Below are 72,089 nucleotides of genomic sequence, written 5' to 3' on the forward strand. Positions count from 1 at the left end.
AAGAGAGAAATGATGGAAGAGAGAATCTCTGCATGGAGGATACAAAAGAGGAAATTGACTCATCAGTCAAAGAAAACACTAAAGCCAAAAAAGTCCTAAGACAAAACGTTAAGGAAATTTGGGACACCATGAAAAGGTCAAACCTAAGAAAAATAGGGGTAGAAGAAGAAAAAGAATACAAACTCAAAGGTACAGAAAATATATTCAACAAAATCATAGAACAAAATTTTCCCATCTTAAAAAAGGAAATACCTATGAAGATACAAGAAGCTTATAGAATACCAAAGAGACTACACCCCCCAAAAAGTCCTTTTGCCACATAATAATTAAACCACTAAACATACAGAATAAAGAAAGAATATTAAGAGCAGCAAAGGAAAAAAGGCCAAGTGACTTATAAAGGCAGACTCATCATAATAACACCTGACTTTTAAACAGAGACTCTGAAAGCCAGAAGGACCTAGACAAACATAATACAGACACTAAGAGACTACGGATGCCAGCACAGACTACTATACCCAACAAAACTTTCAATCACCATACACAGAGTGAACAAGACATTCCAAGAAAAAAAAAAAAAAACAGATTTAAACAATTCCTGTCCACAAATCCAGCCCTACCGTAGGCACTAGAAGGAAATCTCTAACCTAAGAAAGTTAGATGCACCCTTGAAAACACAGGCAATAGATAACTCCACAGCAGCAAATTCCAAAGAAAGGAAATACACACACACTATCACCAAAAGGTAACAGGAATTAACAATCACTGGTCATTAATATCCCTTAATGTCAATGGACTCAATTTGCCTATAAAAAGACACAGGCTAACAGAAAGTACATGAAAATAGTATCCATCCAATGCTGTATACAAGAAACATACCTCAACTTCAAAGATAGACACTACCTTAGAGTAAAAGCCTGGAAAAAAGACTTTGCAATCAAATAGGTTTAAGAAGAAAGCTGATGTAGCTATCTTAATATCTAACAAAATAGACTTCAAACTAAAATCAACCAAAATAGATCAGGAAGGGCATTACATATTTATCACAGGAAAAATCCACCAAGATAAAGTCTCAATTCTGAACGTTTATGCCCCTAGTACAAGGGCACTCAAATTTGTAAAAGAAACATTACTAAAGCTTAAAGCGCACAGCAAACCCCACACTAGTAGTGGGAGAAAACTTCAACACACCCCTCTCACCAATGGACAGATCTGCCAGATAGAAACTTAACAGAGGAAATAAGAGACCGAACAGATGTTATGACTCAAATGAACTTACTAGATATATACAGAACATGCTATCCTAACACAAAAGAATATAAATTCTTCTCAGCACCCCATGGAACCTGCTCTAAAATCAACCACATACTCTGTCACAAAGCAAAGCTCAACAGATACAAAAAAATGGAATAACCTCCTGTATTTTATCGGACCACCATGGCTTAAAGTTGGATTTCAACAACAAAAATTACAGAAAGCCTACAATCTCTTGAAAACTGAATAATGCCCAACTGAATCACCAATGGGTCAAGGAAGAAATAAAAGACTTCCTAGAATACAATGAAAATGAATGTACAACATACCCAAACTTGTGGGACACTATGAAATCAGTGCTAAGAGGAAAACTCATAGCACTAAATGTCCACATAAAGAAGTTGGAGAAATCTCACACTAGCGACTTAACAACACATCTGAAAGCTATAGAACAAACAGAGGCAAACTCACCCAAGAGGAATAGATGCCAAGAAATAATCAAATTGAGGGCTGAAATCAATAAAATAGAAACAAAGAAAACAATACAAAGTATCAGTGAAACAAAGAGTTGATTCTTTGAGAAAATCAACATGATAGACAAGCCCTTATCCAAACTAACCAAAAGACAGAGAGGAGCATCCAAATTCACAAAATCAGAAACGACAAGGGAGACATAAAAAAGACAATGATGAAATGCAGAAAATCATCAAGTCATACTTCAAAAAACCTGTACTCCACAAAATTGGAAAATCTAAAAGAAATGGACAATTTTCTGGATAAGTACCACATAGCAAAATTAAATCAAAAGAAACAATTTAAATAGACCTATATAACCTAAGCAAATAGAAATAGTCATTAATAGTCTCCCAACAATAAAAGCTCAGGTCCTAATAGTTTCAGTGCAGAATTCTACCAGATTTTCAAAGAAAAGCTAATACCAATCCTCTTCAAATTGTTCCACACAACAGAAACAGAAGGAACATTACCAAACTCTTTTTATGAGGCAACAGTTACCCTGATAATCAAACCACACAAAGATGCAACAAAGAAAGAGAATTACAAACCAATCTCCTTCAGGAACATTGATACAAAAATACTCAATAAAATACTAACAAAGAAAATCCAAGAATACATCAAAAAAATTATCCACTATGACCAAGTAGGCTTCATCCCAGAGATGCAAGGATGGTTCAACATATGAAAATCTGTCAATGTAATACACCCTATAAACAAATTGAAAGGAAAAAAATGATCATCTCGTTGATGCTGAAAAAACCTTTGACAAAATCCAACTTGATAAAGGTCCTAGAAAGATCAGGAATACAAGGAACAGACCTAAACATAATTAAGGCAATTTACAGCAAGCTGACAGCCAACATCAAATTAAAGGAGAGAAACTCAATGCAATTCATAGAGCATATTACTTATTCATGTATAGGTACTCATTCACATCTGGGCTTCAGTTCTATTAATGAAGAATATATAACTTGAATAATAGCATATCTCTGTGCTCTAGAATCATACTAAAACAAGAATTTCAACAAATTTTTCCTCCATACGTATGTACAGCAATTCTCTTCTTTAACATCCATATGTATTGTCATTATCCTGGTATAAGATAATAAGGCACATAAACGAGGAATATATCACTATATCAGATAAATCCAGTTTTATTTTTAGAATATACATCAAAAATAAATTCACAATAAAATAAAAATTCTTCTCAAAGTGAGTAATATAATATTTTACTAAATCTTCATAGCAAAGACCCCACAAGAAGAAATGGAATGAAGACATTAAGCCAATCAAACTTTAAAAATCTTAATTTTGTACAAATTCTACATACCCAAAGAATATACATCTTATTCTTTTAACCACTTTCATCACAAGCATGGGTTGAAAAAGCTACTCTTTATTCTAAGAAAGAAACAAGTATATCCATTTCTTAAATATGTTTAAAATAAATCAGTGGCAAAGAAGATAATTACCTTTGCCTTCTTGGAAGTGATAATTGAGAGAGGATAAATTGATGAGAGGGAGTAAACATGATAATTTATGCTATAGGATACTACAGATGAGTTTGAAATGAACTGAATATCATTTACTTGGGATAGCCTCCTTAAGAGACATAATCTAAACTATTTCTCTTTCTCTTATCCTTTTATGGGCCTTTCTTGAATGGATTAGTTCAAAAGTATTAATAATATTGGCTCAATGCTCCACGATCAGTGTTCAGCACAAGAATAAATTAGGAAGAGGGTTGAGAGTAATACACAAAGCTATTGGGTTCTCAACATCTTGTTCTCTAAGAAAAGTCAAAGCTCCTTAAAGAAATGGCTGGTCCAGGTGAAGGTAGAGAAGATGGAAAATAAACCTAACTCTACTGCACAAGAAAGTGAATAAGTGGTCAAAGAATAATGAAATCCATGAAAGAGGAAAAAAAGCAAGTGAAAGTGATTCTCATTGGCCAAGTAGTGTGCAGTTCAGGCATAAAAGCAAATGTGGACCATATGATGATATAAATAGCTGCATAAAATAGGAAACCATAAATCATTACAGGCAAATAAACTGATAAGTTGAAATATTGATGAAGGTTGGGCATTTAACCATCTCCCAAATAGTATTTAATTTTTTAAAATGAAGATAAAGTTTCCAGTGCAGAAGGCTGCCAGACAGCAACTTTAGTTATCAACATTGTTATCAGCAGGGAGACAAAACACAGTTGTGTCTACATAACAATCCAGGGAGAGTCACATCACTACTGTAAGATTATTGCCATGAACTCTAAACCATAATTTAATCACAAATAAACATCAAGCATTCTAAAGGATGAATGGCATAAAATCTACAGAGGTGTCAACTTCCTGACAGTAAAAATGAGAAATTGAGACACACATACACACACACACACACACACACACACACACACACACACACACACACACACTGAAAACACATGACCTAAAACCGGACATTTTGCTGCCAAGTTCATTATTTGAATTATGAGAAAAATAATATGTAATACTGATGTCAATTTTGATTATTTTATTGTGGCTATGTAGGAGAATATCTTATGGAAAGCAAACAAAAAACAACTATAAATTGTTTTGCACCCTTTCCACTGAACTGCAATCCAGTTCAGTGGAAAGGGTGCCTGCTCAGCCTGAAGGAAGTCCTGGGTTAGATCCTAGAATTGCATAAATTAGGCTTAAAGGAACAGAGCTCTAATTCTAGCAGTGAGAAAGCAGAGGGCCAAGGACTGAAAGTTCAACCATTCTCTTTTACGTGGTGAGTTTAAGGCCACCCTGCTCAAAAGGAAACCCTGTTAAACATTTCAACATATTAGGAGACCATGTTGCAAAATGTCAACACCTGAATCCAGGGAAAATATGTTCTGTTTTCTCTATACTTGACATTGTCTATTTCTGTAGCGAGCTTTTTGTCAGACTGTCTTTGGTTTGCCAGCCCCCAAATACAGACACAGAGACTCCTTATTAATTTTGAAAGCTTGGTCATTAGCTTAGGCTTCTCCCACTAGCTCTTATAACTTAAATTAACTTGTTTTTATTAATCTACGTTCTGTCACGTGGCTCTGTTACCTCTACTCCATACTGTATGTTCAGCCTCTTCAGTGTCTCCCTGGCATCCCCCTGGTTTAATCCTCGCACTTAAATTCCTCCTCCTCTTTCTCTCTCTCCCCAGAAATCTGACCTATCCTCTCCTGCCTAGCTTATTGGTCATTCAACTCTTTATTAAACCAATCAGAAGGCATGACTTAGCAAAGACACATCTTCACAGTGAACAAAAAGATTATCCCACAACATATTTCTTACATATCTTTTCCATATATAGAAGAAATTTCAAATAATTGAAGGAATATAAAGTCAGTTATGAATATGAAAATTTTTAAAGGGAAATTATTCAAAGATACTATAAATAGAATGATTTAATAGCTTTGCCATTAACTATCTAGCCACCTCTGTAATGCTTTTTTCATATGTATTTTACCTTCATACTCTTTAAATATCTCTCCAATTTTATGTAATATTGAATGGGAGTATGCAGTGATAAATTAAGCTTTCTCATAACATAATCTTTTAAAAATTACTTTGGAAAACTGCCTTGTACTTTGAAAAGTTATTATGGATAATACTCATTCATTACAGACCTTTTCTGATATTTTAAGGCTACAGCAAATTTTCTCTTGGAGGTAAATTTCCAGCTTCCTGCTACAAATCAATGCTGGTATGTTCAGAAGTTTAAAAAAAAACAAAATTCATCCAGTATTGTGCATACATAGAACAATTTAAATGAATTCTGGATAGCCATTATTTTGTGCTAGTCTACAGATTGTCCAATCAAATTACTTTTTCATTGCATTAACTTACTAAAAGATACACATGAGAATTCTCACCAGTAATCATTTATCATCATACTAATAAAGACTACTGATAGCAAACTTGCATTCCATTTTATTCAAATCTACCACATCTCACTAAGACAATATTATCAGGCATGCTAAGATACAACCTAACATATTAAACGATATTAATCACCTAAATCCTCACATAAACCTTATATTTTTATAGTCCTACTCACTATTTGTGAAGTAAAATAGATTTACAAATGCTATTTAGTGTTACGTCCAACAGAATAAAAGTGTGATGTGTTTTTTACCTTTTGATTATACTTCTATGATAACATCTTCATAGGAGGTTCGTGGGTGTTCAGATGAAATCATCACACTTTGGTAATTTCATCCATCTGAGGATGGGATGAATTCCTGAGAGATCAGCCTCTTCCTGTGCACTTTCTGGCATCGTCCCCTTCACTGCCAACGTGTACCTAGTTTCAGGAGCTAAAGGACATATTAACATTAGAATGAATTATGAGATTGTACCCTTGAACTCCAGGGACAAGTACAACGGCATGATCACAGACAATGGTACACCTTGAAGCCACTACTGCATTCGGGTGGCTAGTAATAAAATCAGTGAATCTGTCAATTGCATAAATATCCTATCAATCCCAAATTAAATGCACCCTACTCACCTTCCCCTTGGCCTGATTCCACAAATCTAGCAACCATTCTAGCAGGACTTGAAAATGAGCATTACATTGTTGCAAGTGAAATGTTTAAAGAAATGTCTTTAACAACCTCATAAATCTGTAAGTCAAACAGCAGTTAATCATTAAGAGTCCTAGATAGAGTAAGATGAAGAGAGGGCAGTGTGTAGGAAGTAATGGAGAGATTATGATAAAGATTTATGTAATGAAAGGAGATAAGCATTAATAAAACAACAGAGATACTGTTCTTGAGATGTTAGTTCCAGAAATAAATCCTTTTCCAACCACTCTTTGATAAAGATATTACAAGTAAGGTGGAGAGTATTAGGAAAGGGGGATAAACTACTAAAACCTTAGAAAATATGAAATTTTCACTTTATACAAAAATCTCTAAGGATAAAAAAAAAAATAGGAAAATACGTCCAGTGAATAAAAGCACTTGGCTCCAAGCCTGACAAACTGAATTCAATCCCTCGGTCCCCTATGGGTGACGGGAGTGTTGACTCCAGCAAGTTGTCCTCTGACCTCCATAAAAATCCACACACATGTAAACACACACACATACACACACAGCATGTGCACACTAAATAAATTTACTTTTCGCATGTTGTTTCTTCTTTTCTATTTATTTTTGTATTCATTTTTCTCTCGTGTATTAAATATTGACCACAGTTTCTCCTCCCTCCTCTCCTCCCAGTCCCTCCCCACCACCTCCCCTTTCCCACAGTTCCACTCCTCTGTTTCCCTTCACAAAAGAGCAGACCTTCCAGGGATATCAAGCAAGCATGTCATAACAAGTTAGAATAAGACTAGGCACAAACGCCCTCAAATGAAGGCTGAACAAGGCAACCCAATAGGAGGAAAGGGGTCCTGAAAACAGGCAAAAGAGCCAGAGACAGCCCCTGCTCCCACTGTTAGGAGTTCCACAAGAGCACCAAGATACATAAGCATAACATATGTGCAGAGGACCTACGTCAGCCCCATACAGGCTCCCTGATTGTCGCTTCAGTCCCTATGAACCCCTATGGGCCCTGCTTAGTTGATTCTGTGGGCTGTGTTCTCCTGTTGTTCTTGACAGCTCTAGCTCCTACAATTCTTCCACTCACCTCGAGTGGGATTCCATGAGTTCCCTCTAATGTTTAGCTGTGGGTCTCTACATCTGTGCCTATCAGTTGCTGGATGAAGCTTCTCTGATGACAATTATGTGAAGCTGCAGTCTACAATTTTAGCAGAATATCATTGGGAATCATTTCATTGACTTTTCTCTAGCTCTGTTTGGTTCTATCCTAGGTATCTGGGCCATCCAGCTTCTAGTTCCTGGCCCTTCAACCATTGTCTGCCTTGAGCTCCCTCCCAATGATGTGGGTCTCCAGTTGGACCACTGGTTGGCCACTCCCACAAGTTGGTGCCACCTTTACCTAACCCAACACATCTGGAAGGCAGGAGAAATTGTAGGTCAAAGGCTTTGTGACTGGGTTGGTGCCCCAGGTCCTCCTCTAGAAGCCTTGCCTGGTTACAGAAGATGGTCAGTTCAGGTTCCATATCCTCCATTACTAGGAGTCTTCCCTAGGGTCACCATTATGTATTCCTGAGAATTTCCATGACATTAAGTTTCTAGCTGTTCTCAGAGATGCCCCCAATTCCAGTTGTCTCTGAAGTTGTGTGGGGATGGGAACAGGAGGGATCAGGTCAGAGACAAGGATGGAGGGAAAGAATAATTTAACTTTTTAAGAAGAAAACAAGAATAAGGACAATTATGTGACTTTTTCAGGGAGATATGAACAAACACATGTTCACTGCAGATAGGACAATGATGACAGACCAAAGGAAGAATTATACCCAAGTCTAATTTGGTGAACCAATGAGTTCACTAGGATTATTTATAGAATCATGTTGGTGAGAGGCTGCTTACAGGCCATGAGGAGTGATTCAAAAGCAATGGCACCACTGAACTGCCTACCCCAGAACAGGGAGTGATTCACCAAAGTTGCATTCCTACAGCTTTTCTCTATAGCAATGCTTTCAAAGCTTGTATCATCTTGAGGTGAGACATTATGAATCCTGAAGTGTTTGCATTCACAAAAACCTTCTAGCTTCCTGTGCTTCCTGGGTCTTATGAACTCCCCTTTCTTTCTTGAAGGAAATATTTCCACTCAAAGGAAATAGAGACAAAACAAGATCTATTGAAATCATGTCAGAGAAAGAGTCACAATATAAAAAATTATCACAGAGAGTAGCAGAGAAAGAATTTATAATTTATTTTTTACCCATGAGATCAGAATGAAAAATTTAAATCAGTGTTGGAAAACTATCAATTTATTTTAAAATGACTCATGCCTCAGATAAAATTACCCCTTGACTACAAGATGCTTTTGATATGTGAATGTCAACATAATGCACATCAGGAAGTTGGGGAAGAAAATTATCATCTCAACAAGTGTTAAAAAATTATTTTAAAAATGCCTACTCATGATTAATATAGTCTTTTGAAACTAGGAAATACAGAATTGACTCATGCTAAGTCTTGAATTAATGAATAAAACACGTAAAAGAAAGTTTTTAATAGCATTGCGTTCAAATCAGGAACAGGGCTGACATCACTACTATCTATTCTGCATTGTCAGGTCAGTAGACTCATTAAAAGAAGAATATTTGAGATAACAAGAAATCAGGAAAGACATAACCAAATCACCGCTAAATTAGTATGCTTAAAAAATAATGAGAAATAATAAGAATTGAACAATGCTGGTGGATAGAAGTTCAATTTATAAATTTCAACCACAAAGGAACAAATGTTAGCAAAGATACCATATAAAGAAAAAATTAAAATAGCATAAAATATAGGAAACACTGAATAAACAGAATTGAAATATAAATGAAAATTTACTTAGAAAAACAAAATGTGTAGGTAGGAAAATAGACAATCTCATGATTAGTGGCCTCAGTTTTGAAAAAGCAGAGAAAAAAACAACAATGTGTATTTTCCTTAAGGCATCTACACATTTGCAGGATATTAATGTGTGGTATTATCCCTTACTCATGGAAAAGGTCATGGCCAACATCCAATAATGAAAGAAAACTTAGCAAGAAGTCATAACAGATTTATTTTCTCAAAGTTTTCCACGGCACAGGAATCTTGGGGGAGTGAAGTCACAAAGATTCAGGGGAAAATGTTGATTTTAATCATTTGCTTCAATGAAGAGTCACATAGAAATGTGACTGGGAACAATGTGGTTTTCCTAACTACAGGGAGACAAAGGAGAGACAGAGACAGAGAAACAAAAGGACAAGAGAGACAAAGACAGAGAGAGACAGAGAGATATGGGGGCAATCACCCAAGGCCTGGTTGTTTGATTTTTGGCCTGTGTAAGCTTTCCTTTCTTCTAGGTATAAGGCATGACCCCTTTTATACAGAGGTAAACAAAGGGTTCATGATATGCCATTAGACAAGATAGGACAGGGAATTCCATCGCGCAAAATCTTACACAAAAACTCAGCAGGGTGTGAGGGATCAGGCCACATTTCTTAGCCTTATGATTGGCTTTGGAGGTGAAGCTTTAGTTGCTATAGCCTGCCTGTGAGAAGTAGCACTCAGTCTTTATGGTCAGCCTTGAGGAGGACAGAGAAACACAAAAGAGTGGGAATGAAGATGGACAGAAGGAAACTTTGATTTTGAGAGTCTTCAAATCAATGTACTCAGCATACCAAAGGGTAATATATTGGATTTTCAGGTTGAGACACCACATGTTCCATGCCATTCTGATTACCTACAAACACATTTTAAAATGTATGTTGGAGTTGGAAAGCAGACAGTGGCTACTTTTCCCTATGAAGGGGATTTGGTTTCCAACCTCCACATGATGGCTCACAGCCATCTGAAACTTTATTTCCTGGGGATCCAATGCCCTCTTTTGATGTCCATGGGCATCAGGTATTCATATAGTACACATACACATGTGTAGAGGAAAAATATACATAAAACATACAAAACTTTCAATATTTATGTGAGCAATTTATCATTTTAAATCAATGAAGTTTTCTGAGGTTTAATTTAAACTTGCAATAATGATTAATATTGCAAACGTACAGAAGTTGTTTTGTAGATGTTGGGACTGAGTTCTACAATGTTCAGTTCATTGGAACTGAGTTCTACAAATCTACATTTTGATTGGTAGTGGTTGTCTGTAATGGTCTCCTTCTGTTGCAAAGAAAAGTTGATGAGAAGTGAAGACTACACTTATTTGTGGGTATAAGGACAAATATTATAATGTAGCTAGAAACTCTGGTGCTTTAGTAAATGGTGGTTATAGAATCTCCTCTAATAATCATTATTTCACTATCCCTCAGTAGTTGGCTAAGTTCCAAGTACCAGTCATGGTATCCCTCTTGTTTAATGGGTCTTAATTTTAATTAGACTAGAGAGTTGTTGGATACCACCAAGTTGTGCATGCCACTACTGCGCCCTTCTTGTGTCATGGTGGTCATTGTTGTGTTCCGTAGGCAACATAGTTTATAGAACTGTTGATTGACTCCCTCCTTTGGAATCCTGCATGGTGCCTTCTGGTACCATGAGAGCTAGTCCAAAGGGAGGATGTTTTTAAGTCAGCTCCAGCTCCAGGGTCTCTGGGCCCCACATCTGAAGTGCCATGTCTTCTGCTATAGAGATTCACCAACTCCCACACCTAAAGCACAAAGAGCATTGGGGAAGAGGGGCCAGAAAGGTTGTAAGAGCCAGAGGACCAAGGAGTTTTTGTGAGACTATGTCTCCAAGTAATGTCAGAAGCTACAATCACCAAGGCTACTTACATGACTGTCGAAGCATGAGCTGAACAAGGACAACATGTATAGACATACCAAAGGGAATACAGGAAAGACCACAAGGGTTTGGCACTACACAAATAACTATAGGCAACGAAAGGATGCTCAGAGTGGAAGATATCATCTTTGATTATCCAGTACTAAATTATTTCATTTCATCTCTGAAAAGATGAGTACAAATAACATTATACAGACTGAGGTTATATTTAGAAATATATATATATATAAACAAATATGTAACAACAATTCATGAAAAAAACAGGCCATGGATTTGAAAGAGAACAAAAGAGGTCTATGAGAGGGTTTGGAGGGAGAAAAGATAAGAGGGAAATGGTTTAAGTATAATTATAACCTTAAAAATAAAAGAAATAATTTTTCAAACACAATTGCAAAAGTAGTATGGGGATTAACTAGGAGATCAATGTGACAGAATACTGTGGATGTTTTCCTTTTAAGATTTATTTGTTTATTTTTATTTTATGTTTGTGGGTGTTTTGCCTGCATGTATGCATCTGTATCACTTTCATATCTGGTGTCTGGAGGCTAGAAGAGGGCATTGGATCCTTTGAAAATGGAGTTACAGACAATTCTGAGCTACCATATGGATGCTGGGTATCAAATTCTGGTCATCAATAAGAGATGTCTGCAGAGTAGACTCTTCAAAACAATCATACTCGAAAGGAAATAATTTATGCAGAGATAGTATTACTGATTACAATAAATTATTTAATAAATGGTACTGCTACAAATATAGAGTAGAAAAAAATCTAGCCACACATTATGTACAAAACTCAATTATATACAAAATAAACCTTTACAAAGTAAGAATTCAAAAACCTTCAAGAAAATATGTCTATGACATTGTGGCATGAATAGGATTTTAAATAACTCTCCATAAGCAAAAATTATGAAGAAAATTATCTACAGTTTTGTTTATAGTTAAAAAGAAATTTGTTGCAGTAAATCAAAAGGCCACCTAAAATATTAAATTACAATCTAGAGGCCAAAATGATTTTATTCAATAGTGAAGTAGATACAAATATGGAATCCACTTAGTCAAAACAGGTTAAACGATGCATAGAAAAATTCTAAGAGGGATTTTGAGAAAAAACAATAAATGCTGAGAAGATGCTCAACCATCCTCGGTCATCAGGATACAAATGAGGACAACATAATTTTATCTCATTTTTTAATTTTTTAGGCAATATGGCAGGATAGGGACACTCTTGCACTGCCACACAGAATAACTGGAAAGAATAATAAATAGATACTGTTTTGAGGTGAATGACACTAGAACCCTGTGTGGGTGTGATGGAAGCCTAGGACAGTAAGATGGAGTGTGAAAGGGGGTGATGAAGTAATGGCAAATGACTACCTCGGTTCCCTAGAGTGGCAGTCTTTCTTGGTCTGATCTCTGAAAATGCGAACACATGCTGGGGGATGTCTTTCTGTGTGCTGTGGATATATGTTGTTCCCACTGGTTAATAAATAAGCTGCTTTGGCCTATGGCAAGGCAGCTTAGAGGCAGGTAGGAAATCCGAGGAGAGAGACAGGAAAGAGAAAGGAGAAGTCTGGGGAGACACCAGCCTGCTGCCCAAGGAACAACATGCCAACAGACTGGTAAAGCCATGGAACACGTGGCAAAACACAGATTAAGTAGAAATGGGTTAATTTAATATATAAGAGCTAGCTAGCAAGAGGCCTGTCATAGGCCATACAGTTAGTACATAATATTAAACCTCTGGGTGATTATTTTACAGGACCATGGGGCTGGGCGGGATCAGAGAAACCTTCTGGATACAAATACACCTGGTGATAAAAGATTCACGTGTCTTATAGGCTCTATGTTTAGTTAGAGGTGCTACCCTAAGTCCACATCATAGTTTTGAAAAAAAAAAAAAAAGGAATATTCATTGCATCCCTCCCCACCAGCTAAGTCTAGTGAAAGAGGATGTATCAGAGGCAGAGCCAAGCTGCTGTGCCAAAGTTAGCCCCAGCTGCCCCAGTGGGCCTGAGCCATAAAGTCTACATTTCATAACTCCATCACCTCCCTTGCCACTGCCAGCACACTCACGTCCCATGCCTCCTCTCAGCCAAACAAGTGGAGGTGTGCCACATTTGTGAGGCCACCACTCCCATTGCTGGAATGCCCACACTTGGGAACCAATCCAAGGCTTTATATATCACATTTTCCAGGATGACCAGAGTAGCCCCAAACCCATTACTCCTCAAGAGAGAGGAATATCTGACCCTGCTTCCACATACTCTGTTGCCAAATATTTAAAAAATAATGCCAAAATGCTATTTCAAGTACAGCTATATAGCGTTTTAAACATTTTACAACATGAAGTGCTGATGAATACATAAAAGAATTCATACAGCAGGTGACATTACTCTATATATTAGTCACCTTCAGATACCATGACAAAATACTTCAAAATGTTTTGACAACTGTCATTTAGTTCTCTAATTTGTTTCTGGAGGACAAAAAAGTCCAAGATGAAGTTGCCAGCTACTTTGGTTCCCAGGAAAAGGTTCCTTCCTGGCCCACCTTGTCACTGCATCCTGACATGGGACAGAAAGAGAATTCTGGAGTCTCTTCTTCTCTTATGAGGCCACTGAACTTATCATGAGGTCCAAGATATGAACCAGGAGAGGGGACTAAATTCAGTCCAATGACTGAAATGTGTGTGTGAGTGTGAGTGTGTGTGTGTGTGTGTGTGTGTGTGTGTGGCCAATTTGGTAGCATATTAACAATATCTAGTAAAGCTAATAAAACACATCTATCAACCTTGCACTTTAATCACAGAAAAAAGATTTAAATATATGCACAAGGAACCAAAACATTACCTTAAATAATGAAAAATAGGACAAACAACTTAAATCTAACAGTGAAAAGGAAGCCTAGTGTGTTTCATAGTTCTAATCTTTTATCAATCGTATCCATTTCTGAATAGGTACAACACTAACTCAAACCTATTCAGTTTCTTTCCCATCTTATTAGACTGTTTGTTCAATGTGGTATGTAACACAGCAGAATAATCTTTTGTTTTTGTTGAAGTTCTTAACTGCTACAAAACCTTTACTCAAGTGTAATAGTCAGAGATGATAGAGGACACCAAGAAAATTACACTTTCTAAATCAACAGGTTTAATACACATCTACTCATATACAACAGGGTTAATACATATAGAACTCACAGAGACTGAAGTAGCACACAGGGCCTGCACAGGTCGGAACCAGATACAATCCTAGAGTTGAAACAAGTGCATGTACATATGTCCCATCCCTAACACAGAAACAATCTCCAACTGATAACCACATACAAATGAAAATTTACTTTTATCCAGGAGTGTCTCACTGGGGAAACAAGCCACTCTTGAGGATAGACTGCCTTACCAGCAGTAGACAGCCTACAGAAAATAAACTCGAACGTATCTTTGGAGGTTCCTTGTCTCATACAAAATGTCATGTCAGGGCTTTCATATATATATACACACATATATACATATATATATAATATTCTTTCTTTTTTACTCTACAGGTTCTTTGTTTACACAGTATGACTTCCTGTTCAGTATTTTTATAGGACTCCTGAGTATGCAAACAAGTAGGGCTCTGCATCCAGATCTGTTTCTTGTGCCTTTTCTTGGGCTCCTTTGTTTGTTTTTATCCTATTCCAATGAATTTGTTTTTGTTTTATCTTATTTTATTTTTATCCCTTAGAAACCAGTTTACCTTCTAATGAGTGTTAGAAAGGGGGTGGATCTGGACGGGAGAAGAGGTGGGGGCAACTATGAAGAGTAGAGGGAGAAGAAACTGTAATCAGGATACATTATGTGAGGGAAAGAACTCTGTTTTCAGTAAAAGGAAAGACTAATAAGACATAGAAAATAAATCTTTTTCACAGAAATGCTCCTTTCAAGCACTGAGTGAGAAGCATTGCGTGAACACGCGTCAGATCCTGTAACCTTAGAAACTTCCCTAAATCCCTAACACTGAATGTGATCCTTAGTTATTTAGGAGTAATAACATCACTGAGTGCAGATGTGGCCTTTTCTGGCTAGAAAAGTCTACCTATGCCTCATGGCCATTAAGCATGATGGCTTTCATGTTAAATCCAATGCTCCTGTCTCAATTTCTACTGGAGTACACATGTCCACATGTACATGGAATACACACACACACACACACACACACACACACACACACACACACACACACACTTCCTCATCGCTATTGAGTCAAGAAGAAGCATCAATAGCAAATCTATGAACAAGTATGAAACACCAAGAAGGTCAAAAGTGAGCAACACAAGTACGTGTTTCAGTGGAAGACGATGGTTCGCCTGCATCTCATTCCCTGGGTGCCAAACTCTGCATAAACAAAGTGCATTATGGAGCAGGGAGAGGGCTTCTTTCACAAGCAATGGTAGGGTAATTTTATAACCACTCCAAGAGTGGATTGAATAGTTGCAGACAATTGTTAAGCTACTAAAATAAACATGAAGAAGAATGGATAGAACAGAGCCAAGCATCAACTCATGCTAATTACCCTTGCATCCGAGAGATCAATTTGCATACAGAATCTTTGAAGCCTGTCAGGCACGAACTGAACTACTGAACAGCTACATTTGAAAATCCAGCCACTAAGTTATTTTTTCCCCCTGAAGATGTTGTTTTCCGCATCTCAGACAGATTTCCTCATATAAAAGTGCTCATTTCTAATTAATTTTCTCCTGTATTTAACACATGCTCACATGTGTGACATTCAAAGAAATTAACTAAACATCAAAACATAGAGATTATTAATTATGTAGGTGGGAGAAAAAAATTGAGGTAAGAATTTGACTTAGTTCTCAAAATTTGAAAATTCAAGAGACAAGTGTCCCAGGGCACTTATCAATAGCTGTTAGCTAACAAAATAAGATGGCAGTGTCATAACAGGCTTTCTCCACATTAATTTATTTAAGATCCACAGTAGCCCTACAGAGGACACAGAAGAGGTTTATTTTCTTCTTTTAGAAAGAAAGAATGGAAGATACAGAGAAAAGTCTTAAAAATCACCAGAGTCCTTAAGGACACAGCATGGTCAATATTTAAAGTTACATAAATTGATTCTCATCATCTTCCCTTTTTCATCTCCCTTGCCTATCCTAAAAAGTTTCCCAGACGCTGCATTTCCTAAAGAGTAAGATTCTTCCTAGACAATCATATTCACTTAGCCCCTCAAAGACTATTGGAATCAGTGGTATTCAGTAATATTTATTTTTGAAGTGATTCAAGTACTTTGTCTATGTCAAATCTTTGAAACTTAAAGGCCAAGAGAGACAGGAAATGGAATAAAGGATGTAGAAAATATGTGTGGGGGGAAAAACAAAAAACTGAGTGAACTTTATTAAGGTTAATGATGTCTTTAGAAAATGTAGAGAAAACAGAGGTGGGCAAGAATTAATCAATTTTAGAAATATTCAGACTTGAGAAACATAGAAAATGTTACGTCTGTTCCTTAACTTAGAACATTTAAAACCTTTATTCTTTTATCAATATTTTGACAATGGGACATGACATTTCCTTTTCTTTATTTAAGCATAGATCTGATGACTGAGCTTCATTTGCATTGCCAAATCTAGTCAGGAAAACATCTCACTTTGAGAGGCTGGAGACATGGCTTTGTGGTTAAGAGCACTTGCTGCTCTTACCAAGAAACAGGGTTTGAATCCCAGCACCTACAGTTACTCACAACTCTATAACTGCAGTTCTAGAGGGGCTGACCCCTCTTCTGTCCCCTGTGGGCAGTGCATGCATGTGTTGCCTAGCCACATACATAAAATAAAATGAAAATAAATAAATCTTTGAAAAAGTCTCACATTTATCTAAATACGAAAACTCCCAGAAACCGGCAACCATTCTCATTGCTTACAGTGGCCTCCACTCCAAATTTGCCCGTATTTACATGTTTATGAAACAGCTACTTTAGTTTTCATCAAAACAAACATTTCCACATTTATGTTCCTGCAGTTTGAAGAATTTCAATTAAATAATTGTACATATGCGGATATTATCACCTCACGTGTATAGGAAAAATAAAATTAAATCGTACAAGAGGACAGACAGCAAAGACCGGATTACTTGGCGTAAGACTGGTATATTCAAGCTACATGTGTTACATATGAAATGGAGACACCTGGAGAATTTAGAATATTCAGGAAAGCAAGTCAACGAAGGGGACTGTTTTGTACAAATGACTGAGGAAAGTAAGTAATTCATTCATTGAATATCTTATGTTGAGAATAACACTAATGCTTCAATGCTTACCAACCATGAGATTTCTTTTTTTTTTTAATTAAGAAAATTTTTTTTTTATTATTTTACAACACCATTCAGTTCAACATAATAGCCACAGATTCCCCTGTTCTCCCCCTCTCCCCTCCCCCTCCCCCAGCCCACCCCCCATTCCCACCTCCTCCAGATCAAGGTCTCCCCCGAGGACCTGGGTCGACCTGGTAGACTCAGTCCAGGCAGGTCCATTCCCCCCCTCCCAGATCGAGCCAAGTGTCCCTGCATAAGTCCCAGGATTCAAACAGCCAACTCATGCAACGAGCAAATGGATGGATCTAGAAAAAATCATCCTGAGTGAGGTAACCCAGACTCAGAAAGACAAATATGGTATGTACTCACTCATAGGAAGATGCTAGATGTGGAACAAGTATGACTAGACTGCTACTCACATCACCAGTGAGGCTACCTGGAAAACGGGACCCCAAAAAAGACACAGAGAAATGGACGAGATCTACATGAACAGCCTGGTCATGAGTGGGAACAATGAAGGGCGACGGTCGAGGGAAAGAGAGTGGGAGATCCTAGCTGGATCAAGAAAAGAGAGGGAGAACAAGGAATAGGAGACCATGGTAAATGAAGACCACATGAGAAGAGATTTCTTAAGTATGCAGGTTTGTCACATAGTTCTATGTGACATGTAACTTATACTTTTGACATTTTGCTAATGCCTGGCCAGTAAAATGTCTCAGTTGGTTACAGCACTTCCTGCCAAACATGATAACCTGGGTTTATTCCTGGGGACCAATATGCTAGAAGGAGGTAACTGACTCCTGCAAGTTGTCCTCTGACCTACACTCACACACAAACACAAACACACACACACACACACACACACACACACACACACACACATGCACCTACTAAATAAATAGATAAGCTTTTTAAAATTCTAGTTTACTAACATCAAGAACCTTTGAAAAGGCTGTGGTTTGCCACAGAGTTAATTCTGTTCAGGCAAAATCAGGTAGAGATAATCTCAACCAAGTTAGGCAAGCTATAAGGTGACCTACTTTGCATGATTATTGTCATGAATGACAATTTTGTACTTTGTGACACTAAATAATTAAATATGCCTACTGTTTCATTAAATTTCATAATTATAAATGTAGTTATTGGCAAGTGGAGGGGTGAGAATTTAACTGGATTTTGATCTGCATGGAGGTTAAATGATAAACATGTCCACATGGCCTACTAGCCAAGTAGCAGCTAGCTGGAAAGTAGCACCCTGAGTCCAACTCAGCCTATTTAGAAAGATTTCAATATATGCAAAGGATTTAAGCTGCAAGAATTTAGTTCATACTCTTGTAAATCTAGTACCTCAAATTTCAATATTCCTAGAAGAGGGTTTAATGACCCAATCTTGTACGGAATCCTCATTGGAAAATCAGTCACCAGAGTCATATAAAAAAGGTTTTTAATTTGTTGCCTACAGCAGCTTGCTTGCAAGCATTTACAACAAGTGTGCAAAGTACAGGAGATAGCCTGCTAACAGATAGGTCCTCAATAGAAAACTACGAACTATGACCACAATTGAAATTCAAATATATACAAACACATGTCATAGATTTAGGGGGAGTTTAGAATGTTAGATTAATCAGTCACTGAAACCATGTAACCACAAGATTGAATATGCACCACAGGAAGTATTTGCTCTCTAGAGGCTCGATGTGGAGCTGGGCTTAAAGATACATAATTCCAGCCTCTGGGAACTAAGAAGTCTAGGCTAGTCAGTTATGTGTGCTGAAATGGAAAGAAGTGTCTCGTGACACAAACACCGTGAAGTCTCAAGCATGTGTTTTTCTTTTTTTCAGGATGCAGAATCTGAATTTGGTGCTCTCAGTCATCCTTTGACTTGGGATCTGAGAAAGTATTAATTCTAACAACTCAGGTGAGCAGAGTGGGAACACTCAAGGAGAATCTGAGTCATAAGTACATGGTACAGCTCTTCAAGTTTAGAGTGGAAATGTGAGCATTTAAATATGAGAATTGAAAAAAAAATGCTATGAGCCAAAGAGGGTGCAGTGCTTTACAAGCAGAGGATATACAACACAGCAAATAATTTTATAAGGCATTGATTAATTTTAGTCTGCTAAAATTCAATAAAATACAGAACCCACGAAACAAGATATGAATAATGAAATGATAAGAATATGAGCTAAGATTAAAAATGAGATGTCTGTAACAGCAATAGGAGTTCATAAGGGCAAAAGACATAAAAAAGCCAAAATAAAGAGGAAATATGATCTGAATAGTTAATGTTTGATTTCAACAGTTTTCTCTTTAAGTCCTATGTTCTAAGATATTAACTTTTCCTAAAGTGACCTTTGCAATAATTTCTAAACCTCTTTTCATAATAAGACACAAACTAGACCATTCAAACAGGAAGAAAACAGGCACTGGGCCAAAAGTAATTTTTGTCTAAAATGCAACATAACATAAAAATAGAAATGGGGGCAACAACAAAACCACACAGCAACATGGAAGATTTATTTTTAGCTTTCATATAAAATCCTTAGAGAGTGAGATAATTAAAACTAATTTATAATAACAAAAAGTATTGTAAAACCATAATTCTCATGATTTAAAATACTCTCAGCATTAAACAGACGTGTAAAATAAAATTAATTACCTAAATCATTGAAATCAAGACAAAGAAACAAAAGAAGACAGGAATTAAGATATTAATGATACACCAAATATTCTTTTTAAATAAAGAACATTGACGGGACAAATACCTTAAAAAAAGAAGCAAATGGGCAACCTAGAAAGTTAGATATATCTAATAATGATGACAGATATAGAAACATCTACAAAGACATTGTCAGGACAAGAAGACAGCAAGGTCCACAAGTAACAAGCTACAATATTTTTTAAAAAATGTCCAATATAAGACTTTAATAAGGTGGAAAAGTCTAATACAATAGGTAACTACAAGATACATAAAATAATTAATTGAGTCTCAAGGAATATAATATAAGGTTGGACACACAATCACACAAAGAAATTGGAAAATGTATTAAATATCAAATAATGCCCTAAAAAAATGCCTAGGTCACTAGTTCTCAACCTGTGGGTCACAACTCCCTTGGGGGAATGACCCTTTCACAAGGGTACCCTAAGACCATCAGAAAGCAAAGATATTAATATTATGATTCATAATAGTAGCAAAATTACAGTTGTGAAGTAACAACAAAATAATTTTATGATGGGAGGGTCACCACAGCATGAGGAAATGCATTAAATGATTGTATCATTAGGAAGGTTGGGAACCAGTGAGCCAGATGGACTTTCTACTTCCAGTATGCTTGCAATGAGCTTAAGAGCCCCATCCTATTTGGATTCAATCACACATATTTAAAACTTAAAACTTCCACATATGCCAGGCGATGGTGGCACACGCCTTTAATCCCAGCACTTGGTAGGCAGAGCCAGGCGGATCTCTGTGAGTTTGAGGCCAGCCTGGTCTACAGATCGAGATCCAGGACAGACACCAAAACTACATGGAGAAACCTTGTCTCGAAAACAACAACGAAACAAAAACAAAAACAAAAACAAAAACAAAAAACCCACCTAACTCCAAATACAAAACATGCAATATTTGTCTTTAGGGGTCTGGGTTACCTCAATCAAGATGATTAATTCTAGCGACATCCATTTTACTGCAAATTTCATAATTTTATTAGTCTTAACAGTTGAATACTATTTTACAGTGTAAATTACTACTCTTTCATTATCCATTCATCAGTTGATGGATATCTAGGCTGTTTCCAATTTCTGCCTGTTATGAATATAGATGAGCAAGTGTCTCTGTAGTAGGAGATAGAGGACTTATGCCCAAGAGTGGTCTAGAGGTTTTGAGGTAGATTGATTCTCAGCTTCTTGAGGAATGTCCCCACAGATTTTCATAGAGAACATACCGATTTAAACTCCCACCAACAATAAATAAATATTCTCCTGTCCCCACATTCTTGCCAGCAAGTGCTGCCTGCCATTAGTTTTGTTGATTTTGGCCAGTTTGACTAGGGTAAGAAGAAATCTCAAATTAGCTTTAATTTATAATTCCCTGTAGGCATAAGATGTTGAGTATTTTTAAGTATTTCTCAGTCAGTTATGTTTCATCTTTTGATTACTCTCTAATTAGCCTTATATCCCATTTTTAATTGGTTTATTAACTTTCTTGATGTTCAGGGTTGGTTTTTTTGTTATTCTTATTATTGTTGTTGTTGTTCTTTATATATTATAGATACTATCCCTCTATCAAATGGGTAATTGATAAAGATATTGTCCCACTCCATAAGACGCTGCTTTGCACAGAGGTTAAGTAGTTAGCAAAGGATGGAAGTGGGGAAAGGATTTTTCTAAGGAAAAAGAAATGGGTATAGTTTTATAACGAGATAAATGGGAAACTAAAGTAGGAGGCTATAACAGAGTGTGGAAGGGAGTGTCAGGGTAAGAAGAGAATATGAGGGGGTAACTGACACTGACGGACCTTTGAAAAGCCATTTGGAATCTGACTACTGTAGAAATCGCCTAAAATATCCACATATATGAAGGGACATAATATGGAGTCACCATATAATAAGGAGGCAATTTCCCAACTAGACGTTGTTGTGGGGCAAAGACTCCAAGGCCCAGTTGACCAAACCTGAGTCCAAATTTGAAATCTTTATTAAGCTGGCTGCCGACTTCCTGGACAGAAATAGTTCTTACGGAGCAGTCCCAACTGTTTCCTGTAGGGAGCTTTTAAAGGCAAAAACCATATCCTGGTTGTCATTTTCAGGGGGAAATAGAGCAAGCAAACAAGGAGTTTAACAGAAACAAAAAACAGCAGTTAGCTGGGGCATCTTGACCTCATGTCCCTGGGATAAGGATGGATACTTTACTAAGGGACCTTCCCATAGAAGTGGGAGAGTGGGGGAGGGTCATCTCTTGAGTCAGATCTTAAATGGCTGCAGCAGGGACAAGACGGAAGAATCTTGACCCTGACACAGCATCTTGTGCCACCAAGTAAAACCTCCATTGCCAGGAATTTGTTATATCTTTTTGATTCCTTGACCAAAAGCATCTCACAGAACTTCCCAAACATCACAGGCTATGGCCAAAGCTACTGCTTACTCTCCATAACTTAACAATAAAATCCTATTGAGGAAGATACTACTTACCTATGTCATTAAGCTGGAAAAATCAAACTGGGCCCTACTAGAAGCTTCATCTCTACTAGCTATCAATCATGATACTCAAAGGTAGTTTGCATGCAACCAGAAGAGAAAAGTATTCATCTGTTCATCCACATCACCCCTGTACAGACACTGCAGCCTACAACAGAGACCTGCCTGCAAGATATTCTGGTACACTGGTGGCACAAACATTATGTTAGTAACCAACAAGGTTTTTAATTGGCCTTAAGGCCCACTTCATGAGATAGAATCCATACCTGACTCTGCTGAAGTGACCAAGAATCTGAGACTAGATAGGTCATTGGCTTGGAGAAAAACCTACTACTATTATTCTGCTAAAGGAATATAACAATAATGACATATTGCTATAACAATAGAATAGCACATCCCTGAACCCTCATCAGAGAAGCTTCTTGAAGTAGATGGTAATGAACACAGAGGCCAACACTGGACTATGTGCAGATAGTAAGAGACTTTGTAGCACTCAGTCCTAAACAGGATGTGTTTATCACACCTCTTTCCTCAAGGTTCGGAGATCTATGCCCAAGAGGAAGCAGAAAGATTATAAGAGCCTGAGATGATAGGTGACTTCAAGGAAATAGCATCTTACAGACACAGAGGACTGATACACAGATGAATCCGCATGGATTGTGCCAGTATGAGCAAGACGAAAATCCCAGCACTGAGGAGAGGAAGTAGACACAAAATCCCACCTCTCACTAAGAAGCTGTTCACAACTGGTACCTTCTAGGAAAGGAAAAATCAATTTTCTCCAGTGGAGTCTTACTAGGAATATTAACCAGTCTCCAGGGCAGGCTCCCTGCCCAGGAGTAGTTGGTCAACACAAAACAGGTTCCATGTGAGGTTTCGTTTGTTTGTTTGGTTGGTTGGTTGGTTTGTACCTTTTATTTTGTTTTACTTTTTTCATTTTTTTATATTTATTTTCTTTTTCTATTTATTTTTGCTTTTTTGAGAAAAGGGAGGAGGAGGGAGAAGGAGTTGGATGGGTAGGGGGGTGAGGAGGGAATGGGAGGAGTTGGGGAAGGAAAAAGACTATGATCAAAGCAGGCATAACAAACATTTAATTTAAAAAAAAAGAGTCCTACCCTAAGAACAACTAAACAGTTGGATGGTATAAAATGCCAGCCACTATCCTGGGAACCATAAAAAGACCAAGAACACAGAGCATAGCATTATCCTTGGGACTGGAGAGGAAAGACCCAAACTTGCATGTGCACGGCCAGACACTCCTAGTAAACTCAGAGTAAAGCTGGGTATGGTGGACATACCTGTGATCCTCCACTGATTCAGAGAATCAAGTTTGAGGCCAGCCTGGGATGTATAGAGTCTGAGGCCAACCTGAACCAACTAGCAAGATTTTATCACAAAAAAAGAATAAATTCAATTCAAAGATTTGTAACAAATAATATAAACCCTTTACTTTTAACAAGTGTGGGGAGTAATGTACAATATGAACTGCTTTTAAATATCAGAGCACTGTGTTCTTCTTTGAAAAATCCTGCCCTCAAGGGGAATATTTTTCAGGTTAAACTGCCTGGGCTATTATCAAGGCCAAGTAACTAGGAGGAAGAAAAATATCCAGCTCAAAAAAGTGTGGGGAAAAGAAAAGCCCAACTTCAGTTAGTTCTATTCTTTTTTCCCCCTAAGAAAGCAGAAAAAAAGAGAGAAATACTTGTGAAATTCCTAGTACACAGTCCAGAAGTACAACTAGCTCAAAGAGTTCTGATCATAGAACTGTAGAATACTTCCCCTTGCCCACAGCACACTACACCACTGAAGGCCTACTCACAACATGTTTGGCTATTAAGAAAAAACAATCAGTTTGTTCCAGAAGGAAAAAGGACCCTTTCAAGAGACAGAAAAACTGCCAGCACCTGAACTGTACATGACTGGAATGTTCAAAGTAGCAGACTCGGTTCAATAATTTGAAACTATGATTAAAATGCTAAGGGCTCTAATGGATTAAGTCAACAGGATGTAAGAACAGGTGGGCAATGTAAGCAAAGAGATGGGAGTCTTAGAAAAGAATGAAATGAACGCTGAAAATAAAAAGTAAAACACCATAGCAGAATAAAGAATTGTTTCATGGGCTGTTTCGTAGTCTGGACGCAGCTCAGGGAAGACTGTCTGAGTTTGTACACACATCTCAACAGGCACCTGAATCACTGAAAAGTAAAGCAAACAAAGACAGGAAATGAACAAAATTTATAAGGATTTGGAAATAACTACAATCCAGAATATACAAAAATTACATTATAAAGGAGCAGATGTAATGTCTGAAACATGAATGACTGAAAATTTCCCCAAACACAATTTATTTAAATTTACAGAATGCAGCTAAAAGCAACCCTTAAGTGGAAATTAGAAGCATTGAATACATGTATTAGAAAAGCTAAAAGATCGAACTCAGTAGCTTAAGTCACCACCTCAGAAAACCAGAGAAATAAGAATCATAAAAACAAATAATACAAATGAAATCAAAAATGGGAAATTGGCAGAGAATATCAACTAGATCGAAGGTGTGTCTTTGAAAAGATCAATAAAAGCAATAAGTCTCTAGGTTCTGGCCAGGCTAACTGAATTTTTTTTAAGTGAGGAGATAAATCTCTAACATCAGCACTGAAAAGGGGGCTTCTCTACAGACCCCACGTTCATTAAAGCCGTAATACAGAAAGACCGTAACCAACTCCATGCTCTTGATATTAAGAAATTGGATGATATGGGGACAATCCCTTCAAATATATGGGTACAAAAACCATACAAGGAAAAGGACAGCTTGAATTGCCAGCTATTTATTTCTAAAGTACAATCAATAATTAGTAATCTTTTAAAACAGGAATCACCGAATCCATGTAGGTTGACTGATAAATCCTACCAAATATTTAAGGCAGAAATGATGCCAATCTCCAGCACTCTCACTCAAGGATAAACACAGAGTAGATACATCCTTACGTTATTTTTTTCATTTCTGTAATAACAAACCCAAACAAAGGCCTTAGGAGAAAACTGTATGTAAATAGCTCCGATGATCATAAATGCAACATTTGCCAACAAAATAACAGCAAAGCAAACTCAGGAATGCTTTTAAAGAACTATATAACACAAACAAGAATTTATCCCAGCTGTGCATATCATATCTATATGCTAAAAGAAAAAACAATGCATGATCATATCAAAAAACAAAGAGAAGCCATTCAACATACGAAACAGTCTTAAAGATTGAAAATCTCAGTAAGCTAGAAATGGAAGTTCCTCAAGTTCATCACTTTTACAAAAACTCCACAGTCAGCCTCATACATAATGATGAAAATCACAATGTTTTCCCACTAAGATTGGGTCAAGGCAAAAATGTCTCCTCTCTTCTCTGCTTTTTGATATTATATTGTTCTAGATCTTGCATTAAAGTAACACTAAAAGTAAAGTAAAAATAAAACTTATGCAGATTCAGAAGGGAGAAATAAAATTTTGTTCTCTGATAGCATTATCATCTACATAGGAAATAAAACAGAAGTAACAAAATGCTTATGGAGCAAATGTGAAATGTTGCAGAATTATATTAAAAATAATGTTATTGATAAGTCAATCTCTTTGCAGAAGGGATATCTCAAAAAGTAAAGTATTGGCCAAATATGCAGAAAGGACCTGACTTTGAATCCTAGTACCTACATAAAACTGCCAGGATGGTAACACAAGGTTGTAATCCACAAACTGAGAAGGCAGAGACGCATGGATTCTATAGATTCTTCAGGTTCACTGTCCAACCAGCTTAACTTGATTGGTGAGTGCCAGATCAATGAGAAACCCTGTATCAATAAATAAGTTAGCCAGCATCTAAATTACAACACCCAATACTAACCTCTGGCCTCTATGAACAATGCATGTGCCCCTGCATACACATGAACCAATGTGCACATTAGCATGTACACACACACACACACACACACAAAAAAAAAAAACTTAGAAATTTCCATCTCTTTCCTATAAGTAATGACAAGGTTAGAGCTTAAAATGAAAACCTTATAATCATCACATCAACACTATCCCTAAAATGAAATGTACAATCTAACAAAACATGTAAAATCCTGATAAGTATTTTTAAAGTAGTTTTTAAATCATGATTTATACTAATAGATATCCAAATATAATTTATAAGCATATATGTCCATTAAACTACATGTCAGTCATTTTGAAATAACAAAATAAGATGTTATAAGAAGCATGTCTGCCCACAGAGCTTATCAACCCTCAGTCTCTATTGCTTCATGGTACTCTATAAGACTCTGTATTTGGAAACAGATGCTTCAGAATAATATTTGGAAGGGAAATATCACTTTGTCAGTTAAACATTAAATGAAAAATATATGGAGGTTTAAAAACAAGATGTAAATTTTTCCTTATGTATGTATAAATAAATACAGTTTATTTTAACATTATCTTTGTGTGTATTTTTCTGTGGTTTTCTCATAAGTGGAGGAAAGCTACATGACATTTTTTAAAAGGCAAAGTAATAACTCCTCCCAGAGTCTGATTGCACAGATTATAAATATAGACATGGGAATTGAGAGGTCCAAAGGGGACACTGAATTATAATTGTTATTTCCTTAGTGACCTTTATCTGAATCTGGGAACAGTCAACATTTCTCTCAAACCCCTTTATAGGTTCTATGAAACTTAGAACATGAATTCTCCCCTCTGACAAAAGTAGGAAAAATATTTTTTCCTCTATTCCAGACTAGGTGATTTCTTTTTTCTGCTTTATTTATTGTGTGTGTGTGTGTGTGTGTGTGTGTGTGTGTGTGTGTGTGTGTGTGTGTGTGTGTGTTGGTTTTTCAAGACAGGGTTTCCCTGTGTAGTTTTGGTGCCTGACCTGGATCTCCTTCTGTAGACCAGGCTGGCCTTAAACTCACAGAGATCAGCCTGGCTCTGCCTCCCAAGTGCTGGGATTAAAGGTGTGTGCCACCACTTCCTAGCTGAATGATTTCTTTATTACTTCTTGTATAATTAGGAGAAAATAATCACATCATTAGATGAATTTGGGTTAAAATCTTCTCACTATTCTTTTCTCTGATGTTTCATTTAATTCAGTCTAAAACACTCCACTATAGTGACACCTAACTTTATTCAAAGATCTTTCATACAGAGCTCTGTATCTAGTACCCAAAAGTTTGAATACTCTTGGGGGAAATATAATACATGAATTAAAAAGAAGCAGTTGCACATTGCTCCAAGACAAAACTCTTCCAGGAGCCCACCCTCACTATGTACTTGCTTCAGTTCCTAGCTGTGCCCCAACTGTTGTGATCACAATTCCTAATTCTCCAGCAATTGTTTGTTTGCCTCCTCTTCTTTCACTTACCTGTACATATTTATTTATTTATTTATGTGTTTTGGCTGTGTGTGTGTGTGTGTGTGTGTGTGTAGCAGGGTCATATTATGAATCCCAGGATGATCTCAAACTTCTCAGTTTCCAGCGTGCTGGAATTTCAAGAATGTTCCAATCCAACTCAGCTTCACCTCCAAGCTTCCACCTCATAACTCTCTGCTCAACAACCAGGAAATACCACCCTTTCCTATTATGCCACTGAATTGTCAAACAGAATGCTGCTCTGAGTCCCAGATGTTCATCAGAGACACAAACTTCGACCCAAAGTCACTCACAAAGCTGTATGATCCACAAAGTCATTCAGACTGAGTGGGGTTCCGTAAACAGTGCTGTTTCTGGTGCCGTCTATTCAGTGTGGTTTGCAGACATAATTTTTGTTTTGTAGTTGTGTGTCCATAGTTCTTAGAGAACACATACATATACACACAAAAAAAGGGGTGCATGTATTCCCAGGACAAACCTAACTTTCAGAATAAAAATACTTTATCCCAACTTGTAATAAGATAATTTCCTATTTGATTTATAATTCACAAGCCTAGTAACTTGATAAAGAGTGGCAAATTGCTCACATGTCACATATGTCAAATTTCATCCCCTAAGATTAACTAAGAGCAATAAAGAACTAAAGACACTTCCCAAACAATAAGAGCTACCTCAGCTGGATGGAATGGAGCCTTAAGCTGCAGAGATTTTGGATTTTGCTCTGTGCGGAAAGTAAGTTCAATATTTTTCTTTCCAACCACTATCATGTAGGGCAGCAGTCCAGTCACTCTTACTTCCTGGTTTAACTGTGAGAACAAAAAACTAGAACTATAGAATGCCTATTGGTGAGGAAAGAATGTCAAAATGTTAAGTAAATCATAGCTGTAGCTGGAAGTTTTCCTGTGTCCCTCCCACCCTTGAGGTCCCATGGCCACTTATAAAATAATTACTCAGAGGCTTATATTAATTACCAACTATATGGCCTATGGCAGGCTTCTTGTTAGATAGTTCTTTCACCTTAAATTAACCCATTTCTATTAATCTAATGTTGCCACGTAGCTATGGTATTATAGGTCTGCTGGCATCTTATTGCTCCTTGGGCAGCTGGCTCATGTCTCTCCTTACTCTCCTTTCTCCTTTCATTATCTCTTTTGGATTTTCCTGCCTGGTTCCATCCTGCCCTGCCATAGGCCAATGTAGCTTTGTTATCAACCAATCAGAACAACACATATTCACAGCATACAGAACAATATCCCACAGCATTTCCCCTTTTCTGTCCAATCAAAAAGGAAGGTTTTTAACTTTAACGTAGTAAAATTACATATAACAAAACAGTTGTCAAGCAAGAATTACAGTTAGCATATCTAGTCCATTTATATTTGGCAAAACTGGAAAATATTCTATCATCTATCCTATTTTTGTAAGTCTAAAGTTTTATATCTAATTTATCTTTTATCATGATTAAGGAAAGCAATAATTATAATGATCTAGTCTTCAAGTCCATCAAAGATCCCAGAAGGGTATAATATTACCTGAGTAAACAAGAAGTACATTGCAAACAATTTCTATTTCTAGAAATGACAGAGACCACTGGCTGCCTGGACGGTCATCCAAAGTTCCTCTGCAATGTTGGGGCATCCGTCTTTAGCCTATATGTCTAGAGTCTCTCAATTGCTTTTACCTGTGTCCTGCAGAATGTCTGGCAGCCTCCCCTGTGATGCAGGAACCTGAAGGACCATTTCACCTTGTTTTTGCAAAATCAGTGATAATTTTCCTGTGGGTCCTGTATGTCCAGTTTATACAACATATTATCAAGCAGTCTATGCATGAGAAGTTCCTTGTCCAAATGGCCAGTTTTGCCAAGAAGAAGATAAACTCCATATGGAGTGTCATTGATGCCCAACTTTCTCTTTGAAGTAAATTGGTGCTGCCAGGAGCAGACATATCTCACTATCCAGAAAAGTTTAAGTTTTTAAAACATTTTAAATGCAGTATTTTGTAGGTCTTTGAAGTGTTTGAAGATTACCTACCTAACTGAAATACATCTTTGTATATCTAAAAACTTAACTAACATGACTATAAGTTTGATTATCAAAAATGACTAATTATTTTGTATTTTTAATTATATATTACAATTTTAAATAAGTTGCATAAACATAATACCTTAAACAAGAATAGAAATATAGTATAACAAATTTAGTGTTAAATTTGTATCAATAAACCAAAATCCATAGTAATGTAAAACACTTCAAACAAGTTATTGCTCTTTAAAAAGTAGATTCAATAATCTACCCTTTCATCCTATCATATCTATATCATATCCCCCTTTTTTCCTTTAGAAAAAGATTGAGTATGACCAAAAACAATTTGTAACCAATCCCTAAACAGAGACAAACATCCATAATCTATTTTTAGGGGTGAGGGCATAGGTTTTTAGGCTACTTCCTGCTGAGTGGGGACCCTGGTAGTCTTAGGGGGACATAAAGAAAATTTTAGGATTATGGTCAACTCCTGATTGGAGTAGTCTGATGAGAGGCAAGAGGATGAGGATGTCATGTCATGATCATGGCTGTAATCATTTTCTAATGAAATCCCTTGGCTTTGCTTTATAACTAATATATCAGTTTATAAAAAGTGAACAGTTTATTTTGGCCCTTGGTTTTAGAAGTTTCAGTCCATGGTTGGGTGAGGCTATTTCTCTTGGACCTGTAGACAAAGAGTGCATCCTAGCAAGGAGCATGTGGTAGAGCAAGCTGCTCACTTTCCTGCAGCCAGCAAGTGAAAAAAAAAAAAAGCAGAAATAAGATAGTCCTGATCTCAAAGTCCCCTTCAAGCACATTTCCTTACAACTCAATAGCACTCACAACTCCCATCCTATAGGCTCTGCCTCTTAACATCTCTACTACTTGCAAGACTTCCATTATTTGGCCACCCAGCCTCTCTTACCATGCCCTTTAGGGAACCTCTGTCTAAACCAGAGTACCTATTTTATTATATTTTTAATAATAAAGTATAATATAAAAAAACATTTATTATTATAGACTTTTTTGTTGTTTCTTCTTGAAAGTCTTTCTGGCAGTAAAAAAAATGTTATTTTTTCCTAAATAAGTTGAAGTATTAAATGTTTTATCATCAGGTTTATTATTTAATTTATTTCTGTATTCTCCTTCAAATTATTTTCTTTTCAATATGAAAAGTAAAATCTATTATTTTAATGTCTACATTGGGACAAATACATTATGATAATATAACTCATAGTCATAGTTCATAACTCAGAGTCCAAGAGAATTGTATGCTTACACTCATGGCCAGTAAAATATCCTGATATACTTACAGTTTCAGGTAATTGTAAAAACAAATCAAGATTAGTGAAGTAAAGTTATTCTCTGTTTCTTCAACATTTTTGATGGTATAGGATCTTGTGTTGCTTGAATCAGTGAGGAAGAAAAAAATAAGTATATTGAAAACCATATATTTGTCTAAAAGACATTTTTTTCTAACACAAATTTTAATATGTAATTATCAATTCTTATTATAATTTAAATATAATGATTTTTGAAATACATGTTTTTCAAAGAAAGAATTCATAGCCACTTTTAGAGATTAGAAATTTCTCTACCCCTTCTCCATTCCCGCAAACTACAGTGCCTACTCAGACTACTCCAGAATTAACACAGTAGAGATACAAAATTGTAGCTCATTGACAATTGTCTCTATAACTAATATTTTTATGGCCATACTTCACTAGTTTCTCCCCTGCTTACTCTAAATTTTCTGTAATTCGCATCTTCATCCCAGAGGAAACATTATAATAAAATATTCAATGTGTCAAAATCCACTATAAATCTTGGGGTTCTGTGCTGTTTGTGAGTATTTCATAGTTGATACAAACCAATTCGGAGGATATCTCTTCTGTGTTATACATCATCACCACTACCACTCTATCCTGCCTACGGTTAATCGACAACCTTCAGATACTTCTCTTCATTACTTATCTTCAAATTGTAATAGTCTTCATTGATCTTTCTTTAGCGAAAACTCTCTAGAAAAGAATTCACTAATTCTAAGGATTTCATTTGCATATACATATATGTGGTAAGGATTCACAACTTCAAAATTTCTCTTGAGCTTCACGCCTATATTCCATAGTCCTTCATCGATTCCCACTTCCGTACTCATCAGATGATTCATGATTCCACAAGGTAGTTAGTTGATCATCCTCCATCACACTTGCTTCATAGTCTGTGTTCCCTAACTTGGTACAGGCACCAAGTTTTCCAAAGTTACAAAGCAAGGAGTCTCACTGGTTCTCCTCCTTTACCAACTGGCCACTCCTTATGAAAATACTTTTCCCTGGAGACCTTTCTTTAGTCTTCCAACCTGCTCTCATTCAGGCTTTTCTCCTCTTAAGTCACCAAATGTTCTAGCTTGCTAAGTCTTTATTGTTTCTACCTTTGTAGCCCCTGACAACACCTACTGCATGTGCCATGTTAATTTATTTTTTGATAGGAATAATTAAATTCAACAAATATAAAAGTCAGGAGAAACTAGGTTTATTTTTGTCTGATGAACTATTTTTATGGCCTCTAGTGTCTATAGGCTCAACTTCTTTTAAGGTATAAGACATTCACAATTTTGCTCTCCCCACTAAGATAGGGGTCTTCTGTCCCCTGCAATCTTACTCTGTATGTATGAATAGATGAAGCTATTATTTCCAGTTTTCAAAAGTTATCCTAAATCTTAATATTGTTCACATGAATTGGACCACATGGTAAGATGAAGAATATTTTTAATATTAAACTACTTTCTATCTGTAATGGTTTCTAATCAATAATATATACTCATGAACCAAAATATAAAATAATATGTGACGATATTTTAACTTTCTTACTCTTGAGATCTCAAATTTACAATAGAATGTTTTTATTCACATTTGAAAATAGTTCAGTTCATGGTTGTTTGTCCCAATGGGCTTAGGCAGAACATCATTTATGGTGGACAAGTAGCAGAGACTTCAGTTCATCATGGCAGGAACATCATGCCAGAACAGAGCAGTTCACACCATGGTGGACTAGAAACAGAAGAACAGAAGCAGGAAGGGACATAGGCAAGATATATTCCCTGAGGACACGTCCTGAAGAGTCACTCCCCTTAACCAGGTACCCCCTTCCACAGTTCCATGCCCTCTCAGTAATCTATTCACAATTTGGATTCTTTAATGAAATATGATATATCAGCCCTCAGGGTCTAACTAACTGTGGGAAAAGAAACATAATAGTACACGAAGAGATCTGCTTTGCTAATCCTCTAGGCTCTTCTCAATCTAATGAACAGTCAAAATTAGACATAAAAATGCATAGATTATGTATTAGTCCTATAGAAATATAAAAATGAAGAAAAACTATGGAAACTTTAGGAAAAGATCCACAGATGTTTTGGAACTAACATGAAAGTTGGGAGAATATGAAGTATTTGGAAAATAGAAAGCATTCAGAATGGAAGTTGCTGTTCCAAACACACACACACATACACACACACACAAGAAAAAGAGTTGTTGTTTTGGGAGAGATCACCTGATAGTAAAGCAAAAAGTATTCTGACAAGTAACAGAAATAATACCTGGCCAGGAAATGCCACGATGAAACAGAAGAATGTTTTACTTCATAGGTAGTTACTAAAACCCTTAAAGAGAATAATGTCACAAATTCAATGAAATGCTTATGAAACAAAACATTCACTTAGCTGATGGATCTGAAGCTCTGTAAAGAGATGAAAGGTATGAATAGACAAATGATGGAGCCTTGAACACAGTCCTTGAGGCGGTAAGAGTAAGCAGTCTCTCCTAGAAAGCATCTAGACAGAGTATAGAGAGTTTCACAGCCTCTAGGGATGGTGATGTGTAAGAGAGAAAGAAAATAAAAGGAAGAAAGAAATTCATGTGAAGGAACAGCTGCTCTGTTTATCTTTGAGGTACAAGTTCTGACAACACTATATATAGCAACAGCCATCCAATGATTTCACACAACATTTTAGGTAATGTTCTGGTGGAACCTCCACCTCAATGCCCTCACCCGTCTCTCTCCCTCAAACCCTGCCTCATCTCAGAAAGCCCACTGAACACAGCTCCTCCCTCAGAGATGCTCAAGACCATCCCCACCGGTTATTTAAACTAACACACACACACACACACACACACACACACACACACACACACACACACACACCGCCACCAAAAACAGACAGGTGGTTTTTCAGTTTCTCTTCCCCATAACCTCTGTGGAGGGCTGGAAAATCATCTGGGAGCTTTTACCCATTAAATCTGGGCTCTTTCTAATTTAGTGTGATTTGGATTGTTGCATCATCAGAGAGGCTTATCCGGGTACAGAAGCTTTTCGGGATACTTGGTGTTTCTTCTACAATTCTTCTGGTGGTCTTATTATTATTATTATCTACAATGAAGCTATGGTCATGTTGCTGGTGAAGCTCATCTATATGGAATCTTGAAGAGATGGCTAGAGAATTACCCATGCTAGGGTATTGATGTATCTACCAGAATAGCAGAGCCTTTCTCCTTCTTTCCACATTCTTCAGGAAGTCCCTTCTTTGTCTTGTGACTTCTCCTTGCCTTCTCTACAGATGATCTCACCAGAAGGGAAAAAAAATTTGTATCAGTTCATGTGGTCTGGTGTTCCCTAAAGGGCAGAAGCCAATGCTTCCAGACTTTAAGGTTTCAACTGGAACCTGGCATAATGTCACTTCCCCTTCATGAACACAACAATCTTACTTCTTTCATTTTTCCAACTTGCTTTCCTGTTACTTGGTCTGTTTGCTTACCAAAAGCATTCACAAAACTACCTTGTGGGTTTTGCTGATGGCCTTTACCCTTCCTAAAATGTTATCTTAATTCCTATCGCCCCTTGTTAAACATTAGTTGCATTGAAACTCATCAGATAAACCATTCTCATGGACTGGGGCTACTCTGGAGGTCAGTTTAGCAGGTATTACCCACGGATGCCCAGCTTTGGAATTTATATGTATTGAATCCCCTTGTAAGAAAATTTCAGTAAATATTAGTACTTCCTAAGAAATGCTTGAGAAATGAATTACTGTCCCATTTGAGAGATGAAAAAATGGAGGCTGAGAAATGTTAAATAGTTTAGCTAAAGTTACACTTGTAGCAAGTAGTGACATGGGTCTTGCTAAACTTTAGAGAGTTAATTTATAAGCTGCACCATGTTATTTTAGAAATAAAATGATTGCAATTTTATAGGGATACTGTAAGAGTAAGAACATGATCATGTGATGCACTTCCATATTTAATTTAAAGCAGGACAGCCACAAGAATAGCAGCCCAGGGGACAGCATGCTATAAAGCTGCTATGTCTGTGAAATGAAAAAGTCCCTTCAAAGACACCATTTTCAGCTGAGCCTTCGGGCACCAAACTTAGTTTTCACTTTACAAATGATAGTCACAGACCATGAACACCTTTTTAAATGCTATTTTTCAAGGCTGAGAGCAAACGCTCCAATTATAAAAGAATTGATCTTGTTAAACTTATTCTTAAATTTTTTATTTCCCTCCTCAGTTAATTCAATTTCCCCCTCCAATGCATGAATCATGGAGACATAATGCGAACATTCAGCCACAATAGAAGAGGATGTTACATTATTCCGATGTACTTGATCGACTTCAGACACAGCAGCTCCGGCAGGACCAAATGAAACCCGCTTAACTGCGTATCTACAGCAACCATCACCATTATTATTTTCTTGTCTTTGAAGAACTTTGTGAAATATGTCTTGTAATAAAAGAGAACATGCATCTTCTTTGGTTATTTTATCCAAACTGAGTACAAGTTTAAAAACATATGGGAAGCTAACATTTTTCTGTGCTTACTGTGGGCCAGGAATTATTTTAGAAAGCTTCTCTTTATCTCAAGTAATTTTTATGACCATCCCCCCCTCCTAGAATGTAGACTGTTCTATTTTAAAAGATGAGAGAAAGAAGGGCCCAGAAACTTGCCCAAGTTCACACAGTCAATCAGAAGTAGCAACTTAAGAATCTGAGCACAGAACCATCCAACTTCAAATTCCATGCATGGTAGCTACTGATTAAGCCTTAAAATCTCATGGTCATTTGTAAGCACAACCAAGAAACCAAATAATTCATGGACAGAAAAATGACCAAATAATATGTTAATGTAGATATTATAGCAGGAATCAGAAAGGTGAGAATCTTGATGCTTTTGAGAGGAGTTGAGAACAGGAGTTATTTGTTCCCAGTTCCCAGAGAAGGAAACCAAAATCAGAGCAAAACAGACCCCAGAGACCCTCTCTTTTACCAGAATTTCACTTATGAAATATTTTGGAATTGACCTCTCCCTTACTCACTGCCATTTTAACCCAAAAACTTCTGACTACACATTTGCCAAGGGGGTTTTACTATGGTAACCTTCAGGCATACACAAAGAACACAGTCAAAACAAATAGCTCTCTTTAAATGTCATTATGGGGAGTAAAATTCTATGTGGTGTATTAATGGGCCTCCCACAGCTAAATCCTGGCATACCACTTTGAAAAAATGTCCCCTGTGGGTATCACTTAAACCAACAAAAGTGAGGGAATTTGAGAGGTAAGAGAAAACCCGATCTTGTTCTAGTGGGAATAAATAGAAGACAGAAAAGTGGAATAAAGGAGTGAGAAATCAGGGAAACAAATTAAATTTGCTTTGTTTTCATCCTTTCTAATGCTATTTTAATGTGGAAGGCCTAAAGAGAATGCTAGCTGTTATTTTCCTCACATTCAATTTCCTTAGTTTTGAATTTAATAAATCTTTAATGAAAGTAGGAGCCCTGCCTTTGGCTTAAGAAATACAAAGAAGAAAAAAATTATGTATTTCCTCTACAATCATCAGACAATATTCATAAAAGATCAGGGTGTGTGTTAGTGTATGTGCGTGTGCACAGGCATGCGTGTGTGTGTGTGTGTGTGTGTGTGTGTGCGCGCGCGCGCATGTGGGGGATGTTTGTGTGTGTGGTATGTATGCATGCATGTGCATGTATGTGTGTCCATGGGTGTGTGGGTGGGGGTGTGTGCATGCATGTACATTGTGTGCATAGTGTGTGTGTGTGTGTTTGTGTGTGTGTGTGTGTGTGTGTGTGTGTGTGTGTGTGTGTGTGTGTGGTGTGTATGCCCGTGTGGTGTGTATGTATGGTGTTTGTGTCCATGGGTGTGTGGGTGGGTGGGTGTGTGTGTGTGCCCTTGCCTAATGTGCACTGTTTACCTGATAAATACTTTGACTACTCACTTTCTAAGGCTCATTCAGGAATAATCTACTCTCCAATGCAGACTAGGAAGTGAATTGTCATAGCTATCAGATCTCTGGAGATCTCATAACATGAGTAGGTCTAGAGGGTAGAAGGGATGTGTGGTCAGAAATTTTCATAAAATTTTTGTAAGCTGCCAGTAGCTCCTCACTGTATTAAACCTACTCCTTATTTGATAATTATAACTTTTTCAAAGCTCAGCCACTCATGTGTCTTTCTCCTGACTCGGCCTGCTTTTTTCCATCTACTCTTAACTCCTAAGAATAGCTGGGGAACATCACTGCCCCATCCTAGAGGGAAGAAACTGACACTGAGCACAGTCAACAGCACCAGGAACCAAAGTGCTTATGACTTGATAGTTTTCTTTATCCCCACTTATCTCCTTTCTCCTAACATATTCTTATCAACTCTGTTTCTAAATAGACTTCTATTTCTGAAAAAACAACTTGAAACAGTATCACACTCAAACCATGCCTTGCCTATTTTAGTCGGCTTTGTGTTGCTACAGCAAAATACTACAAACTGAGTGATTTGTGAACAATAACAGTTTCCTTGATGGTGGACCTTGCAGCTAGAAATGGCAATACCAATATCATGACACTAGACTATGGTAAAGGTCTGCATTTTGCTTCATTGTCTGTTGGAAGGCAGAATGGCATGAGATTGAGCAAGTGCTGAAACTCATTTCTACCCATAAACCCACTACTGTGATAACACACTCTTTCTTACAACAATGCTAACCCATTTGAGAAATCAGATCCCTTATTACCTAAACACTCCTAGTGTGACCCACACCTCCCAACACTGCTACACTGAGATGAAGTTTCCATGTGAAACTTGAGGTAAACTCAAGGCGAAGCAGTGCCCACCTCAGGTCTATTGACATTGACACTGAGCACACACAGACAAGTGCTGTGCATTATGCAAGTGATAACAAAGAAATGCTGACTTTTAAAAGATTGTAATTCATTTTCTATGAATGAATCAAATTTACCCATTGACCTTTCTGAGAAGAAGCATTCTGAGTAAACAGAGCGGACTCCTACATTAGTTTCAAATGGTCTCATCAGTTTCCCTTCTAGAAAGATGATGGACTTGGTATAAAATTCATGCAAATTATCTACCAACAAAGACTGCAAAACTAGTATGCCAACCTCAAGTGCCTATGACTCTTTCATTATAAATAATTTGTTAGTAAAAAACAAAGCACATTCAGAAATAAAGATAATTTCCTTGTGGCCGTGCAGTGTTTCTATAATAAAACAATATGCATTAAGGTCATACTTCTGTGAAAAATAGATAGATGATGATGATGATGATAGATAGATAGATAGATAGATAGATAGATAGATAAATGATAGATAGACAGACAGATAGACAGATAGATAGATAGATCAAAAGATCAAAAGCACCTTAAGGTTTCATTTGGGTTCATTATTCTAGGGTATGGTCTATCATGGCAAGCAAGACCTGGTGGCCGGAGCTGGAAGCAGCTGGTCACAATGTATCTCCATTCAGGAAGAAGAAAACAATGATTATTCATTCTCACATAGCTTCCTCCTTTCTGTGCCTTCCAGGACCCAGGCACTGCCCTCCTTTAGGATAGATATTCCCATCTTAATTAGCTAATCAAGATAATCCCTCATAAGTACATTCAGAGGCTAGTGTAATCTAAATACTCCATCAGAGGTGGACCTTGACATTTGTCTCATATGATTCCATATCCTGTCAAGTTAACAATACATATTATCATAGTATTTTCTGACAAACGAGCCATTTAACTTTACAAACACATAGTTTTTACTACCTCCTGATGACTTGACTCAATCAGCATAATGTCATCAATATAGAGGTCCAGTGTGATATTTTATTTAATAGACAGGTGATCAAGAGCACTTCAAACTAAATTATATCACAAGAATGGAGGATTAATATATCCTTAAACAGTAAAGTATACTGATGTTGTTCTCAGCTGAAAGCAAATTATTTCTGGTGGTCCTTAGAGGCTGGTATCAAGGAAAAGGTTATTTGCTAGATCAGTATCTGCATACTGTATACCAGGAAATGTGTTAATCTGTGCAAGTAAGGAAACAACATCTGACAGAGCAGCTGCAATTGGAGTCACTACTTGATTAAGTTTACTATAGGCAACCATCATTTTCCATGATCCATCTGTCCTCTGCACAGACAAAATAGAAGAGTAAAAACAAGGTCTAGAGGGAATGACCCACCACCTCTGGACCATTCTAATCCTTGATGTTGGCACTCATTTCTGCAGTTCTTCCAAGAATGTGATACTGTTTTGGATTTACGGCTTTCCCAGGTAGAGGTTATTCCAATGACTTCGATTTGGCCTTTTCTTTGACTATAATGGCCTTCATTACATATCTGAAGCCTTCCTGTAGATGTCTCATGGTCCTGGGATCTCCATCATCCTGGACACTCTAATTCAACTCAGATATTATCATCATAGCTTCATACAGTGGTTACTTAGGGCTCCATTATTAGGACTTTTACTCTGAAATATATTGTGTAGCCTAAGTAGCTCTCTAGAATCAAGATAAAAATTCCATTTTAGGACTAGACATTGTTAATGTAATTCTTGACTGTATATATTGTATATACTTATTGGATAGTTTTTCTTGTATTAGTTATAGGCTTTTTTAATTTTAGACAAAACAGGGGAAAATGTGGTTGTATTGTTTTCCCCAAAATATTGTGCACCCTAATAAATTTATCTGGGGTCAGAGAACAGAACAGCCACTAGATACAGAGGCTAGAAAATGGTGGCAATTACACCTTTAATCCTAGCATTCCAGAGGCAGAAATCCTTCTGGATCTCTGTGAGTTTAAGGCCACACTGGAAACAGCCAGGCATGGTAACTCACGCCTTTAATCCCAGGAAGTGAACCTTTAATCCCTGAGAGTGATGGCAGAAAGCAGAAAGATATATAAGGCGTGAAGACCAGAAACTAGAAGCTTTTAGTCTGGTTAAGCTTTCAGGCTTTGAGCAGCGCAGTTCAGCTGAGATTCATTCTGGATGAGGACTGAGAGGTTTCCAGTCTGAGGAAACAGGATCAGCTGAGGAAATGGCGAGGTGAGGAAGCTGTGGCTTGTTCTGCTTCTCTGATCTTCCAGCATTCACCACCCCCCCCCCACACACACACACACAAAAAAAAAACCCTCCATTTTAATATATGTATTTTTGGGTGTCAACTTGACACTCAATACATCACTTTTAAGTCATAACTTTCTCCCTCTTTCCCTCACATTCTCAAGGCCATATTATAAATGAAAATATATTCAGTACAAGTTCAAAAGTTCCCATAGTCAAACAAATACCGAGACCCATAGCCAGACAATATGCAGGGAGTGAGAGTCTTTGTAACACTCAGCCCTAAATAGAACATTTCCATCAAATCCCTCCTCTCAGGGCTTAAGGAACTCTATGGTTCTATAGGAGAGAGAGCAGAAAGAGTGTAAGAGCCAGAGGAACTTGAAGACCTCAAGTAATCAATGCCTTCTGGACACAGCAGGGCTGGCACACATATGACTACTCTGTAAATCTTAAGAGGGAAAAAGCATATTAGGGCAGTCAGAGAGGATTATGTTGTAACAGCCCAAACAAGAGAGGCTGATACCTTAGATTAACATGTTAGTGCTCGACAAATTGATGAACTTCCAATATATTCTTAGAGGTTGAATCAACAGTCCTAAATACCAAGTTGATATGGGTTAGGTAAAAGATAAAGAGGACCATTGAATCCTGGAGTGACTAAGATGTTGGGGTATTAGTACCTAGATACACGTGAACATATATGCTCATGAGACTTAAGCCTCAAGTACTCTTACATAAGATCTTTCCTAAGTTCTTAACCAAGTCTAAAATAAAGCTGCATGATCATTTTAAACATATCATTTCAAATACAGATGTGTGTTATGTGTCACTGTTAAGGCTACTTTACTCTGGTTATAACACCTCTGATGTCAGCTGGCATCGCAATAATTGTAGACACGGCTGGATCAAGCTAAGAGGAAGCTGAGCAGGATATTGTTCTAGACTGTTAAACACGGACCATAAGTCATTCCTCCCTTTGGCCACGTTTCTTTGAAATCTATCTACAGCTCCTCCCATCAGGAAGTGGAGGCTATTATCCATCTTTTGAACTGGACTGGTTTTATGACTTGCTTTCATCAGAAGACTATTGCAGATGTAAATTTCCAGCCATCTATCTGTACTGGTTCTTGTAACCCAGCTCCCATAGAAAGAGGTCAGAATAAGAAAGGTCACAGTGAATGGGCTACCTTATAGAGAAAAGAGGCATATTGAAGATATATAAAGTGTCTCAGTATGACAACAATACCCCAGATAATAACAAGGAGATCCTCTCTGCCATTTGAGCCCAGTCAAACAATACCAAATGAACGCACAAAATAGAAGTAGGCCATTGCCATAACATAAACCTTTAAATATCTAACCAAACAACTGCAAGCAATAAAAAATTTACTGTTGGAAGCCGCTACAGTGTAGAAAATTTTACACAGTAGGAAAGTGATATAAGCTTGATTTCAGCAGAATATATTGATGTGGTTGGCAGTCCCTTTAACAGATGATGCTGTTGCTTTTTCTTCTCCGCAGTCCAGGGATCCAGGAATACTTCAGCTTTGCATTACACCGACATTCTTGGCACTATGACACCAGTGTTGTAAAGCCAGAGATCCCATGGTAAGAGAAACAGGTCCTGTGATATCTGGCACCCAAAAGAAGAGAGGATTAGAAGAAAAGAGAATGCCAAAATGTACTGTACAAGAGTAAGTCTAAAGAAAATTCTTCCAAAATTAGTTGTATAAAACTCAAAGCAAAGTATTAGGTTGTTGTGTGTGTGTGTATATATATATATATATATATATATATATATATATATATATATATATATATATATATATGATCAGCAAAGGGTTTTGAAAATATGGTATATAAGCTACAAACTCACCACACATTTTTTTCTTCTGAAAGCCTTTTTTCCTGCAATAGAGCTTCCATGGTATCAGAAAATACTATGCAAGCTACCAAGGGAGGAAAGCAATGAATAGTTCTACTCAGCACCAACACCTATGAACCACAACAATGACCAGCAGAGCAAGGTATCACTAAAGGTGTAACAAGTGGCACTCCCATGTTGGTGGCAGCCAACAGCTATTTAATGGAGTTAATGCCCACTCAACAGAAGGGAAATCACCCTGGGAACTGGAAACCTAGCTAAGTTTTCAGGTCTATTGAGATCATGGACCTTTGAAAAGAATCTACTACCAACACTTTGTTAAACCAGCACAATCCCTTACTATATTTTAAGTTTTATCATTGTACACACAGATTAGTGTAACTATCATCCCCTATCAAAAAAACTTTTCTCTCTCTCTTCGTTTTTTCTTGGAGCTGAGGACCGAACCTAGGGCCTTGCACTAGCTAGGCAAGCCCTCTATCACTGAGCTAAATCCAGAACCCCAAAACTTCTCTTAATAGCAAATGGAGACTTTTATAGAAAATACAACTGGACACAATACAGAGATGAATGGATCATGGAAAGCCCAGACCCAGTGGATACATCTATATCATACTTCCTGCATCTATGACTCAGAGAACATCTTTGAAGAGGGAACTTAAAGATTATAAAAGCCAGAATACCAGGAAGTCTGCTGTTAAAGAGTCTCTCTTAGAAATGGCTGCATAAAGAAGACAAGCACAGTGGTAATATCAACAGATATGTTAATGCAAAAGGGAGAATTTTCATGGGGGTCCCACCCCTAGACAAAGAACTACAAGTAACTAATAACTACTGGGAAAGGGTGAATTAGAATCTCCCAGGGATAAGACCCTTTACTGGTTATCCACTACAAAGTCAGCCCTAAAACCATATATACACAAACCACAAATGTAGACATCTCAGGTTCTATTTATATATTTGTGCATATGTATGTATATATATTAGATGATAATAATCAAAGAAAAATAGTCTATCAACTTGAGGGTGAGGGGATGTGGGAGGGGTTAGAGGAAAAAGACCTAAGAAGGGCTGGAAAAAGGATAAGGAAAAAGGAAAGTGATATACTACTACTTTAATTAAAAATACACCATATACACAATCATAAAACTGTATGCAATGCATTGTATCAGAAATTCTGTTCTCAAGAAGCACACACAAATTTGTATTAGAAATATCAAAGATACAAATTTTTACAAGGATCATATTTATAATGCACTACATAGACATTTTCTCTATATGAACGCAGTTTCTAAATGCAACCATAATTTTTTAAACTTTGTAAACTTATCAATGATGACTGTGAATATAAAATAAACATTCTAAGCTGTCATAAATTTGAATTCCTTATAGGAAATGTTATAGATTGCTTTAATATAAAGCAGTGATCAAATTATTTAATGAAAAATGTAAATAAACTTTTCTGGTTTTTCTGCATTTTAGTAATTTCCTATTTTTTTAATGCATAAGTCATTAAAATTTCTCAGTGTAGAAGAATAGCTAATGTTTTGCCTAATTTTGAATTTCCAACTCTATTATTTTTCTGCAAGAAACTTACATCGTGTGTCTTAGGATTAAAAAAGTTAGGCTATTATTTTGGTGGTACATTAATATAATTCAAATGAGTTTAAAACTGAATCTTAAAAAAAGCTTTGAAAATCACAATATGCTGCCTGTTTGTCCTCCACAGAGCACTGAGTACATCCTAGTATAACCTGTGTGATGCAGTTGAGCCATAGAGTTTTCTAAACCCTTGCGGGTAAGTGTTCATCTCGGATGTTAAAACTCACATAGGTACCAAAATTGCTACACAATGAGAAGGGGAAAGCAAATGATTTTCAGAGTTGACAAAAGCTTGGGACACAGCAAGCAATCAATATTGTAGGATGGTCAAGAAACAATAGCCAGAGAGTTCCTGCTCAGTAGTTCCTTCGAATCCAAGAAGAGCTATTGCAGTCACACAGCCCTGCTGTGACATGGCAATCACCTAAAGGGCAATCGATGGTTGGAGGCATGGGCTCTACTGTCCCATTTTCCTCTGTTGCCAGCAGTAATTGTTGCTCCACAGCCTGACAATGATGACATTGCTCTCCTCCACCTCTAAATATTTCTGATGAGTCCATCGTGAGTCTATCTGGAATTCGAAAACAAAACAAAATCATGATGACCCAATTAAAAAAAAAGGCATTTGTTTTCTTGTTTTCCCAATAATTTCTAATTCTCCTTGAGCTAACATATATAAAGAAAAGTCATGCACACAGAAATGCAGAAAAGCAGACAAAAGACTAGTATATCAATATGCAAATCTACCTCAAACTCACAGCAATGTATCTCCTCTATTACTCACATCTATAAATGTCACCTACCGTACAGCAGTTGGGCAAGCTCCAAGATTCTATCAGGGAAGCAATGTGTCCATGGGTTTTCAAAAGCAAATGCCTCTGTTTAAGAGGCCTTTATTCATCTGGTTGTACTTGATATAATTTTAATACCTAACCCCCATTTCCATTGTTCAAATTCCGCTGAAATAGATATCCTTGGTTTTCAGTTTCATTATCCCTCCACTTTTATAACTATTTCAGTTTATAGAAATCTCCTGGTCTCATCTTTGATATATAAAATTATCCCCTATAAATCTTTGTCTAATATTAATGAACCAAAAATCCCAGCATAGTGAAACTGTGAATAAGGAAGAAGCTAAAACTTTTTAAAAAGGTTTCCAGATGGACTTTATGAACTTGAAGGACAAGGAGGCATTAAGCATAACATACACACAATTTAACAGGTTTATATATGATTTACCTGTGCTTGAACCTTAACAATTTTTAAAAGTTCAAAACTAGTATTTTAGGGCTTCCAACTCAAGGGCATTAGTCATAATGGTTTTGGAGGCTTTTTAAAATATTTCTTCAATTTCTAATCCTAGGGATCTAGACATTCCTCTGAGGGATTTACTTATTCCCTGGAGGTGACATAAAAATAAGTGTTTTCAGACTACAAATAAAGATAGGGCATCACTCAAAATACATTAAATGCTACACTGGTTGGTTTTAACTGTCAATGTGACACAACATAGAATCATTTACAAAGAGGGTCTTGATGGAGGATTATCTGGATCAGGTTGAGATGTGGATGTATCTGAAGGGGGTTGTCTTGATTGTAATTTGAGGTAAGAGGACCTTTTCTAAATGTTGGGGGCACTGCTTTCTGGGCTGGGCCCTTGTCTGTTCTAAGAGTAGAGAAACACGAGAACAAAGCAGGCAAGCAAAGATCCATTGGTTTATTGTTTCTTTGTCCTTGATGTGCTGATACTCCAAGTTCTTGCTTTGATTTCTCAACGATGGATTGCTGCCTGCAATTGGAAGCAGAATAAACCCTTTATCCCCTAAGTTGCCTTTTTTTTTTTTGTCTGGGTATTTTTGTCACGGCCACAGAAATGTAACTAGAACAAGCATTAACAAATAACAAGTTTCAAGTAAATCCTGGATTATTTTAGGAACTTTAGATTCTACATGCCCTATCTCTTACCCATTAAGCATAATGTGACTAATATATTGCTTAATTTCCAGTACTGGCCATTTTAAGGGGGAAAAAGCTATTTGTTTAATAAAAAAAAAAAAGCATAGTCTATGTTATTCAAGTACCAGCTTCATGGTCTCCCAGAGTGTTTTTTTTTTTTTTTTGTTTTTTTGTTTTTTTTTTAATATCTTTCAGGCTAATGTTTAAAAGCTCGGTCAATGGTAGTGTAAAGAATGCTTATATCCACGTGTATATTATCTGTTGTACTTCTGCCAGATTGTTTCAAAATACTGCTTCAAAATACTCATATGGACGTATGTAGCCAAGTTGTAATCAAACTGTTATTGTTTGAATTTAAAATCGTACACTTGTTCTTCAGCTCCTGGCACTTTGGGAAGGTTGTAGAGCCTCAGGAGGTAAAGCCTTGCAAGAGGAAGTATGTCACTGGGAGAAGAGCTCCCAAGCCTTGTACCCTGGCTCTAATGCTTGTTTTCCTTCTCTCCTTCCTGTAGAGGGATGAAAATGTGATCAACCAGCTTCCTGTCACCATTTTTTTTTGTGGCCTGTTACTATGCATTCCCAGTTGTGATGGACTCTACCTCTCCAGAACTGTAAGCCAAAATAAACTTTTTAACCCTTAAGTTTTTTTTTTTCATCAGAGTGATCTAGCACAGCAACAGGAAAGTAATTAATATAAATGCCTTTAAACATTAGAAAAATATATTAGATACAATATCTCTATGATTTCATATAGACCAGGTTCTTTTAATTTTAAAAAAGAGAACTTTTTTGTCTTTATCTTTTGAGACAGGGTCTTTCCATGTAGTTTGAACTTGCCTGGAGCTCACTATGTAGACTAAGCTGGCTTCAAGCCCATAGTTCTCAATGTCAACCTTTCTAATGTCGAAGTACATACATGCCTATTATTGTTGGATAGCAAAGACTTTTAAATATTGAAATTCATAAGATAGACATAAAGAAATTTACTGATAACCCAATTTGAGAAAATAATGTCTCCATTCTCAGTAGACATGAATCAAGACCCCGGTGCGACAGTGTATGAGCTCTCAGGGTTTTGTCTCCATTCATTGCTGGAGAACATATTTGTGGAGAATAAGATGTCATTACAACACTTTTCATTTTACGTATTTGTCAGTTTCTATTCTATATTAGATCCCAGAAACTTTAAATACATTTTAATTTCTAAAATCATCAGGATAGTATTCATGACTTACTTATTTGGGTCGAGCATTTTTGTCCCAAACTTTTGATTGCAAATAGGATTCCCTATTATTTGCCCTTGGTTACAAAATAATTTTAGTATGAGTTTGTTGCCCATAAAGATGCAGAGCATCACAGATCCAAAGTAAAGGTCCCATGTATCTCCAGGGGTCATCAAATGCTGGAGACATCCGAGCACAACCTTTGAAGACATACATTTGAAAATGTTTTAAGAATACATAGAACATATATAAAACCACATATAAGATCCACATTTTATCAACAAGTTCTCTTTTTGATTGTCTTTTAATTCGGGCCTGTGGAATTATAATTCAACGCACTAGCCCTGACTTCTGCAGGATTTAATCTAAAGAGTGTATCTTTAGGCAGTTCCCCGTAATTAAATGGTCTCCTAGATCAATCCATTGTGTGTTTCTTTTTCAATTCTCCTTAAAGAAAGCAGACATTAGCTCAGCTGAAATAAGTATGACACACAGTTCTGTACCTATGGACAGTGTATCCAGAGGACAGAATATTAGGAGTAGAAAATGCATTGCCTAATAATGAATCCCACAATATTCCTTTACACGCAGATTTGCATTGTTTACCCTCTGTAACAGATTCATTTTGCTACTATAGTTCTTTATGGCGTACAACTATGACCTGGTTTTCATGTTTGTTTGTCCACTCTATCAAAATAACTTCCTTTTGTTGCCTTGACAAATTTCAGAATGTTTAATTATGTATACATTGATAAACTTTCTTGATACATTAAATTTTAATAAAGTAAAGATGATCTCTTGATTTTAAACTCTGGTCTGAAGAGCAAGAGAAAACAAGGTATGTGTAGAAAAGATAGAAACCATTTCCAAATCCCAGAACATAACCAGGTTCTCCACATTCATAACAGCCTTTAACAAGGTTTTAAGATGAGAAACACATTTTAAAAAGAAACACAGCCTCAGTACTTGGAGGAAGATTGTACATGTAATTGCGACCATGCAATTGGTTCCAGGAAGAGAAAATCCTCTTTCACTTAAAGCATATCCTAGTCTTCCTTCACAGATTAGCAGCAACAGTAACAGAAAAGCAAAGTGTTTGCTCACCTTAGCAATTATACTCTCACAACGTTGTTGTTCTTCTTATGTCCCAAGAATTAAAGGATTGGAACTAAAATAACTAATTTAACAATGAAGACTGTACAAAATCACTTTGTTAATTAATTTTTTAAGTCACACCTTAGTCACAGAGATCTACTGGGAAATATTCAACTGAATTAATTAGTCTTGGTAAAAATCTGAATATCGTCAACTCATTTGGGGAGTGCAGTCAGCTGATACCTGGAATGGATATTTAGAAGAAACTATGCCACCTTCTTGGGTACAAACTTGTAATTCATTAAGCTGCAAGGAATTTTTATACTGTGGTGTTCCCCCAAATTGAAAATCTCTATAGGGTTTCCAACAACTTTATAAATGAACCCATACTAGGAAATAAGTAAGACTACAGTAATGCTTACCAGAAATGGATCTCCATCCTTACAAAGCTATGTGTGTGAAAAGTATGTTTGCCTGAGAATGTCGTTTGTCTTTCATGTTACGCCGAAGGATGAGGACATAAATTAGTTCTAGTTAGTGTGAGGGTTATTCATCAGAATTAAGATCCCAGGACTGTAGTGCTGGAAGCCTCATGGAGAGGTCATGAAGCCCAGGCTCCTCTCTATTAATCAAAAGGAAGTCCAACATATGCTCCAGAATGCACTATGATTTGTAACTTGAAGCTGACAGAGCATTGATTTCTGAGAAACTGAAAGTAAATTACCTTACCAATTTCTGCCTTTGTACCAACTATTTGTAAAATGAAGACAAGAATAATTTAAAAAAAACACAATGTAATCTGAAATTTGTGTAAAAATGGACATACTGATAAATTAATGTAACAGATTAATTTGTGATTATTCACCTTAGGACAGAAAAATGTATGTTAATAAAGTATCAACCATATTTAGCTCAGTATTCAAAATAGGACCAACATATCAAAAAATAAAAAATAGTATGCACTATAGAATATATGGAAATTGTCTCCCTGCTGTTTTATACATCCTCTTTCTTCTCTAAGTTTCTTTATGTGTCATCTCAACTTCTCTAATTTCAAAATACTCAAAAGAATAATAGGTCTCCTGTTGTAATTCCAGGGTTAAAAATAGCACTGAACATTATGGAGATTTGGAGGTTTGTACTTAGAATATTGATTAGTCAATAATTGTCATGCTCCTATAAAGGAACAGTTATAAACTTAACAGAGCATTCCACCAGAACTGATGTCTTGACACTTAATCAAGTTACAAAGTTTCCTTTCTCCACCCCAAACACTGCCTGTATAATAACCACGGAGCCACACTGGTCAGCATCAAAGCTGACAGAGTGGCCCCAGGACAAGAGCCGTGTCTGATGCTTTTCAGTCTCTGTCCATCTGATGATGGTCCTCTTGCATGGTTCCAGAACAAGAGATTGTTTGTAAATTCAGAGCTATTCTTCAGCGACAGAGCTGGAGCCTTTATGTACTTAATTTTTAGTCAAGTTTTAAAAAGATTGGAATGGCATGTCTTTGGGCTGTATTTCAAAAGGTCAACACAGATCAAGCCCATACCTGTTGAAAATGTAATAAAATGAATGAATTAACAGATGTATATCTTACTGTCCTCTTACCAGGGGACTCCAGAAAATGATGAGTATTGTGTAAAAAAAAAAAAAAAAACAAACCTATCATATTTTGTTCTTCAGTAAATATCAATAGACTTTGTGAGACCTAAATCCTGAAAAATACAAATGTCAACTCTTTAAGTAGACATGATGTCAAATAATAATCTTATCTGTATTTATCATTGTGTTGAAGGAACTGATCTACTAGTTATTAGTAACTATAAGAAATCTCCCTCTTCTTTATTCACAAAATAATACTAAGATACATACTATTCAACATGTATTTTATTGTCTCATAGTTTTCATTTTTATATCAGCTTATTATTTATTATTTATTTGGTCAAATAAAGACTGGGGAGATTAACTCCAATGTATTAATGGCAAATGTGCACAATGGTCATACCCAAAAGGCATTGTGAGATATATATATATATATATATATATATATATATATATATATATATCCTTTAACAATAGGCCAACATCTAACCCAACATAGACAACTCTAATCAATCGCATAATATGTACAACTGCAAAATACTCTGCCTCTTTCCACCCATGTTCTCATCCAAAGGTCTGTGATGGTCTTGTGTCTATTTCCTCAATGGCCCATTCATGCTCATCACTCGCTTGCCCTTGAAATGGGCTTGGAAGGGAAGTGAGCCCTCGTTAAGCTTCTTTATTACATAGGCACATGCATCAGGTGAAATCTAAGAAGTTCTTCATGTCCTTCAAATGAATCCTCATTCTTCATGTTCTATACATTTTGCTTCTTACTAGTGAGTTTATATAAAAAGTCCTAGTATGAGGTTTTCAGATATTTTCATAACAAATTATTACAGAGCAGGTGGTTTAACCAAGGAAAACTTACCTCCTCACAGTTCTGAGGACCAGATGTCCCACATCAGTGTGGTTGGCTCCTTCAGAGGCCTCTCTCTCTTTAGCTTTTTACTTGGACATGCTCTTCCTATTTCTTCACATGACCTTCCCTCTTTGTGTGTCTGTATCTAAATTTCCTTTTCTTATCAGGACAGCCACTATATTGGATTGGGGTCAACCCAACAACCATCCTCTGAGTTTATTACTTCTTAAGGACCTATCTTCAAATTCTGAGGCACTAAAGGTGAGGACATCATATGTGGATTGCGCAGGGTTATGCAGCTCAGCTAACCACATCCGCATTACTTAATATTGAATTATTCCGAAAACAGCAACCAAATTTCAAATGATTCTCAAGTAATTACCTTTATATGTCAAACAATAATAGACTTATATATGTATATGGATTATATGTTCAACTGAACCCTTCCAGCCATCTGCAACATTATGGTATGGCATCAATGACAAATTGTATATTTTAGTATTTATAGTATTTCTCCCCTTCACAGCACCTATGAATGAAGTCAACATTTGTAATTATCTTTACTAGTTGATTTATATTCTAATATAACAATGTTTCAACTCTGAAATTTCTAGCTTTAATGATTCTTCACATTTCTTGATTCTCTCAATATCATCCATTTTCAGCACAATTTACAATTACAATATTCTTACATCCTCACTCTTATTTCCATTTTGATATTATATGTTGATGTGAATTCATGTTACAGCTGATCTTCCTTCTTCAAGCATTTGTTCACCAAGCAGATGTCTTCAGAATTTACCCTGAGGTCACAGCTTCAGTGTGTGTTGAGATATTCCTATATTTCATTCAAATAGAAAAACCAGATATCTTCCTATCACAAAAAACTAAAAGAAGTAAGTTTAGTCTATTATTTTCCCTTTGGTAATCAGAAATTATTTTATGTGGTTTTGCTGTGTGTGTCTGCTGACCTCTCAGAGAACTTTATGAAATATTGAATTTGAAATTCTGCCCAGAAAGTGGTTAAGTTTCCTTAACTTGAGACAAACGGAAGGAAGCACTTGGGAACATCCACAGAACTTGCAAACTCAAGGCTGTGGAAACAGGAACAGGATAGACAGAACGCTGGGTATTAAAAATGCATACCATTATAAGGAAGTTTGAACAAAATTATTTGAAGTTCTCCTCTTTATTACTCATACTTTTAAAATTCTGCTAACTTAGAGGATCTAAAAATATTCCAGAGAACAAAGACAAACCTTAGAATGCTCAAAAATCAGACAGAAAATAAAATCATATGATTGGACCTACAAAGAATATGCTATTGTCCTATTACTTCTTAAAATCGATTCCTAGCATGCTAAACCAACTCATTAGCATCTGCAGTAGAAATACCATAAAGATATTTTAAACAAAAATACAGACTCAACCAGATATTTTTTAATCTCTACCAATTGGGAAAATAATTTTTAAAGATTTTTTTTTTGGTTTATCTCACTTCTTTAAAACTAGAAATTAGTTGTTAAAGGATCCCTCTTTTCATTTATACAATGCATAAAATAGTTTTTAACCTTTCCTCTCAACAATATCCAGCAAGCATCGTATACTAGAAATTGTGAGTATTTACCAGAAAACAGACCGAGTCTTTTCCTGAGTCACCTTGTACTTGAGCTGACAGATTGACTCACAGTGAGACGTGATGCTTTATGGTTTTGTTGGCCAGACTTCCATCTGCATGACTGTGTGTGGTATAAGAATATCCCTCTCTTGGCCACTGTTCTTTTCAGCACAGCTTTACTTGTTCGGTGCCCTCTAGTTAACCTTGAGACAAAACACGAAGTCAGTCTTAGGCATTTTGCCTGTTACCAACTAACACAGCATTAAATATGTGCATGCTTGTCTGTATGTGTGCAACTGGAACCGCCCAGGAGTGCTGCCAAAAGGAAAAGTCGCAACACAAGTTTGAACAGCAAGTGCCTTTGACTTATTGCTGTGATTATTCTAATTGCTCATCTACTTGGTGGGAGGCTGCAGGAAGCTGTTTTGAAGTAATCAAGCTGAGATGGGCCCTTCTATTTATAATAGTTCTGAAAATTCTTATCCCCCTAAAGACTTAATTGCATTTTTCTTTAAAAAAAAAAAATAGATTCACTGTTGTTTCTTCTTGCCATTTTCGTTGCTTACACCCAATAATAAATATTTGATAGTTTCTTAGTTATTATACAAATAAGCATAAATTATCTTCCATTTGGTAGATTAAACACAAAGCACTCAACACCCATTAAAGAATCTGAAGTGCAATAGAAACCTTCTAGACTGTATCAATACTTCTATAGGCAATCTCTAGTAGAGGGTAGTTTTTATACATAGCATCCATGTGAATATATTTTGTCCTTTTGGGAAAAAACAGTTGTTTTTTTTCTCTAGTCTTGGATCAGTATTAGGTCAGTATTCTATGGTTGTGACTGCCTTCATTAGATGACTGAACAGTACAGATCAGCACATATTAGTCCCTTAATGCTATTTAATCCTTTGTGGTGCATGTCTCCTTTGTTCTGTGATTGGCTCAAAACACCTGTAGCATCACTCCAACATGAAAATGATACCTGTGGCACTTCCTAACTCTCTATCTGGGAATTTTCTCAGCCTTAATCTAACGACTGGCTTCCATTGGCTAGTACTAGCCATTTTAGAATTATTGTAGATTAAGTAACTTGAATCACTAATAACCATTCATAAAATAGCCACTAAAATTTGCAGTGACTTTCCTTTTTTTCTTATTCCGCTCAAAACATATATCTTCCCCTTTTCCTTAAATTTCTCTCAAAAGTATGCTTGGACTACAAGGACTCTTTTCTCTGCCTCTTGTACCCTCCTCTATCTTAATTCTTCTCTGGCCACACAGGTACTAATGAAGCCAATGATATGAAACCATTTTAAGAAATGTTTATATGCAAATATGTAGCTAAGTTCACAGGTTAAGATCGTAGAACATGAAATGCTGGGACCTGTAGAATCCTAAGAGAAACCAGGTCTCACCACTAGTTTTTGCAGAAAAGGGCATTATAATTTGAAATTTTAATTGACTTACTGAAGAGCACAGAGTGGAAATGTTATATAGATACAGTAATTCTTAGCACTGCAAAATAATTATACTCTTAAAATTTCACTTCCATGTTATGCTCAAGGGAAAAACTGGAATATAAAAGAACCTATTTTCAGATATTCCCTACAAAGTCAAAGATGATTATTTCTAGATGTGTGGGAGTTTGCACAGGAAGACTTGGTTTTATCTTCACAATCACTTCTCAACTACATTGTACTTTTCTGCATAGGACCAAAATGAACACACATATACAAACAGAGTTGAACTCTCTGTTGTTGTTGTTTTTTAAAATAGCTACCCTACCTTGTGGTCCTATAACACACTTGCCTCATAATTTGTTAAGTTTCAGGAAGAATTCATAAGCACTATAAAAGAGGGTCTACTAAAATAGATATCTAAATATCCTGATGAGCCTTGAATTAAAGCAAGGTTTGTAGATGTGAAAATCCCTTCACACTTAAATCTAGTAGAAGTTATGGAAAGGAGAAGGAAAAAAAAAGAATCTGTAATGAGGAATCTAAACTCAGGAAGAATGAGAGAGACAGGGCAATTCAACTATATTTGATTAAGTTTCTCCCAGCTTCTCCTGGGAGGAGACAGTCTTCCCATAGGGATTCAAGTAACTGCTTCAACATTCCTGTATATTGTCCTGGTGACCTTCATAGAGAGCTGACAGGTTACTATTAGCTTTTTCAAATAACTGCTATGAGGAAAAAGAAATATTGGCATTCCTTGTACATTGAAAAAAATGTTAAAATGTTATTTTTCAGTCAAAAACATTATAAAATTAAAATACAGTGAAAGGCGGGCACCATATCATAATGAAGAATTGAGACATCTTCTGCTGACACATCATTATTGGGTATCTTGATCATAGATTACTAATTTAACAACTTTTTCTTATCATTCGTGCAATGAAAATAAGATATAAAAACATGACAGCTAGGAGAATCTGAGACGGACCATTCACATAAGTGATTGATTACACAACCGTCAGGTGTGATAATTAGTATTCAGAATTACTATGTGTCAAACTATCTTTATCTGATAATGTATAGTTGTTCAATTATCACTTTCTACATAACTCATTGGTGTTTTGACCAAAGGACATTCATCTAAGATCAGGGGAAGTACTGCATTTGAAAGAGGACATGAGATACTAAAGAATAAAAATCATCTACAAGGCATTTTTAAAAACTGTTCATGCTAAGTTTGCTATTTTGCCGTTTTGGAAATGATTATATTTGCTTTTCAACTCCCATGCTGCCTGGGACAGAAATTCACCAAGAGTTGACATCCAGTGTCCGTGACTTGAGTGACTGGCTGATCTATTTTTACCTCTTTCCTTCTAATGGTTGTTCAATAAATCACGTAGTAACTACTATGGCTGCAGCATTGAAGTAGTCCAGTGAAAAAGAGTATCCCTTCTCTCTTGGGCAGTATTTTCTGCTAACAGCACACTTGTCAAAGCCTTGGAGTATCCCAGTGACAGGCACCAGATAAACATACAAATAGCTAGATAAATAACTGACAAAACGCTGCACATTGTTTGGAAATAAATGAAAGCACACCACAAATAGCAAGATTAATCCTTGGCATCTTTTTTCTAAAAGACATTTGCAGACTAAGACCGTACTATGACATTCAGATTACAAAGCAGGACTTTGAAACATTCAAATGTTTTATTGGACAATGTGCATTTTCTCATTGCTAAGTAGCCATAATAATGCAGTATATTTCAATACTGTAAGAAGCCTGAATGTATAGATATGTATAAAAATGAAAGTATTGTTATAAGGGTTTGGAGGTTGCATTATAGTAAGAACTGAAAAAAAATCCATACAAGTCAAGTAGTATTTAATACCAATGAAGCATGATTTTTTGAATGTTAAAAATGATTATGAAATTATGAAAATTATAATTCTCCAGTTTCTTAAAAATAAAAGTTTATAAATGCCACAAATATAACATCTATGGATGAGGAAAAACCTCAAACTGTAAAACATGGTTCCCAGATCATGAGTGTGTTCAGTGTGTTTTTGTTTTCAGAGGGACTGTTCCATATGTTGGTCGACCAGATCTGCCAGGCCATTGGCAGGCTGTCCTGCTGGGCTTATCCTGAGTGTGACATACACCATGCAGCGATGGTGATATATAGAAGGCAGTAAATTTCCACTATGTGTCACAATCATGAGAAAGACAGAGCCTGGTCCCTGCTGACTGTCAGGGAAGGCATTAGGTGGCTTTCTGGAATGGCAGTAGCAGAAATCTCCATCAACATATTTTAACCTTCAGCGTTATTCAGGCACATTCTGATCTCACCAAATGGGCTGATAAGAGTGAAGTACAAACTTGGCATCAAACAGCTGTTTCCAAACAACCAATGGGAGGCACAATAAGGGAGACCTTTTATTTTTTTTTTTTTCTGCTTTTAGATACAGTCAGTGCCTTTCAAGGTTAAGTTTTCCACAACAGTTTTTCCATTGCACAAAACAAGAGGAGCTATCATTTTAAATGTATCAGAGACCAACAGGAGAAAGTAAAAGAAGAGAAGAAAGAATAACTTCAATACTGAGGTGAAGCCAACCAGGATCTCTGGCCAATGCACTAGGCAAATATGAGATGATGCAGGAGATTTGATTCCAATTCAACTTGAACAGGGTCCACGGTTCAGTTTCCATCTTCTGTCCTTTTCTTACAGGTGCTTATCATACAATCTGATCTGTTTGTAGGTTTAACGCAAGGACAGGGAAAGAGCTGACCTAACCTTAGTATTATAGGAGATTGTACTAAATGTGAGGGCGAGAGCAATAACTCTGCAGCTTCCGACTTGGACATGGGCCCAGCTTCAAGAAATAAAAATAGACGTGTCTGAATGTAACTAAAAAGCTCAGCCACATGGAATTAAAATGCCCGTTCCCTTGTTCCCTTCAGCCTTCCTTTTTTTTTTTTTTTTTTTTTTTTCCAGTCATGAAACTTTCAAAGCCAACAAATTCAAAAGCTCCTGCAGCCCACTCTCTTTTTTGGTAACCATCACTGGATTTTAGTGATTCGGAATGAATGCCACCTTCAGGAGTCCCCACCTGGCTGTTCTCATTCCTTTAAAGAAAACTACAAAATAAAAAAAAAAAAATTATCAGGTTTCAAATGTAAACAAATAAGTACATAAGCCATAGAGACAGAACTCCAGGGTGGTGCTCTCTTGGCTGACAGGTCTCCTACTGCTTCTAAAACACACTTATATTAATGTTCTTTACCTTCTGAGTAGACACCACAATGTAAAATGCACTAAGAACCAAAAGGGGTTCCTAATGTTTTCACCAGCTTCTGTTTCTAATTTGCCCAAGGATTCTGTTTGCCATATTCCCACTGTTACACATTGAAAAGAGAACTGGAAACAAAAACGATTTAGGAACATAAGATTTACCATTCTATGGGATGATGATTTGATGTGCCTCATGATGACTGTAGACACTGATTGTTTTTATGAATGCTATGAGTGTTCCACACTTTACCTCTCTGTCTTCTAAGTAAAGGAGATACATCTGATACATCTCAATGCATGAGAAAATTTGCATCTCTCCCCCTCCACTGTTTAATGATTTTTTTTTTTTTGCCTGAGTTGCAACTCTTTGAAATTCTAGGGAATTCTTTGTTTAAAAGAGATACTTAGGGTGCAATGGGAAGTAAGAACCCAGGCCGTTTTAAACTCGTGTTTATCTAGCATTCATCATCTGCTCCTCTAACATATGAATATAGTTTCCAAAACCACAAACCTCACAAGTGTTTAGATCCCAGACTTGTAAACACGTTTGATTTCCTTTTATTGAGCGTCTTCCTTCCTCATCCCTTATTGCATTCAGCTGGCTCTAATTCCTCTCCATGTACTTAAAGAAATGAAATATTTCATCTGAATTAAGAGCAATCATGTGTTCGAGAAGATCAATCCAGAAACAACAGAAAAGTGAATTGTTTTCAATGAATCTGTTTACAGAGACTGAACAACTGGGGGTGAGATGAATGAATAAAAAGACTGGTAATTTCATTGAGTTATACTGTTCAATTTCAATTGTGTCTCTTAACGTAAACAGCCCAGTGATTGATGTATTATCGAATATTCATGGAGTGTGTGTGTAATGAATATGTTTATGAATGACCCTGTGAGAGAAAATCAATGTTAGAAAGATTTCTCTGTTGAATTGGAGTTTAGATGATTGCAAATCAAACTTGAAAAAGTCTAGATTTTAACATCGAGTACTTCAAACTTTCAGATGGAAAATAAAAGAACCTGAAAAGCAAGCAGCACAGTGAAGTGACATATGGTGAAGAAAAAAGGAAGTGTTTTTAACATCTTTTTTTTTAGTATCTAAAGCCTTATTTCAAGGCAAGAATAAAACTAGGAGACAGGTATAGCACATGCTGGCAGGATCTCAGGTTCAAGACCATCCTCAACTATGCGCATTAAGAGCCTATCTAAAAAGGAAAGTTTTGTTGTTTTAAGAATAGTAAGGAAATGTATTACTTCTCTCATTACTGAGGGGGGGAATAACAGAAACTATGTAAGAAAGACAGGGGTTGTTTTGGCTTAGAGATAAGGGAAAACAGTCCTTTGTGGGAAAAAGGGCATCACAGCACATTGTGAATCTGCTGGACATATTACAACCATAATCAGAAAGCAGATAGAAGCAAGGAGGGGAGCTGGGATCAGTTTTTTTTCCTTTTTATTCAACCTGAGACATCAGTCTGTGCAAAAACATGTACAATGGGTCTTCCCACTTCAATTAACCTAATCAAGAGTGTCCCTCACAGGCATACCCAGAGATATGTCTTCTAAATAATTCTAGATCCTGCCAATTTGCCAATTTATATTAACTATCACAACTATTACCTGAACATCATCAAATCATAATAAAATATTTCAACATTTGAAAGCAATCATGCTTTTCTTTGAGAATTATGTAATTATGAGCTGCCAGGAAAATCCACTTATTATTCTAACCAATGGATCAATCATCTGTGAAAATACTCCTTCTGGTAAGCTACTGAACCACATCCGACCTTCATAAGTGTCCCAGAGTCTGAACTGATTGACAAAGCAAAGCATCAACATCTTTTTGGGAGCACCCAGTTGCCAAATGTCTCACTTTCATTCTGACTATGCTGGTTCTATAAATGTGCTTAAATTATACTCAAAACTCCAGTTGTCCTTTTCATTTCCTGTCTTGTCGATCTACTACCAACACTTCACATTCATGGTTTGCTCCACGGTATGCAAAGAGTTTTGTTTACTTAGTTCTATATATGTGATATGTGGAGAAATGATGGCTGAGAGATTTCCCAATCGTAGACTGCTTCATCAGCCAACAGCATGAGCTTCACCAGGGAACTTGTTAGATACAAAAGTTTGCCCACAGACCCAGACTAACAGAATCAGGATGTGCATTTTAACAAGATGCCTCAGTGAATAGTACATGAGAACTCATTAAGCATTGCCCCCAAAAAGGTGATAGATTTGTTTAAGATATGGAAGCCTGTAACTATAAGAGCCAAAAACAAAACAAAACAAAACCCAACCAATTGAAAAAAATATCCCAGCTCAATGTTCCTGAGTCCAAATGCCCCATGACTATAAATGTGATCTTCTGGATAGCAATTTCATCTAGCAAATTTTGGAGTTCAGCCTCAGATAATTAAACGAGGGTCTCCAGAAATGAAGCCAATGAGTCAGGGTGGGTTTTATCATTCAATGGATGATTCATGTGCATGTCTCGGTTTAAGAAATATCATTTTGTAATCCACATATGCTACATTCAATTAGGTATCATTTCATCGATTTCATCTCCAATCACTCCTTCCTTTTTATGCCTTTCTTCTCCTGCCATATTTAACTCACTGCTCACTCTTTGTGTACAAGTAAATCGCCATCTTATCCTCCTTTAGCCAACCAATCCAATTCTCTCCCAACCCTCCCACCCCCGACTCTCTCTCAATTGCTACTATGCATTCATTTGTCAATCAACAACTCTTTCAAAGTTTCAGATAATGAGATCATTGCCAGTATTTCAATAGACCTCCACAGTCCCTTAAATAAGACAATTATTTTTACATGCCCCTAATGGAGCTCCAGTATACCCTCCAGTATACCACCCCCACCCTCCACTATTGTGTTATGTTAAATATCAGGAAGAATGAGCCAAGAAAACCCATGAAAGAAAACAGATGTGTCTCTAGGTAAGTTTCTGTCTCTAGCAGCAATATCAAAATTAGTGCAATTCAAGATTTTTCCAAGGCAAGCATGCATTAGACTCTTTCTGCCCTAGGCAAAATTTTAACTTAGAAAATGGTTAGTAAATGGAAGTGGCATGGACTTGTGCTGATGAAACATGGGCCTAGGCAATTTTTCACGATCTGGAAGCTTTCTTTGAATGGCTACAAACATTTCCAGTGTAGGTGAACCAAGAAGCCAGCTAGGCAGGACTTCAGGTAGAGGTCCATATTGTTTGAATTATCTGAAGTTAGGAACCTAATAGGCTTTTGAGAACATCAAATGAACACCATCTTCTAATAGGATAGGTGGGTTCTACTGGAATGACACACTTTACACTAAATCCAGTACCTTGTCTGTGTATTCAGATCTCTACTGTAAACTGTTGTAATTCCAACCCTAGGTGAACCTCAAAATTATCAGTGTGGTATTAAGAAATGTTTGTACTTAGTAGCCATAGCCAGAGACCATGCTTAATTAATCTACAGTGAACTCTGGTCATTTTATTTTATTGTTTTGTTTTTATCTCTGCCCCTCCAAAATCATTCTAATGTGCAATCAGATGCAGGAATCATTGTCTCATATGCTGATATTCATATCACAGAATCTTGCATAGCAGCACCCTACAACACTAGTTCTGTGATGGCGCCCTCCATTCCTACATTCTTAACCATTCTCCACATGCTGCTGTGGATGATCTGGTCGGTCTTCAGGTTTGCAAAACAAAGCACCACTGCAGCCTCCATTATACCTTCCTCTGTCCTGCAAATGACTTCTTCCTCTATGGACAATCAAATATAGCCTCCTCCTTTTAAAAGTCTCTGCTTATACACTACATACTGCCTCTATTAACTCAGCAAATATTTAACTTCATACTGTGCATGGGTGTAAAAACTGTATGAAAGGGCTTTAAGCTATCACAATCAATTACCTTAAAGTAAAAGCTTGGACACAATAAATCAAACCATTTAAAAGCAAGAAACTGGTATAGGCATACAACCTTGACAATGTACAAACGCATGGTTATCTTGAAAATAAGGAACTAATTAAAAGGCGGCAAGATTGTATAGTGTGGAAATCTTGAAATGCTATGGAAAAAGAAACCTAAATAGTGTGTATCCCAGTCTCTCTTACCTCATTTTTAAACAAGGATGATGACAGTAGCAATAATAAGATTTCTGCACATCAGTCAGAACAGGATCCAAAGCTGCTTTATAAACAGATACGTACCACATTATTCTCATAAATTGGCTCTTCATGTTAAAATCATGAGAAATTTTTCCAAAAGATTAACTTCTCATTTATATGTAATTCCTCATAAATAAGTTCTGCAAATATTTTTTTTTACTATTTAACAGCTTAGTGAAGTTTTTAAATAGTAGGAGAAAAAAATCAATAATGACAAAGCTAATGCATATTTTCCTACATTCAAATCTTCATGATGAAATACTAAGACTAGATGTGGAAATCTTTATATAGGTTTCAGATGAGTTCTTATACTTTTTAGAGATGCTATATTAAGTTCAAAGCAGTAAGGGTAGATCATAAAATATGCAAAGCCCTACAATACAGACAGTTACTAAGTGCATACCTTTGTAAAGGTCAGCCCTCAATGAAGGTGCATGTATTCTATTAAGAAAAACCCTTTACAAGTGATTTTGTTGCATCTCAATGTTATAAAGGAAAGGGGATCTCCATAAGACTTATGAAGGAGAAAAAAAAAAAGGATGCTCCTTGTTTTATGGATCTAAAAGATTTTGTGTGATTATACACTGCTTTTTATTTGAAAAATCCACCAACATGCAAAATTCAGAAACAGTAGCTGAAACAGAAAATCAGAAAGAATAGCAAGTTGTTTTCCCCCCTTTTCATTGTCTCAGCATTAGCAGCTGTAAATAAAACCACTGGACGGGAGATTTGAGTCTAGTGATTTATAGAATATTTCAAACACTTTTTCTTACTGCTATACATGCTTTGATTATATATGTCTAACTGTTCTTCTAGAATAAATGTCATCTTTACTTTATCTAAAAACACCAAAGAAAACAGGTCCTAATGTCTACCATGATTCAAGGAAAACACAACAGGATGTTTCTATCTTATTTTACAACTTCACTTTAGGGTGTCTTGGTGCTTTTTTTTAAAACTTAATTTCATATTTTAATGAAGTCAATAGCATTCTGCTGTGTATATTTTTTAACACTACTGACAAGTAAATGTGCTTTCTCTTCTTTAAAATATCTCAAAATACGCAATAAATAATATCTGAGGAATTAGAAAAAAACAGCTCTGAAAAAAAAAAAACAGGTGGCAATCTAAGTCGTTTCTACCACTGATTAGCCTAAGACATATAATGTTTATGAACGAGAAACATATTTTTGCAAGTGATCAAATTCAAATGTTCTAGAGACTTGAAATGACAAACATTTGTGTCTCAGTCTGCCAGGGGGCAAATACAGGCAGCAGCTAGAGAATAATTAGTAGAAATATGACAATGGGGAGTAGTATCAAATATTATTAGTTAAAATGACTGAAATGTAAAACTGTTAAAACTCATTATAAAGCCAGCAAGGCAGAAAAGCAGAACTGGAGAACTGAGAAAGAGTTCCAAAAATATGAGGCTGTGACCCAAGGAGGCTTAACCTTGAAATGGTATCCTTAAAAAATTAATCATCCTAATATAGCGTACCCACTGTTTCTTTGCAGGTCAAAATAAATTACCCTTTTCCTGAGATGGCAAATCACAATAGGTCTACAACAGGGTCTAAAATCCACTTAGGTAGCAGATCATTTGAAATATGAATTCTGCATGTCTTCCTTTTAACATCAGTCACCTTGAAGATGGAATGTCAAAGAGCTTGAAGTTGCCTATCACCTTCCATAGCATCAATATTCAGACACAATGGGGGCCCAGAAAAGCAAATCTGCAGACTTTCCTGCACTGTGTGATTTAAAACTAATGAAAAATCCAAGTCCCATACAATCTTCACCCACCTATTTCCCACGCAATTGGTATCACTTTTTCCACAGTGTCAAATCTTCTCTCACGATTATTTTCAGTTCCTTATGCTTTCAAGCTCTAGCTGATCAAACCGAGATTTTTACATCCAGATCATCACCTTCTGCATTTCAGAGTCAGTTTTCCATCATTGAAAATGGCAGCTGCCAGTATCTGCCAGAATTTCTCTATCTGCCTCATATTTCAGGTTTTTCATCTGCATCTCTGTACCTCTTCCCTCAAGACCTACACTCTCTCTAATCAAACACAAACTCTACAGTTAGCAGGGAGTTTTGCATAAGCCTCTGGTCACAAGGGAAAAAAGAACAAGTTGAGTTCAGGCTGTACAAAGACCACCCTCGTGGAGCAGAAATTACTCATTCTCTGATTGTTACCATCGGATATTGGAAAGCAAGGACTCTGGTTATAGTTGCCTGGTGTTTACTCTCTAATTATGTTATGCTCATTATCATGTAGTCCAGAAGAGCGCTAATGAGACCAGAAAACACAGACGACTTTACAAGTAGTGCTTGCATTTTAGTCTGACTAATGGCTAATTTTCCACATTTAAAGGTGGAAGCAAGAACAGAGCCTGTCTCTCTAGCCAGGTGGGGTCTCACGGAGGAAGCACAGGATAATAAAGGACAGGAAATTATGTGCACATCCTGCTGCTCTTCCTCCTCCCTGGAGGATGGATGGGGCAGTCAGCACTGTGACTCCAACATCATAGGCTGGATACCGCCACTGTTGAAAATAGCTCCAGTAGTCTGCACCTCAAAGAAGAATATTTGCAACATAATTGATTAAGAAAAATAGAAATATTCAGGGATGTGTTTATGGTTTTGCTAGAACTAAGGATTTAAATCTCTTCCCCTTACTTCATTCATTACCATTGCATGAGTAGTGATGTTTTAAGGACAAATATCAGATTTTATTAATTCCCAGGAAGTTTCCATATGCCCCGAATTACTATTAGGAGAGGGAGTCAATGCTAGTCACATCCCACTGATAAGAAATTCATTTCCAGCTTTGGGGTTGATATTCACCCTGATGAACACTCCCACAATTGCAACCTATGCCACACTTAACCTTTGTGTAGAATTATAGGACTGGCCTGAAAACCCAGTGAAATTGTTTACTCGTCTAGAACATTTTCTGGGTTTAGCTTTCAAGCTATGATTTTGGTCTTCTAACATTATGGTTTAACAACTGAATTTAACTGCCAAGATCTCTGTATTCTGCTTGGTCTCCCTCTATGTGTACAAATATTTACATTGTGTCAAGTTTTGTATCCATACCTAAGTATTTATATGGGGGGTTTGAGTAGGGCAGAAGCATTAAGCCACATGTGTACTTCTATTATTTAATTTATTAAGCTACCTCGTAGCTCTTTCTTTGCATGTCCACAGTTACATCTTGTCTTTGACTTTACTGAGAACTCAAACTACCTTATGCATTTCTGTGTGTGCGTGTGTGTGTCTTGCTCAGTGTAGCCCAATAACGCCTGTTAAATGGATTACTACTGCCAGCAAATGCTTGTTAAATGAATGATTCTATCAATCAATGAAGAGGCATTGAAGACGTATATTCCTGGCAGAAATCTTGTCATGACAAGAGTGTGCAATTAAAAAACCAAATTAGTATCTAACAACTTGAACTCCTGTGTAATATACCAAGAAGCCTCTTTGGATGGGAGGGGCGTCTGTCTAGAACAGCAATATAATAGTTGAATCCACTTCATCATTAAGTATTTAATTATGCATTCCTATCTACTCATTTGGGGAGGTGTTGATCTTAATGATTGGATTACAATTAGGAGAGACTTCAGATGCTTAAAGGAACATGGGGAGAAATTTGGAGTTTAAAAGTAAGTAACATTCTGCACAAACCACACAAACCTCCGAGCCCTATTAAAATCACTGATAAGTAATCTTGGAAAAACATTCTCCAGTAATAGCTGACTGGGCTCTTGCAGCAAAGCAAATTGTTTTTTTTTGGCAAACGTCCCATGAGCAATAGGCAGCATGAAATTGTTTGTTCTACTCACGCAAGTTCTTGTGAGCATCGACAATTCTAATGCCAAATTTGGTTCTATCTCAGAAGCCATTTGAACTGAGAAGAAAATGGCCAAGAACTTTACCAGGACAGTGAGTAGGGCTCAGCAGGTTCCATGGCGTCCAGAAGGAATCCTTGGGCATTACAGTGGCCATGATAGAAAATCACTTTCTTACAAATATTTGTCTTGGCATTAATTTGTTTGTGTTTGTCAGAATGGGCGTGGCCTCCTAAGTGCCACAGCACAAATGTGAAGGCCGCTTGTATGAGCTGATTTTCTCCAGAGTGCAAATTCAGAGGTCAGACTTGAAAGCAAGCACCTTTGCCCAGTGAGCCCTCTCACAAGCCTAAGATTATCAAAGCTTACATTGTCTTTTCCCCCGACAAGAATTTTTGTGTGATCAGAGCTATTTTGTTAACATGCATCACACCAAAGATATACGGCTTGCCCTTCAGTAGCAGAATGGAAAATAACTTAAGGAGAAGTTGATATCGAAAGAAGAAGCAGAAGCAATGGACACTGGAGCTATGTGATGGATCATTGGAAGGTCTGCAGTTAGTTGTCTTGCCAGCTAGGTTAGGATAGAAACCCTTTGAAGATCAAGGGTTTAAAGAAGTGTTTGAAGAGCAGCAGCGGAGTATATAACTGAGCCACTGGAATTCAAACAAAAAAGAGGATTCTCTCATAAACTTAGAAGACAGAAGAGTATGGTTGTATATAAGGAAAGATATATATAGAGAGAGAGACCTACAAGGGCTCCTTAAAGAGCAATGATTATCGTCTTAGGTTACATATGCACGCTTTGGATAGAAGTACACAGTATATGTATATAGCTAAGATGACTTTCTTGCTTATTAGGTGGTGAAAAATGGCCTTCAGCTAAGCAAGGTATAAGTAACTATAGCACTTTGTTGCTTTAATATTGTGTTTTAAAGCTGATCCTTTTCTGGGTCTGTTTACACAAAGAGAAAAGAAAGGCTGGAGCAGGGGTAGGTGGAAGCAGCCCCTGCGTCGGGATTGTGCAGCTGACTGCCGGCTTCTAGAGGTTTTTCTGGGAGGTCACCCATCTGGGAGATGGATGGAGAGTCTGAGAGTGCAGGTCAAGCTGCTGTCTCCCTGGCAGCTACCAAGCTCACCTGTTGAGTCACCTCCCCATCCCTCTGCTGCACCCGCACTGGAAACTGTCCTGGAGAATGCGCTGTGCTTATTTAAGGGGGGTATCAGTGAACTGAGTCCATTCAGTGAGGGGGTATGTGCGGTGATAGGGCTAGAGAAATCTAAGAGCCAGATTCTCACCCCGTTTTCAACAATTCTTTCCAAGGAGAGGGACAAATAAGGAAAAATTGTCTCATTTTAGGATTCGGCACATAAAAAAAAAAACAAAAACATTTTGACCTTTTTTTCCCTCACAGTATTTTTAGGTTGAGAGTGAAAACCACAAAGCAGGGGATAAAACAGAAAAACGGTCATATAACAGAAAACAGAACGTCAAAAATGGCCGTGAGGCTAAGGAGCAACAGTAAAGACAAGGGGAAAGAGGTTAAACTCTCACTGACAAGTCGTCACCTTCTACTGTTTTAATTGTGTTGTGCTAGGGGTCCTTCTGTTTCTGCCTCAACAGGGCTGGGGTTATAGGTGCATGCTGCTAGGGCTGGCTTTTAAATGGGTGATGGAGGTTCAAACCTAGGTCTTCATGCTTGGATACCATTATTGCCTAATTATTATTTCATGAAAGGAAATAATCAGAAAAAACATGTTGATTATAATAGCTTTTGAGAGTTGATTCTGGATGTGTCCTTATCCTTTAATAAATTTTACTATCTACTTCTATTATTCAAATACCGAATGCTTGGGATGGAAATTCTTTATATTTAGTGTGCTGAAATTAGAGCATTTCTGCTTATGGCTATACAATGTGGTAGCTCCTAGAACAGATTACTGTTTCACTCAATGGTTGTTAAATACAGAAGAATCTATTTGGTTTTGGAAGAAACTACAAATCTTTGAAATATGTCCATAAAGGGAGGAGAAGGGGGAAAATAACATTCCATGTGATGTATGTAGCTGTAAGGAATGCTTCAATGTGGCAAAATTCCAAAGAATAAAATCCAAGTGGAGAAACAGAAGGGAAAAAAAAAGCCTAAATACCTTTGAAAGTGAATTAAACTTCTCTAGCAGACAATAATGTCTGGTAAGCACCATTTAGAAAAAAGTGTCCTTAAAGTCATTACACACCAAATTCAGCCCCTTTCCACAAAAGCAGAGCTGCTTGTGAACACCGCTTCCATTTTATAATAGAAGAAATGTGGAAGTGGAATCAAACACTCAGAGATTCACCTTGCAGTAGCGGTCTCGGGAAGACATCCCCAGGCCCCTGACTAAGGTGTCTGCAGGGGCCTGCTCCCTGGCTTTTCCAGGGGCCAGACTGCACAGCACTGGGTCCCTATTTCATCTTCTCGACTACTCCAGAATCTAAGGTGAGGAAGAAACAGATGATCCGGTCACTATTCATAGATTAGCCACAGCCACTCCACCGCCCAAGCCCAGAGAAAGGGTGAAGAGCCCCAAGCTTGTGGTTGTTTGTTTTATCCAGACTTAAAGTTTCAGAAATTGGAAACATCTTCAAATACACAAACCCAGCCCTGACCCCAATAGTGAATGTATATATTCTTTTACCATGAGATGGTCTTTATATGACCAGTACCTAAAACCAGACTGGCCCACTACTAGTTCAGTCTACAACAGACAGGAAGTCTCAGGCTTTAGGATTTGCAGGCATTAGGATCAACATAAGCACAAACACACATTTGCACAATGCTTAATAAAAATCAGTTCTTCAAGGCCTTAAACGTTATTATTTTTCAGTACTGGGTAAGGACTGAGCACAGGACATTGTATATACTAGACAAGCCGTTTAACAATGAACTCTATCCCAGTAAACTGCGCATCTCACTAAGTTACCCATGCTGGCCCTTGAACTCATGGACCTCATCCCTCAGCCTTTCAAGTATTTTGATCAGAGGCAGCACCACCCTGGCTCATCATCGTCTTCAGAAAGGTTAAAAAGTCCTGCTGATTGCCGGTTACATTGGTTCTGATTATGTGGTTGAGATCACTTTCCACGTACGAGGCTTTTGGAAAAATACATAAAGTCTCTTCAGTTCAGTCTTCCCATTTACATGAGAAGATAAAAAATTGCATCTATCAAATAGCACTATTATGAAGTTAATTTGGTTACTATTCAGGAGTGTCTTTGTGTGGTACAAGAAATGTGCCATGCGCTTACTAAATGCAGTAACTAACCCCTCATTGATTGTCCAAGAGCCTGAGCTTCACAATTCCTTCACATTCTTCCTTTGATGTGACCTTAATTCCCCAGAACTGTTGGACTTAGCCTTAGTTGCCTATTTCTGTCCTCTGGGGACAATAGTCAAACATACCATTGATGACACCTTTCTACTTCACTGAAGATAGACTCTAGCCTTACTGTGGAATTTCATAAAATCCCTTTTCACTTGTTTGGTTTCTCTAACTGTGAAGTGATTTGAGAGTTTCTAAAAGGCCCCTAGAGCAAAAACAGATATATTGGTATTTGTACTTCCAACGCATTTTTAATAATGGTTTTCAAAACAATTTCCAAGCAATAGATGCTGAAACATGGGAGACTAGATCAGATAGTGATATTTCATATATAATATAATTCTATAGTTTTTAAGTAGCCTTGTCTTAGGTTCCCAATTTATCAGGAACATAAATCTTCTATATATCATTGTATAATTCTGTAGTTTCTAAGTAGTCTTGTCTTAGGTTCCCAATTCATCAGGAACATAAATCTTCTATATATCATTATATAATTCTATAGTTTCTAAATAGCCTTGTCTTAGGTTCCCAATTTATCAGGAACATAAATCTTCTAAGTGTCATGTTCAAACAAAAAAATAAATGAGTGTAGATGGAGATGTAGAATCAGCTTCATGTTTTAAGCATCTAAACTGACGTTGCCGTTGAAGAAAGATTGTGTAAGAATGATAGAGGGGAATTCTGCTAGCAGCCATGTTGAGTCATGTTTAGGTTGAGTAATGTGCTCATGTTCACAACAAAAGAGAACAATGCAAAAGGCCATGTGAAAATTAACCAATATCCTAGCAGGTACAAACCTAACCTTGAACTTAGAGTTTTTAATAAGCTTTGATAGTTTCCAAGGAGCATGATAGAGACAGTCAATGGTTGGTACTATGGGTTCCCAAAACAAGTTTCTAGTATTCTGAGCTTGTCCTGAAGAAAGGTTACTCCAAACAGTGGCTGAGGGGCCTCAACAACATGTTTTCCTAGTAAGTGCCCAAGACTTAAGTATCAACCTTCAATAGGAGGAAGAGCTTGAATGTTGCATCTTTCTGACTTTTTAAATGTTGATTATAATCTCTGTTTACAAAAAACTGTCATGAAGGGTGTGCTCCAGAGAGTAGGGGGTTCAGAGCTTTCAAACAGTGAAGATAGGAAAGAGCAAGGTGAGCAGGGAAGCAAGAGGATGCCATCTCCTGTGAGTGCTCATCTCAGTTTCGCAGTGAATCAATAAGAGAAAAACGGCTCTTCCATCTTAAAAGCTTATCAAAAGCCAACCATCCTCTGAGATGAGCGGCAAAAGCTTCAAGCTGCAACCTTGTTTCTTCTTTCATCCAACACATTAAAGAAGAGATGGAGGAAATGGAAAACGGTAGTGAGGAGGATGAAGAAGAAAACGGAATCTGTTCCCTAGAACCTGCGAAGCATCCATATTCATATTTAAACATGAATGGGCCCTCTGACAAAGCAGAGGGTTCCCACTGGAACTCACAGGGGAAGCCCACAACAGCAAGGAATGTATTATCTTTAATGCAAAGATCAAAGATCCTAAAATCTCTTATCCAACTTGGCTTTGTTGAGAATTATTTTGTGTGATTTGTCTCAGGAAAGATGGAAAAGAAAAAATCCATCTGGCCTTACATGAAAGAGGATAAGGATGTGAGTATGGTGAAAGAGTAGCAGCATCACAGTGCAGCCTGCCATGGAAGACGACCGCTTTCTCTTCACTTGCCCTATAAACCTCACCCCTTCCTGACTGATTTAATCAGCATCGTGGGCCTCTGTCCTCCTATGATTCCAACTCTTCATCACATATCTCCCTTCCTCTCCCAGAAAAACCAGTACTAGAGGCCTGATTTCGGCAACCAAAACAACAAACAGAACTAAATAGAAACCTGTTTATTTCCTAGGTAGAAACATACTTCGCAACCAACCCAGTGTCACAATCCTCCCCCGGAGTGTCTATGATTTTCCTGCAGTGGCTTCCCAATTACACAATTTGATATCTTTAAAGTGATCATTGCACATTCTTGGGCATTGTCTATATATTGGAGAAAAAAAATCTATTTAGGAGGTACGGAATTTACAGAAAGGATTCAGATACGTTGAAATCTTGTGGAAGGGTTTAAGGTTCTTTCATTTATGGAAGAATAGAGTGTCTCCCTGGGAAAGGTAAGAAAATACACAAGTGTACCTGAGTTCAAAGATGTAAATGAATGGAAATTTTACTCTATGACCACAGTACTCCCATAGGTGTGGTGGTTTGAATCAAAAATGTCCCCAGTAGGCCCATGTTTTTTAACACTTGGTGCCCAGTTGTGATGCCGTTTGAGGAGGTTATGGAGCGTTTAGATTTGGAGCCATGATGGATGAAGTACCTCAATGGGAAGGGCTTTGAGAGTTCGTAGCCTCGCCCTGTTCCTGTTCTCTCTCGGGGTTTTCTGTGCCACAAATTGTGGACAGCTTCCTGCTCTGGGTGTCAGCTGCCACACATTCCTCACGGTTATGAATTCCCTCTCTGGAATAACCATAAGCCAAAATAAATTTTCCCTCTGTATTTTTATGGTCATGGTATTTTATCACAGCAATAGAAAAGTAACTAATGCACGTAATATTGCATTCCCACTGTGCTATTAAAAGCACGTATAGGGTAGATCACAGCCACCTGTAACTCCAGCTCCAGGGTATCTGATGGTCTTTTCTGGACTCTGTAGGCTTCTCTGCACATACAAAACCACAAGCACACAGATGCATGACACACAGACACTTAATGCAAATAAAATAAATATTTTAAAAATAAAAATATTTCATCCTGAGTGCTCTCTCTTTCTCTCTCCCCCGTCTCCACCCTCCTCTGTCATCTTCCTCATTCCCTGTTGCTATCATTTCCTTCCTTCCTCCCTGTCTTTAATCCCATTTGGAATTATATTTCAGAATGGGGAGCCCCTTTTTCTCACATTGTCACCTGCTCATTACCGCAGAATTACACTTCACACGCAAGACTGGCTAGAAGGCCGACTTAGCTTCGCTGTGGGATCTAAGGGAATTATTTAGAGGGTGGCTTTCTTTGCTTTTGAAAACAAACACCGCCTGATGAACGGCTGTCTGTTCCTTCCCTTGCTGCAGTCCCCTGCCCTTTGCTCTCCTCGAGTCACTCACTGACAGAGTAAATAGCAGTGATGTTGTTTATCTGGTTAGACCCAAACCTCTTGTGCTCCATTGCAAGAAGCTTTATTGTAATCAGCTCAAAAATTTCTGCTGTTATTATTTGCTCCAACAACTGTAAGTCAGTATTGCACAATCTCTCTCTCTCTCTCTCTCTCTCTCTCTCTCTCTCTCTCTCTCTCTCTCTCTCTCTCTCCCTCTCTCTCTCTCTCTCTCTCTCTCTCACACACACACACACACACACACACACACACACACACACACACACACACACGCACCATGGAACTAACAACTATCCGACATGTCCTCTTTCATTTAGGAAAGTGAATGCAGGTTTCATCTTATTAATTATATGAAAGCACAGTTTCTAAAAGGACAGTTCATGAACTACAGTTTTAGAAGATAAAATAAGTGTGTATAATGTAATATAATATGTGTGCAT

General features: G+C 37.0%; 1 long non-coding RNA gene across 1 annotated transcript; it reads right to left on the reverse strand.

Moving 5' to 3' along the window:
• Positions 1–41,856: 41,856 nt before the first annotated feature.
• On the reverse strand, positions 41,857–52,551 carry LOC114687041. Its single transcript, XR_003733643.2, has 3 exons — positions 52,343–52,551; positions 44,399–44,545; positions 41,857–42,120 (listed from the first exon to the last, which is right to left on the reverse strand). It is a non-coding gene; the product is annotated as an uncharacterized LOC114687041 (long non-coding RNA).
• Between the last annotated feature and the right edge of the window lie 19,538 nt (positions 52,552–72,089).

This window comes from Peromyscus leucopus, chromosome 8a (assembly GCF_004664715.2).
Source record: "Peromyscus leucopus breed LL Stock chromosome 8a, UCI_PerLeu_2.1, whole genome shotgun sequence".
Taxonomy (NCBI): Eukaryota; Metazoa; Chordata; class Mammalia; order Rodentia; family Cricetidae; genus Peromyscus; species Peromyscus leucopus.